At 42.7% G+C, this 72,089-nt stretch overlaps 4 protein-coding genes across 9 annotated transcripts in view; 2 read left to right on the forward strand and 2 right to left on the reverse strand.

The window, feature by feature from the left end:
- Positions 1-467, forward strand: part of LOC126568777 (plasma membrane calcium-transporting ATPase 1) — a 16,520-nt gene extending 16,053 nt beyond the window's left edge. For 3 of the 5 annotated variants that reach the window (XM_050225400.1, XM_050225403.1, XM_050225404.1), the window contains one exon: positions 393-466. In XM_050225400.1, the coding sequence (XP_050081357.1) occupies positions 393-430 (38 nt within the window). In that variant the 3' untranslated portion in view covers positions 431-466. Of the gene's footprint in view, positions 1-392 lie in introns of all 5 variants that reach the window. The other 2 variants (XM_050225401.1, XM_050225402.1) reach the window with 2 other exon arrangements.
- An 11,010-nt stretch (positions 468-11,477) lies between these two features.
- Positions 11,478-26,511, reverse strand: LOC126568836 (death-associated protein kinase related). 2 transcript variants are annotated; one of them, XM_050225490.1, is made up of 8 exons: positions 26,357-26,511; positions 17,737-17,827; positions 16,231-16,434; positions 15,799-16,140; positions 15,573-15,725; positions 15,364-15,505; positions 15,064-15,274; positions 11,478-12,700 (listed from the first exon to the last, which is right to left on the reverse strand). In XM_050225490.1, the coding sequence occupies exons 1-8, from the start codon at positions 26,388-26,390 to the stop codon at positions 11,478-11,480; spliced, it is 2,400 nt and encodes a 799-aa protein (XP_050081447.1). In that variant the 5' UTR covers positions 26,391-26,511. The 2 variants fall into 2 exon arrangements, with proteins under 2 accessions (XP_050081447.1, XP_050081446.1); XM_050225489.1 differs by having other exon boundaries at positions 15,349-15,505.
- A 7,848-nt stretch (positions 26,512-34,359) lies between these two features.
- LOC126568767 (transient-receptor-potential-like protein) lies at positions 34,360-38,806 on the forward strand. Its single transcript, XM_050225377.1, has 7 exons — positions 34,360-34,792; positions 34,865-35,007; positions 35,085-35,692; positions 35,760-36,426; positions 36,503-36,866; positions 36,947-37,169; positions 37,238-38,806. Exons 1-7 carry the CDS (start codon positions 34,364-34,366, stop codon positions 38,803-38,805), a joined length of 4,002 nt encoding a protein of 1,333 aa, XP_050081334.1. The 5' UTR covers positions 34,360-34,363; the 3' UTR covers position 38,806.
- An 8,136-nt stretch (positions 38,807-46,942) lies between these two features.
- LOC126556342 (cyclin-dependent kinase inhibitor 1B) lies at positions 46,943-56,668 on the reverse strand. Its single transcript, XM_050211600.1, has 3 exons — positions 56,508-56,668; positions 56,124-56,425; positions 46,943-47,076 (listed from the first exon to the last, which is right to left on the reverse strand). Exons 1-3 carry the CDS (start codon positions 56,666-56,668, stop codon positions 46,943-46,945), a joined length of 597 nt encoding a protein of 198 aa, XP_050067557.1.
- Positions 56,669-72,089: the final 15,421 nt, after the last annotated feature.

Below are 72,089 nucleotides of genomic sequence, written 5' to 3' on the forward strand. Positions count from 1 at the left end.
TCCTTCTCTGTTCTCTTCTACGCTGGTTCTATTTTCTGCGCACGCTTGAAGGAGATTCGCGGTTTGCATGATTATACTTGATGATCGTAATACCCCCGTATCTCCTTCATGTCTTCTTCTAATCCCTTTTTTCTATATAAATACACATATATATATAAACCTTTCTGTATCGCTATCACAAACTATCCAACCCTATCTCTTCTGCGTATACAATCCCTCCACCAAACTAACCCCAGTGTTCCCCATTCCCTTGTGTTCCTTCTACCACCCCTTGATCCAACTAACCCCACCCTCCAACCCCTTCCCCCAACCTCTCTAAAAATCTAAAATCGACCAGTCTGAATTATACTGAAATTTCTCTCTCAACTTTCCTTTCTTTTAATTTCTTACAGAGAAATTCGCGGTATGGACAAAATCGACAACAGTCTAAAATCAGAATCCTTCCTTTGCTCTTGAATGTATAACATGAGATCGAAAAATCGCGATATACAGAGACAAGTAACACACACACACTCAGTGCAAGCACATAAAAACGATTCCGTGTGAGAGAGAGAGATAGATAGAGAGAGAGAGAGAGAGAGAGAGAGAGAGAGAGAGAGAGGCAAAGAGAGATAGGGAGCAAATGATGAAGTGTGTGGCCGCGGTGTGGTCAAGAACGGTGATGTGCGACACTACTACTGACTCTGTGGACTTTTGTGGCTAGGGGAGGGGGAAAACCCCCGGTAAAGCGTTACCGTAGCGCAAAAGCAAACGTCTAAAGGTCTAAAGCTTCAGCTGTATAGAAATATGCGTGCAGAAAATATTTGTAGGTGCTATATACGAGCTGCCAGTGTATCTAAAAGAACCAAACCAGAATAGTAAGCAGAAGCAGCAGCAACAGCAGCAACAGCAACAACGGCCGCAACATCATCAATTGACAGATGCAGTTCATAAACACACACACCACATAAAAGGATCCTGTGTGCGAGAGTGTATTTGGTGCACGTTGCTAAGTAGCCACATCCAAGTAGTCCACCTAACAAATCGAAGCGTTCTACACGAAGCGTTAAGCATTTCTTCATATACGTTGGCTGAAGCCGTTGATCGTGCTGGATGCTTTGGTTTTATCTTCGCGTTCGATCCGTCGTTGTTGGTTCATCCCGGCGTAACGCTCGGTGCAGTTAACAACCACCAAAGCTGGGAACGGACCTTTACTGGTGTTTACGATGCTAAAAGCCGCTGCGTTCGAGACGGAGTAATACGACGTGTGACATGGTGCAGCGGTAAACAGGTTAGGGGGCATACAGCTGGTACATAGAGGTCTTTTGATAGCGAAAGTATTGAGCAATAGAAAAGAGAAAAAAAAAGAAAAGAAAACGACAAAAAAACCAAGCGAAACACGCATCGTATTTTCGTAGATAAATGCATAATATCGTTTGAAGAAGAAGCGTATAATTGTTATCAAAACAACAGCAAAATCAAGCGAGCGAAACAAAAATTTAATTCACACAGCTCACACAAACAAACAAAAGAAACAAAAAGAAAAGCACACACACACACATATGCAAACAAATGTAGACGATTATTGAGAGTATTATTGTGTACCGTTCGATGGTTTTGTTCTGAAGAAGAGACGTGTAGGCTAAAAAAGAAAAATTTAATATAAAAGAACTTAATACAAGCAAGCAGCAGAGCGTACACACGTCACGATCCCGCGACGATCACACACGGAACACTAAAAGGGGGTGGGACGATCGCGTAACGTACGTAACGTTTAGTTGTTTATTCCCTTCACACGCTCACATCCACACACACACACAATCATACACAGATAAATTAAAAAAAATCGATTGTTAGTTAAGCAAAATTACAAACAACTCATACCGTATAACTAGGCTTAGTACACTACTAGTGCACTATACTTTAAAACCCCTAAAGCAAATGCAGGCTCTAGCTAGTGTAGCGTGTAGCGCATGCGTTAGTAAGGAGGGAGAAGAAGGATAACCAAAAAAAAAAAACAAAAACCAAATGGGAAACAAAAGAAGCAATCAAAGTTGAATCGTTTTTCTTCTCTTTTATTGTTTTAGACGTTTGAACGTGATCGAATTGAATTTCACACGACTCACACGTGTTGAGAGTAGGACAGTTGCGCAACATTCACTATACGGGTTTGAGACGTTGTTCGTTTTCGGTTTTGAGGAATGAAGCGATTTCATTTAAAAGTCGATAATATTATTGGCGGCTGGATACGCACGGGCTGGATCGGATCAGTGCGCTTGAGGGGTTATTGAAGCGGAAGGGAGTTTTTTTTTTGCAATGAATGCGACCACTAATCACCACGATCGAACCGCGAGGAAGAAGGTGTCACGTGCGAGACAAAAGCAAAAAGTCGGTACAAACCAAGAGCAACGGCAGGATCAGCTGAACGTGTTTGAATTGGTGGGAAACGTTTGTGGAATCGGAGAATTATGCCAATTGAATATCAGGACCCCTCTCATTCCCGCGAAAAAAACAAATCAACCCAACATCCTATACCCACGTATAAGAGCGTATAAGCTGAAGTGAAGAGATACGGCTGGATAGCAACATCGGGCGGGGGGTTGGGGGGGATTGAAAAGAGAAAAGTGATCCGTGAAGATCTGTGATAGTTTAGCGTGATGGTCAGGCGCACGCAAGCAAGCGATGATGCGTCTTTGTGTGTAGAGTGTGTATGTGTGTGTTTAGAGTGCGATCGTGGTGAGGTTTGTCGATTCATTTCGTCGATTTTGGTTTCGATGCATTAAAAAAAAGTCACTCGTCCGCAGTCATTGACCCGATCGAACGCCATAGTATCGTTGCCCATAATACAGCTGTGCGCGTGTGTGTGTTTGTGAGGGTATGAATGCGTGTATGTGCGCGTGTGTGAGTGATGATCGAGTTCTTGTTTCCGGAACGATCGTTAAACCCGTTCTCGAATATTTCGTTCGTTAGGATTAGTCATCAGTAACGTTTTGTTCGATAGTGAGTTAAGCCCTTAAGTATATAGTAGCACGTAAGCAGTACATGGAGGCGCCTAGTACTCGGTGTACATTTGGAGGGGTCCTTGGGGGGGGATTCGGGGAGAGAAAAACCCGACGCAACACTACCAGTTACACTTGAAGTGACAAATTTCTATTTCCTAAGTAAGATGATACAGCACTTTAAACTTAGTAATAGTATAAGTACACACTCACACAATTACACACAAAGCTAGTGCAATACCAACCTTGTACGGAATGTAACATCATCACGAAACGCGGTACTTCCCAGTACGTTGACCGTTTTGTTCAAATTCAAACAGATTTTCGGTTTCGGTTTCGATTGATCACAGTTGGATCGCGCATGATCGTGATGCGGCAGCATACATTTAGATGCACGTTTAATTGTCCTTTAAAGAAAAGAACAGACTTAAACGATGCGCGGCGGGTTTTCTAGTCATACAGATATTATATCGGTGTCGTTACAGAAACGTACACAAAAAAGTAAATCAATAAATAAAAGAAGAAGCAAAACAAAAGCTACACTAAACATGCAACTAAATAAACGTAAATATTCTCTTCTCGCAAAACAAAAAAGGTTAAAATGAATCGAGGACATGATTCGCAATAGAACCGAGTAAAAACGTACATTAAACATAAAATCTCCCCCGATACAAAGAGCCGTGAAAAGCTATAGGAACAAATAATAGATAAAGTAAAACAAATCCGATTACCGAATTAAAACATTCAAAACCGTAGCATTCACACACACACGCACACCCTTTGAAATGTAGTTAATTCCATGTGGAAAAGGAAAAAAAGAACACAGGCATTTTTAAGAATAGTAGAAGGGAGTCAGCGAGAGCTTGAAAGAAGAAAGGAAAGAAGAAAGTAAATCTTACAAAAGTACTAATACCCTTCTACAACTCCGATATGTAGCTGATAGACGTTAACACTAACTGACGTGAAACAGAGCGGAAATTAATTCGAAAAAAAATATGAAACGCGTGTGTGTGTGTGTGTGTGTGAATTATTAAAACCAAAAAAAAAAAACAAACATAAAACATGCACGAAAGAGAGAAAGCAAAATCTACAATAACAAAAAGGCACGTTTATTGCACTAACTTAAACAACTAAAGCAAACACATACGACCGCAATGATACAGAAAAGGAACGATGTACGAAGTAACAAAGCGTAACACCAAAGTCAAGGAACTCGAAGAAAATGAGGATAAGTTTTTTGTTTGTGCGCGCCGTAGCATCATTTCTACTCTCCATTCGTGTTCCATCGCCCAACAAGGGCGTCCGGGAATTCTTCACATGTGACCGAGAAAGCTGTTGACCCAATTTTTGTAGCGTTTTATTACATTGTTTCCACTCCCCACCGGATTTGTGTCACCGTGACATCATAAACCCCATTCTACTGCGAGTGGAAATGGGTTTGATTTCCTTCTTCTTCATTCTCATATAATGGCAAATCTCACACAACCCTTGAGCGAGAGGGAAATGAATCTTCGTTGATGTGTGTAAAAAAATATATATAAACATTCGAGTCGGGTTACAACAAAATGGTAACGCTCTCGCCAACCTTGCCGTGGCGGTAATATAGTATTAAACCGGGACAAGTTTACTTATATTAGCTAAACGCAAAGTTTTGTGGTGTGCGTGGTGCTGGGATACAGATGTACAGCCAGGAACCCCGGGCCGGCACACAATTGTCGCCTCGGTAGAGATAATCAAACACATACACACAGAACAGTAACATCATCAGTATGAGCAAAATGTGGTACAGCAGGGCAGGAAGCAAACATTATTAAGTAGTACGATACGACGCTACACTAAGCAGCCACCTAAGAACACCTAAACACACATGTAGTACTTACAAGCTTCTTCCGATTGGAACGCGTGGAGAAGAAGCGTTCAACTTAGAACTCGTTACACGTTTTACGTTACACTGCGTTACTGCGTTGCCATTTTAGTACGTTACGTTAAGTTGTGTGGTTAAACGGAAGGCTTTGTGCTGACCCCGCCCAAGCGTTACATGCGTTATTATTACAGTTATTATTAGTCATCTAGTAATCTTCGCTAGTGTTTGTAATGGTCGTGCAATAGGGCGTGCCGAACGATATTAAACCGATACATCCTTAAGCGAGCTAAAGGGAAGAGCTAAGTAAAGGCAGACGATCGACAATGCGTGGTGAAGCGATTTTCTTATTCATTTAATTGTCTCCCAATACTTGCAAAGATAACTGGCAAATGGTTGGCATTATTCACGTGTGCAACACGCCTTTTGCATTTGCTTTGTGATAGGAGTGTGTGTTGGGGTTTTTTTTTTTTCTAAACAAAATATTTCAGACTTTAATTACTACTCTCCAGGGCACGGTGGAAGGCCTTTTTCCTCTAACTTCCAGAGCTACTGGGCGCTGGACGATCTATGTACGTTGCGTGTAAAATCTTCCAAATTTTTCGATTGTTTAAGGATGTCTAATCAAGGAAAAGGATACAATTAGGTCCTTTCGACTGAGTTGAATAATGTGCCTCTATCATCTATACAACATTTTGAAAAAATAACCCCCGCTTTCCTCGTGATTGTGCTGGAAGCTCTCGCTGTAGCTATCTTTGCTGTTACCATAAAGCTTATTAAATGTTTAATCCTGAATAATGATAAATCTCCTGGTACCCACCGTGCCTTATGTTTAATTTTCTATGAGTTTGTTCCAAATTGTAGTACTTTGCTTTTCAACTTGCATAAACACTTGCCGAATGTCCCGGCAGTGTCCTGCTCCCTCTAGCCTTTGTTTTCCATTTTTTTTCTGTCTGACCGTCTGTGCTGACTGCTTCCTTTCCCCCTTTGTTCCCCCTCCCTAATAAAAAAAAACACCCTCGAGATAGAGAACGTATTGTCGATATATAGTTAAAAACAGAGAGAAATAAAAGAACAAACAAGCTTTAAGAGACGAGACCACTGTAACCGAGCTCTCCTCTCAGACACTCGAACTGTAAATCTCGTGTACGTTAGTGTATAATCCTAGTCAGTCAACCGCGGCACTCATCGTCGGTGGCCGACCATTATCCCCCCCCCCCCCCCCCCAACAAAAAAAAAACAAAATGGGTCCCTCTATATCCCACACGTCCCCAGAATTTCTTATCGTTGTGGGTTTTTGCGCTGGGAGATAGTAGAAGAGAAAAAACAAAGAAAAAAAGCGAAGAAAAACAGAAGCCTATCCTTCCACTGTTTTTTCGAGGCACAGTCTGTCTCTTCTAGCTCCGCAGTCACTAATAAGCCTTCAACGTATATTAAATGAGACAAAACAATCCCTTGATGCTTGGTGGGCACCAACCAAGAAAAGGACGGACACTTTCGGTAGCCAATCTGAAGTGCTAAAAACACACACATACCCATACATAAACAGAGTAAAGAAAAGGGAAACACATGCAGCGCGTGTGGAAATGGAAAAAAATGAATTTTCATGTGTTTTTGTTTTAAGTTTGTATCATAGGCGTAAAGAAAAGGAACACAAGGAACAAGAAAAGAAAAAGAGAGGGAAAAACAAACACATTCAAATGCGTATGTGTCTGTATATCTTTAAAAACAAAAGCGAATACGGTATTAAGTTAGGGTTTAACTGCGGGATGGCATCAGGTACAACACTACATTGTTACAAAATAAAGATATGAGCGATAAAAGAATACAAAAAACCAACCGAAACAAGCGAGAAAACCAGCAGTGCTTGTTTGTGAGCGTGTGTTTGTATTTGTCCTCCGTGTCCTCCGAGTGAAGATATCTACCGGGAAAAACAGAAATAAAAATTCTTGTTACAAGCGTTTGTCTGTCTTTGAAGCAGGAGAAGATGGGAGTTTTACTGTACTGTCTTACTTCTATACCCGAATACGAAACGCGCACGTTGAGTCACATCGTCGCCATATTAAAGCAACCGGCGGGCGAGCCCTTTGAGCTTTGAAGGAGGTGCGTGTTTGACAGCAAGCGTCAAACGTCAATCGAAACGTCAAACGTCTTAGTAAATATGATGCAAGCATAGTATAAACACATCGCATGAATTGAATTACTACTGAACTCCCCAACCACGTTCGAACACATTTCACACACACACACACACACACACACTTACATGCATACAACCCCAAGTAATACCAAGCGAAACCCCGGAAGCAGTACAGGAAAGAATGTAAGAATTTACCCACCCATATTTACTGGTTTACTACAAAACAAAGCGCGTTATTTTGTTCCTAGAGAGAAGTGAACGCGTTCTCCCACAGAGGAGAAGGAAATGAAAAATTAAAAGAAAAACACACACTCTCACTCACACAAATAATATTAAAATCGTTCGTTTTTCTGGTAGTTTTCTGGATTGTGCTCGGTAAAAGCACTCAAGTTCGAGAAAAGGGAAGGAAAAAAGTACTATTCTGCCTTAACCTATCTTCTTACCTTCTTCTCTTGACTTTGTTTTTCTTCTATTCGTTTGGTTTTTGTTGTTCTTTGAGCATGTTTTTCTTGTAGTATTTCTTCAAACAAATTCAGGAAAAAAAAGCAAACACTGCATTTCTGTCAATCAATTGTTAGAAATGTTCCTTAGTGTTCCTCACGTGGTTTCGTTTGTCTCTTCATTTCGCGTCGTTTTAGAGCATGTTTCTCAAATTAAAGAAAAAAAACAACAACAAGATATTAGGGAAAGTTAATAAGTCATTAGTAACGTTAAGAAAATACTTCACACGAAGGAACCAAGAAGAATAAGAAAATTAACAAAAAAAAACAAAAGCGGGGGCTAGAACGGCTCTTGAAGAGCGCGGGCGCGGGTAGTAACTAGTTTAAAATCTAAAACCGTAGTATAAAAAGAAAGCAAACCAAAACAAACACAAGCGATTTAAACTTCAAACCCAGTGCGAATAAACCTTAAATTAAAAACACTTACTCTGTGGCGCAAATAGCGAGCGAAAGAGAGGGAAAACCACGTGCAAACCGATTCAATAGCAGTGGGCCGATGGTACGATAAAGAGTGGAAAGTCTTTAAAAAATAACCAACCAACACGCTGCTGGTTCGCTGGTGTTTGCTCGCGTCGGTCTGTCTGTGCGGCACTCAAGCATCAGCAAATAAAAGCCTTCGGTCGAGGAGGAAGCGAATCGTTGCCAGGACATGCGGGGACGAATTCCCCAGTTGTCGACTACGCAATGGGAAACATCAGCCCTCCTTTGCCGTGGTAGTAGTTGTTTGCATACGGTTTTTTAGTACACCAGTGCCCGAAACCGTACTGGCTTTTGCATATACATATATATAAATATAGGATAAATGAAAGTCTATGAGCTTTCTTCCCTTAACACACAAACCACTACTCATAAAAAGAGAGGAAAAATCGTAGAAATCAAATGGAAAAAAAAACGATAAAAAGGTAAGCGATAACACAACACAATGATAAAAGAATGCAAAAGAGATAAAACGGCGATGAAGATAAGTATGGTAAAGGAAACAAACATGTGTGCGCAACCACGGCACGTCGTACTTCGAAACAACTCGAAAGATAAATGATATAAAAACTTATTGATTTTACTGTACATTGTTATTAATTATTAAAAATTAAAATCATAGATATATTACATTAAAAAGAGATAGAGAGAGGGAAAGCGAGCGTGAGCAAAGGATGAAGAACAAACAAACAAAACAAACAAGCAAAAGTAAAACAAAGGAAGCAGAGGAAAATCTAGAAAGGAAACAACACAACCAAAAAACTTAAAAAAAGGAATAAAAATGGTTTAAAAAATACATCCCAAAAACATGATCTGATTCTATCGTTTTGTTGTGCATTGAGTTGCCTTTTTTGTGTTCTATTTTGATGCTTCATTGAAAATAAAGCTTAAAATGTTTGCGAAAGAAACTGTCTTAAACGTTCACAATATCCGAACTTATAGTTTGTGGTGATGATTTTCCCCCCTGCTTATGTCTGTAACATACTGAAGTCTTCGAGCTATTGTCTAACGACTTTTAGTCGTATTGATCATCATATTATTCAGTCCCTATAATTGGAAAAAATATGTCATCTTTATTTTTCTGTAACAAAGAACGTATTTTTTAAAGCAAAAACTATGTACCGATTGCAGTTTCTATGAGTTGTACATATGCATGGAAAAAGACTAATTTCAGGGATTTTTTATTCAATAGTTCTGCATTGCGTTGTTTCCCCAAGCTGTACACCGTCTCTTGTATAATTTCCTTTTTATTTGCTTATTTATTTATTTATTTATTTATTTATTTATTTATTTATTTATTTATTTATTTATTTATTTATTTATTTAAATATAATTGTAAAGTGACTTCATTGAATTTGGTTGATTTGGCTGTAGCCAAAATATTTCAGGATTCGCAACTGATGATTTATTCGGGTGAAAGACACGAGAAGGTCCCTCGTAAAATATTCGCCACTAGCTAAAACTTCGCCAGCGGAGGCTTTAGTTCGTGCTATTAGCTTTATCTATCTTACTTACTTACTTATCAGGCTCTACACCTCGAATGGTCGTTTCCAGTCCAGATTGAAGAGACGACAGGCAAGCCCATCTCCCTGGCACATCTATGTATGATCAGAGCAAACATCAGACATTTGGAGGCACTTCCTGACCACTGGCAAGAGTAAATTCGACTCCAATGTGCATCAGAGTTGCCACCTGCCAAAATTAAATCAGCGTCGTTTAACAAAATCTCCAACCGAACCACTTTCATACCGAAGTCGATCAGTCTATAATCGATCAGAAAAGTAGCCTTACGATGCTCATAAAAAATATCTCTTCAGCAGTGAGCGTGTTTGATGAAGTTATCTGATGATCGCTTCTCAGCTTAGAGACAATGGCAAACCGCAATCGGAAAACCTATAAAAGTAATACTTTGCTAAAGGAAGACACTCATCTGATCTGAATTATGGATTCGTAAAAGTTGGAAAGATACATACATTTTATTGAGTTGTAGTTTTATTGATAATTTTGCGCGAATATGAACACATTTATTGGAAGCTTTCGGTGGTTTTCAACACCTTCGTTACCTGAGATTCTTATTCTGTCGATTATTTCTCGCAAAGAAAATGGGATAGTACATCTCAATAGCACAATAGATGTTTCCTACAGGTTTTATCGAATCAATTTATGATTTGTACGGTGCTATTATTCGATTCTGATTTCGATTCGATTTTTCCATTTCTGTAAGGCAATTCATCGTATGATTTTCAACACTCAAAAATCTCGTAAGCGCGTGGAACGCACCTTCGAATCACTATTATTGCTAGTGAAAGGAAGTGGATCTATGAAATTAATATATTTAATACGGTGTTACTGCATTTAATGTATTAAAGTACCAAATCATACAATCATCATCAAGTACAAAACCGCAAAGTAACTCGATAAGCCTTGTATGGCATGTAAAAGTGAGCAAATATCGATATGAGAGTGAATTTCTACAGGTACTCTCATCAAAATTCGGATAACGTGGTATCGAATGTGTATCACACTCTGTATCATATCGATTTCAAAGCCATAATCGAATAGAAAACCTTTATTGCGCGAAAATAAAAATCTCTGTTGTGTACTATTCTTCTTTGTTTTCAAATTTACAACTTATTTGTCCTCCTCGCAGGGTGAACAAGTACCAGATCACTGCTAAGATTCGATATGATCGTTTGAATTAAAAATTAGTAGCATGTACAAAATATTGCATACATTTAGGCGTAATAATGAAATTCGAAATCAATGAGAATCGTCTTTGAATACATTTAGGCGGAATAATGTACCATTTTGCGGTTCCATTAAAATCTGCTCTTGCTTGTATTTTAGCTTGAAGTTGTACCTATTTAGCAACAACTTATGATCATAATTGCAACAATATCAATCAATACAATGATCAATTTTAAAATAAACTAAAATATATAAGAGTGATGGTCTCCAAGGAAGCAACGACGAAAGGCAGATACAAACAGAACGGTCTTGCGCGTATTCCAACAAACCTTCAGTATTGCTTTAAGATTAACATATCACAAAAAAAAACTTCAAAATTCTTCCATTAGCTGGTTTTACGTATATTCTTTATTTCAGTATACATACATTTCCTTAACGAATACTCTCCTATCGAACTGCTCGATGCAGAGCAACTGGAACATAAAATGTCCGATTCTCTCCGCAATTTGTTTTCCCTACATTGGTTTGTGTCACGTTGCATTTACGAGCCTATGCGCACGCTTAACCTTTCCGCACAAACATCGCGCGCAAAAAATTACCATGCTGCTGCTCGAACTTTTTTTTATTTATCTATATCGCCTGTCACCTATATGATACAAATACATGCCTATAACATTGAAACTGCATTGCGTCTGCTGCTCTCTCTCTCTCTCTCTCTCTCTCTCTCTCTCTCTCTCTCATCGATAAATAGAATCTATCTATAAATACACGCGGCGTTTAGTGAAAGAGTACGCATTGTATGTACAATCATCCGGTCGCGGACACACTTCACCCTACTTGTGCGTTGTGATGGTCGCTTCCAGCTGTGCCTGTATCTGTTTCACAGCCGAACTAGCCACAGCGTGTCGCTTCAGAATGGTATTGATCGTCTTCATTGATCGATTTTCGACCGCGTCCCAGTCGACCGAAACCGAGCTACGGAGCCGTATTGCATTGTTGCGCATATTGTTGGCCGTAACCGTGTCGTCTAGCGTTGTCTGAATTGCGCCCGTTGGGGGCGGTACTCTTACCGTTACCGTCGTAAGATCATCCTGTATGCCGCTCCGTTCGAGGTACCGCCTTGCGACGGAATTAATCGCCACCGGGACATCCCGACTGCTGAGCTGATTAACGCGGAACTTTGTACGTTTGATCGAAGCTGAATGCGTTAGTTTAGTATCTGACGCTGGGGCCGGCGCATCGAAACTTTTCGTTGAGGCAATGGTAGAAATGGGTGCAGTGGAACTTGCGTCGTCCACCAGTATCTTCTGCTGTTTAACGATCGTTTTCCGCACCGTCGTGGTCGAAGCGATCCGTCCTGAGCCAGTACTAGCGAACGTGGTGGTTGTTGTAGTCGTCGTCGTCGTAGCCGCACTGTCCGTGTCCTTTTTCTTCTTAGTCGTGGAAGATGTGGTTGACTTCTTCCTCACAACCGGCCCAATTGTTTCTACCTTCTCGGTGACAGTCGTTTCCTGCGACTCCTCCCGACTTAACCGGGAAGATGCATTCCGATCACAAAACTTGGTATAATTCTCTTTGAAAACCGAGTCCTCATTGCAGAGACTGATTGATTTCGGCAGGAATCGGAACGTTGGCAGCTTGAAGGTTTCGTTCGCAAGAAAATCGGGCCGCTGGGCCAGCTCGTTCAGTTTGTTCTGGGCCCGGGACGTGCGGATTGTGTTAACCTTCGACTTCAAACTCTCCAGCTCACTGTCCAGCTCGAGCGCAGGTGCGGGTGAGGTCGGTGAGGTCAGCACGGACGCAGCGTCCTCGGCAGTAGCGTCCACTCCGTCGCCCAGTGCCTTCACGTTCGTGAGGGAAAGCTTTAGTAAATCGGATAGTTTGCGCAAATCGTCACGTACCTTGTCCAGGCGTGTTTCGGTCAGGTGGTTGTGTGATGCGTGCTGACTGTCAGCGGTCAGCGGTGTTGGTGGTGGTAGTGGGGAGGTGGGTGATGGGGCCGGTTCCGTACACACGCTAGCCGTGGTGTCACAGGAGGACGCCATTGAATCGCTATCTGCGGAAGGGCAGAGGAAATCGGACGACACGGACGTACGGTTCGGTCGTCCATTGGTTTGGTTTGTATCAGAGTGTGTGTCTGTGGATGTGTGTGTGGTGGAGTGTGAAGGATGCTGCTGGACGACGATGACGATGGTCTCTGATGCTGGTTTAAGACCACCGTCAGCTGCGCAAGCTTTCTGTCGGTTAGTAGCAGCAGCTGAATGTTCCTTTGCTAAGCTACTACAGCTACTAATACTGCCATTGCTATCACTACTGCAAATACTACTGCTACCAGCGTTACGCTCCTGTATAGCTTCTTCATCGTAGCAGGCGGTGTTAGCTGTCAAGTTACGATGACAGCTGTCCGATCGCTCGTTGTTAGTAGCACATATAGTAGGCGGTGCTGGAGCTGCTGCTACTGCTTGCGGCGTGTTAGTTGGGAGCGTAAAGCCGTTACCAAGCGTCGTCGTACACATGACATCAGGCTCATTCGAATCAGGGTCTTTCGGTTGCGTCAGCTCAAGCACTATAGGCTGCCCGTTTTGGTCGTAGTGATGCTGCTGCTTTTGATTGTCATCGTGGTAGTGGTGATGGACACTGTAGTTTAAATCGGCACCATTCGGTGCTTTGTTCTCGGCATTGCTCTCTTCATCATCGGCTAGAATTTGCGGCATGTTAGATAGGGGATAGCAAGACGAAGCAGAAGATGTTAGATTAGTTGAGCAATTCTTCAAACTATCTTTGCAAATGTGGCATGCACTAGCAATAAGTGCTGAAGTAGTAGGACATTTACACACAGAATGTAACATCTCCGCACCATTCTCTTTACAGCTGGAATAGGCGTTATCTTACAGGGCGCCGTTCTAACTCTCATTAAGCAGCTCCGGTGATGGTGCCTGCGGGTCCATACGTTTGCGGCAAGCTAAATCATCATCACCACCACCATCATCATCATCATCATCGTTAGGAAGAATTTCATGGCGCAGATCGTTAACACGTAAAAGGGGAAAGAAAGCAACAACTCATAAGCACACGTATAAGCAAAATCGAAGCAATGATCATGTGATCGTGTAATAATAGCGCAAAAAGAGCAATGTTGAAATGACGTTTTGTCCTATTCTAACATTTACAAAATGGTGGAACAGTAAATTTCCCCTTCGGTCAAGATATTATTGCAATATGGGATCCCCTCTCTCTCTCTCTCTCTCTCTCTCTCTCTCTCGCTTGGTGAATTAATGATTTAAACTACCGAAAAACCACGCAAACTCAAAAGGTCAGTTAGTGCTACAATGTCAAACGCCACGTGTTACCGGCATTAGAAAAATGGGACAAAACAACCAAAACAACTGGGGGTCGAAAGGGTGTAGCAACACTATTTACTATCATCATTACATTTACATCCTATCTTCTCCCGGCGGGGGGTTGTCCAGGTCGTCGTCATGTGCGTGAGGTTGCGTCGTTCTGCGTTGCGATCGTAAGCTTTGCTGGTCCTCAACTGGTGTCGGCACGAGATCATTTTTGTTTGTTTCGTGAATAATATTTACATAAGCCGAAATCGAAACGGTTCCACACAATTGATCAGTTTTGTCCAAATAAAAAAATACATTTTTAACTTTCCCACTGTAATATCTTAGCGTAGCTTAGCTATCTAGTTTAGGCTGTTACTAACTCGAAGCTTATAGTGGGAACAGTATACTCAATTTACTGTCACGATCTGAGGCATTGTAACAGATAATGGTAACAAATCGACCGACACCCAGGTGGACAGAAAACCAAAAGGAAGGAAAAGAAAGACGAAAAAGACGTTAGGACATTCAAGGATAGAGCTGTACAGTAGGGGTTGGAGCAATATGATAGGGAGAAGAGTCAATAATATTTACACTTTGTACATGAATGTCAATTGCCAATGCGCGTGGTTTAGTGCCTAGCTGAATGAAGCGTTTTGTATGCAAAATTTCATTCCAAATGCGCGCATAACCTGCCACTAACGATGATGATGGTGATGATCAGTAGCGGATCTAACAGTGGGCGGAGTAGGCGGTCACCTAAAGCCCCGGCAACTGCTTAGCGGTAGCGGTTAGCGGTAGTAGCTTCTTAGTAGGGGCCGCCTAGCGCCTCCAAAGTCTTTGATCCGCGACTGGTGATGAATGACGTTCATGAAATACATTGTGTGTTTTGTCTTGTTGCGATATGCAAACAGAAAAGAAATGTAAAACATCGAAATAATAACTCCCGAAAAGCTAACCGGCACCATTCGAACGTTACTTAAGCCATCTGATCCGGCATCTTAGTGCCGTTTAGCTAGGAACTGCGTACTGCGGAGCGACCAAATGTATTCGTAACGCAACAAGGGCACGTCACGTGTGGTCCGCGACCTACCTCGTGCTATACTGCCTCTCCGACTGCCGGACGTGTTGCTGCCGTTCGCTAGCCCTGCCAGCTCCGGTAGCGTTGGTCTTCGCAGCTGTACGGTTTCACCGGACGGGGCTATAATGTTCTCCGTGTCCTGCTCAAACGCGTACCGATTGTTGGGCGTTTCGTCCCATTTGCCTACCAGCTCCTTGAGGTTGTCTTTGGCAATTTCAGTGTTCTGAAAAGAGAGGCACTGCATGAGCTGAGAATGTCGAGTACGGGCGGCGGCGTTCAGAATCGTCAATTTCGTACGTGCTTATCGCCTACCGTCACATTGCTACTGTTGTTGTTGCTTTCCAGCAGGATTGGTTTGAAGTTAGTGAGGGACGGTCGACGATTTGTTGGATGGTACTGTGGTTTCCGCTTGATCCACTTGTGTTTGAGTGCATCTTCGGCTGTGAGTCGTTCTCTGAAGATGTAGAAAAAAATTGAATGTTTCACCAAAGGAGCCAAAAAGAAGGGGAATAATTTCTTACTTTTGTTCCTTAACCAAACATCGGTTGATAAAGTCAATAGCCTCCTCGGACACGCTATCGAACGCTTCGTCGAGAAAGTCGTACCGGCCGATGGTGATGTTTCCCATTGTCTGTATATCATCCTCTCCGGCAAACGGTGATAATCCTGATACACTGTGAGAAGAAGAAGCAAATTAAGCAACGGTTCCCCAATTGGTGCCTATTTCCAACACAAAAAAAAACTTACAGCACATAGGCAATGACGCCAACGCTCCACATGTCCGTCGCGAACGAGATCGCCTCAAAGTTGACCACCTCCGGTGCAACAAACTCGGGCGTACCGAACAGCACCTGCAGCTTGTTGTCCGGATCGTATTCACGGGCCAGCCCGAAATCGATTATCTTGATTCGATTCCCACTCTCGGTAAGGCACAGTATGTTCTCCGGCTTCATGTCCAGATGAATGATGTTATTGCCGTGTATGTACGCAACCGCATCGCAGATCTGACGCATAAAGATTGCACACGCCCGCTCGGTCAGTATGAACTTCTCGTCCAGCACACGATCGAACAGCTCACCGCCCTCCACGCTGCAAGATAAGGGTTGGATGGGGGATAGATACTTAGTTCGATTATACGCCCGCAAGGCACACACAGACACACGCATGGTTGCTACTTACAGCTCCATCATGACGCAGAACGTGCGATCGAACTCGTACGCCGCGTACAGCTGGGCGATCTTCGAGTGGTGCAGAACGTTCATCATGTGCACCTCGCGTTCGATGTTACGCCGGTCGCCCTTCTTTACGATCTGGATGAATTTGGCCGCCAGACGGACGCCAGTCGACTTTTCCTTGCATTTGTAGACGACACCGAACTTTCCTCTGTTGGTGAAACGTAAATGATACCGGTCAATAATCCACACAGTTGGCCACAGGCTCAAGTATGTCATTGTGGAAAATAAAATTGCATTTAGAGGTCCACTGCTATTGCCTTTTTAGTTGACACGTTTGGCGCAATGGACTTATCCATAAGCTTATAGACTGGTAGTTAACTTGGACCCTTGCTGTATATCTGATACACAGCAGATATACCTTCCCTTCCATGAGAACGGAAGGGAAGGCAAGCTTTTCCTGTTCGCAGAAGACTCTCTCTACTCAGGGAAAGATGCATAATGTCACAGCATGAAATAATGTGTGACATAGGAGCCTCGCTCCTATTGGAAATCTTGTTAGGTAAGCTAGGTAGGTTAGATGAAGATGACAAGCTGTTCTTTGACCATTTTGAATTAATTCTTCGATTTGAGACAGCTTTAAGTTATCTTTAAGTTATATTCTCTATTCTTAAACGCTCGATCAATTAATCAAATCGACCGTTATAAGCGGTGACGTATTCAGTGCGGAATGCCAATACATTAACCTTATGCTTCCGATTGATTCGGGATTTTTTTTTTTTGGGCGCTCCAATACTAACTCTATGTGTCATACAGTTGGCAAGCATTATTCATCGTGTGCGACAGGAAATCTGGTTAACATCGTAACACGTGCAACAGGCCGAAAGTTGGACGCAACAGAGCCGAGGGAAGTTGGCATCTTTAAGCTGAACTTTCTTCACCAATAGTGCCACTAATGGTCTGGCTACCAATCGATACATACACCCTGACACGCTTAGTACTGCGCACCATTTGCAAGAGACATCGCTATACCACGTGAGTGGACACCACGGACAACACACTTCACCACAGCAGTGAAGAGTCACGGCGAAACCATTCGAAGAGGGGATTATAAGCAAAGCAGTTCTCTATCGTTTTCTCCCCCCAAACCAGCGCGACTAACAGGTGCTTCGAACATCGAAGTGACATCGTTTTTCGCCGTCCGGTAGCGTGCCGATGGAAAAACATCACCCCGTCCCTTCTGGGAAAGGAATCTACGTGACCCCACACACGGTCGGTTTGCTTAGGACGTGTTTCTAAAAGCAAACGAAGCTCCCCTCATCTATGTGAACGGATGATGAAAGATGGACAATCGCCATCCGGACCAACCCCTGCCGACGTAAACGACGACGACGACGACGGTCTCCCGACCGCAACATCGGGCGACACTGGCGAAGGGACCGATGCGTTCTAATTTTAAACTGCCCAGCCAGCAACCACTCAAAAACCACCACGCCAAGATGCCGTTACTGACCTGCCAAGCTCGGAGCTGAGCTCGTATATCTGTTTTGGATCGATGCCTCGCTTAATTTCCACCTCTCGGTACGGGAACGCTGGTGGTATGTCTGCAAACGAGAAGAAACACGGCCAAATGATTACTTATAAGAACAAATACACAACACTACGCTACAATACTATTACTCTTGGCACGATGGGAAAGAAGCAGAATAAATTAAGTACCGTATGGTTTTGTTGCCACAGTGTCGAACTTAATTATTTAATCTTGAAGTTAGATATCCGGCGTGAAATGCCAAAATGTAAATAAACGATGCACATCTGACGTTTGACATTTACGATCGTGTGTGTGTGTTGTACTAAATACGGGTTACTAAAAATGTTTAGTACAAACGATCGATTTGAACCACAGACGTCAACAAGAAACAAAAGTAAACAATTGCGCACTTTCATCGTATTGATTTAGAGTGCTTTAAATTACCCGTGGCCGATCATCTTTTCACCGAAACGCACACCCACTCACACTCAGAAAAGTCCAAAGTACCAACCAAGCAACCCGACAGTGACCGTTTGTTGACCGTCAAAATGCTGCCCGATTGCACGAATGTCACCCGAAAATCGATGCATCACGCGTGTTCCGAGCCAGAACTACATGCAGCAGCTTGCACCTACTCTTGGCACCGATCGAAGGAATTCCGCACCGAGATACGACATTGCGGACGTTTTGTTGCGAGCTAAGCAACGGGGGCGTTCTGTTTTGTCTGCCGATTTCTCCTCACACACGTACATCAAGCGGGAGTAACCGTCCAGGAATGTTTACAAGAGTCTTCTCACATTTCCACCCCGATCGAGCGGACAAGCGATCAGTTTCGCCTGCCCGCACGATCAAGCTAGTGTCAATTGGATTAGACCGTCAGCGGTGGCGGCGGCGGCGTTTACTAAACCCGGATTGAATTAATTAATCCAACTGCATGTACACACGTCGCCACCAGTGTCGGGGTGGTACGGTCGGGAGCGGTCAAAGTAAATGAAAATATATCACTTTCGGCCATCGACACGACGACACGGACGCTGGTCCATATGCAAACCAGAAGAGGGAACAGTGGGAAGAGAAGACGTTCCGTCGCCGGGCCGAATTAAGTCTGGTCTGTTTATTTCCCGGTTCGTGTTGGCAACGAACTGATTTTTGCTGCGATTGAGGAAATGATGTTGGCAAGCGATTCTAATCGTGAGTTCGCAAGGGAAGGAAATGTTGTTGGGGCGAGGCAAACTAAGATGACCTGTCATGTAATTTATAATTCTTTTAGCCACTCAGTCGCGCTTTTTTAGTAAATCGTAGAACACAAGAAGCATGGACGATAGGGATAGAATGCTTCAGGTGACCATAAATGGTGAAACGATATGATCGTTTGGCACTGGTGGTAAAATTAAGGTTTGGAAATAGTGTGAGCTGCTAGATATCTTCACCGAGCTTTTAGCTTTGTTAAAGCTCTGCCAAGAATCAGTGATACATTGTAGGACATGACTCATCTAAAAAACTATGTTGAACAATCTTGTACTAAAGTCACAAACGAAAAAAAAAGTTAGAGAGATAGCTTGGAGGATCGTTAATCGTTATTGACTTATTCGTTTGGGGGATTTTCGTTCGATTTTTATGAAAAGCTTCGAGAATCAGCTTATTTAGCCAAATCTGGATCATACGAAACCTTTCCCCTTTGTGAAGACTAACTACCCAACTACGTAGTGGTAGATTAACCTAAGAGTGGAGTTGACAACCAGGGGGGCCTCACGGGTCAGAGAACCCTTTTAGCCAGTACAATGGCGGATTTTGCCTCTCTGATGCCCTAAGCTGAATTGATTATGGGGGTTCTCAGTGCGATCGGGGGATGCAAATCTAAGTCTTTACCATGAGTTTCGAGGCCCCTTAAACGAGGTAGAAATCAAGCCCTATCTATCACATCGACCAGTATTTAAATCAATCAATTCGTTATATGCTTCAGTTCGGGACAGGTCCGTTTCGAAGCTCCATTTTCTTTTTATTTTAAGTTGATTTTCCTCTCATTCTCCGCCTTTCGTTTGTGTGAATTTTCTATGGACGGGCTGGCAATTTTCAATGTTTCTGTCGTTCTATTATTTTAATAACGAATATTATCCGAAATGTTTTACAAAGACTTTTGTACGAAATCGTTTAGACACTGATACTGGTGGTAAAGCTAACACACACACTTTTGATGGTACTGAGTGTATACTTATACTTCATCTTCTTTTTGGCTTTACGACCTTACTAACGGCTTAGTAGACTTGCAGATACCGCGTAGTTGAATAGTCAGTCCTCAACCTCGGTCCTGCTGTTTAAAGACCGGTAGTACGGTTCCGAAGATTCCGACAGCTTCGGGATTCTCCTAGCTACCGGAACAGGTTTCAATTTTTTGTCGAATTGTTGGGAACTAGTTTTGATCTTATGCCAATTTTTTTTCTATCCCTAGTTTTACGCTCCCCTACATAGCAGAAGTTTGCCAAAGAATTGAGAAAAAGGATGTTTAGAAAAAAAGAATTTTAATCCTACATGTGAGGAATAACAATGGAGAGGTCAATACAAATGAACTGTATGATCATCTCACCATTATGTAGCAATCAAAACTCGCTAGAGTTCGGGGAGCTGATCATGCCTGGAGAATTGCAACGAACGTCCCAGTCTCTAAAGTAATGTATAGAAGAGACTTGGTACGCCAATGGTGAGATAGAGTGAAAACGTTGATGCGTCTACCGTAGGCCATCGGATCGAACATTGCATTGGCTAACGGGTACGATAAACCTTATCGTACTTATCGTGCAGAAGTATCGAGAACTTCTGCAAGATGCTCAGATAGTGAAGCGGTTTTAATGCATTTGGAGGCTCGATGCGGATCAGTTTTCTAATAGGAAGATCCCCAACTATTTCAGACAGATAACCGCTTATCAACTAGAGGCCACGCGGTCGCACTTTGCTTTGAAACACTTGATCCGTCTCTGACCAAGTAAGAAGTGATAGTGGATTTAAATGTTAAATATGTTGTGTGTTAAATGTTGTTTTAATGTCGAATGTATTTTTTTCATTCATTAAGTGAAGCAAACCCTTTTCCTTATACTAATTAATAAATATTAGCAGTTGACGCTGGACTGATTGAAAATGACAATCCAGTGGTAGGTTAATCATAGTCAAGAATGTCAGAAATAGCAGATTACATACATTAATATGACAGTCACACGTATTTTGAACTAAAACTTTTGTGTTCTGTCGCTTGAATAAAATGATTTATACGGTCACGGTATTTAAAAAAACAAACACAAATAATTTATTACTAGCTACTGTATTACAATACAACGAGAACCGCCGTCTTTACGCTACCGATGCTGGCGATGGAGAGAGCCCTCGGTGATGGTGCGTAAGCCGAACAACGCCGAAGTGGATACGTCGGGTCCTGTAACACAGTGACAGGACCGAGTAACGGCGTTACGCTTAGCGCCCACGGTGTATAGACCCGCACACAACAAAAACAATTATTTTTTCTAGGAAAATATCTCCAACTTATTGGTTCTTAATTTATAAACCATTTGATAACGATTTTACAACCTAAAAAAATGACAGTTTTTTCTTGTATAATATTAATTGTTTGTTTGTAGTGATACAGAAAAAATCACAAGTCACAGATAATTTACATCATCGCATATACCCTGCACTGTTGCAAAATAACAGCCATTAAATTTATTTCGTCCTAATTGCCCTAACCAACCCGCCACCCAACCCTATTTGCTTCCTAATGTGTTTACCCCCCTAAACTGCTACATCGATTACTGCCTCAATTGAGCAAATAATACTCGCGTGGGACGAGGATTACATATTTATATTTACATTCTAATTATTATTAGACACGATCAACCCAGCACCAATTCAAAGCGCAAATGCACTCTGGCGTGCCCTTGAGCCGTATGCCATCGGTTGGTTATGGTGAAGGAGGTGAACGAGTTCGTAAGGACATGCCGGCGTCGGACGAAAGGTGCATCATTTCCTGTCTTCCTGTGCTGGCCGTGCTTTGAAGCTCGATACGGGGGCCCACCGCGTGCGGAGTCCCAGTCGAGGGGATGTCTTTATTTCGGGAAATTGCAATCATCGTCCGGTGTAAATGTACCGAATCAACCGCTCAATGAACGATCGTCTTCACAGGCGGCCATTGCACCGGTTCACCTAACCAAACATACGTGAAACTACCCTGTTCATCCACACGGCACCTTGACTTGTGCGAGGCCAGTGATGGCAAATAGCGACCAAAAAGCAAGAGGATGAAAAGAAGAAACCCCAAACACTAGTGATACTGGTGGTTCATCTCAATTCAACTGCTTTTTTTTTGTTGGTTATTTTTTTTTTAAACATTCGTGAATGTTCTCCCCATTTAAACCATTTTCTTCCGTTCCGTCTTGTACGGACATTAATCTTGGCCCGATTTTTGGCTTCTAAACAACCTGTTTTTTTTTTTTGGCTCTTTCGTTTCATTTTCCCTACTATCGTTTACTTGGCTTCAATTTGCGTTCATCACTCATCCGCTTGTCGTTTTGCACCGTACGCAATAACGTGAAAAGGGACACCGCGTGCAGGGAAGAAATGAAACAGAGCACCAGATTTAAGAAAAAATATTAATCAAATGATCGTTCAGCAGCGATCGATACGCAACCGGACGATCGATCGGGTGCGGTGGAGCGAAAGTAAACGAGGCTAAAGTACGCAAATCTGTTGTTGAACTTTTCTGCTGCATGAGACACAAACAAACTGTCTAGTAAAAATAACAGGAAAAACAGCGCACGCACACACACCCACAGCACGGAACAATATCTTAACCCAGATGGACGTGAAGCGACTGCAAAATACGCAAAAATGTGTGTTCGAAAACAAAAATAAAAATGGCGCAAACCCACATGAATGGTGCCATTTTTTTTTTTTGGTTTCCAATCTTTGTAGAGAACATCTCGTTACGCCGCTTTTTTGCGATTGGCTTATTTTCAGAACCTTTTTTCCAATACGATGTTTGACTATCTGTCTGTACTAAAAAGGTATTTTTATGTGTACTAAAACTTAACCAAGAATCGTTCTTCGAATCTTGAATCGAGTGCATAACATGTAAATCTCAATGAATAAAATTGAAGTTAAATTAAATGAGTTACCATTTTGATTTCCATCAAGGCCTGTCCTGAACTAAAATCTACTCTTTTTTTCACTGCAAACTAACTTTGATTGACCTTGCACTTTAGCGATACACGGGCCAGCAACGTTGTCCACCCATGTTGTCAGCCCTGTCCTTTCGCTATTTTCGGTTCGAACAAGAGCAAAAATAAAGAACAGCCAAAGCCACAGAAGCTACAGACCGCCAGAAAAAACAGTGACCTCCAGGGTAACAATCATTAATCTCTCGCCCCAAAACTTTCTCTTTCTCTCTCTGGTGGGACACATAAAAAAAAACATTAATGTTTCATCCTATTTCAGTCAAACTAGAATATTTATCCCGCGAAAATAATGTACAAGAGGCCATGACGTTCTATGCTTCGATTTTTATTTTACTTTCACCAAATTGAAATACAAACAATTTACACACCACACCATGTGTTTATGGAAAACTTCGTGGTGCTTGAAAAATGAGTCCAGAAAAACAAGCGAAACATTACTTTCTCTCGCATTCCAAGCATCGTTTTGCTATTAATTGTTGTCCACCGCAGGCCGCCTGAACGCTCGCTGACAGATTGCAGTCGAGCTGCGCTGGCCTGTTTATCATCGAAACACAAGAGATCGTTGAAGATTGTCATGAAATTTGCTATGCATTCAGTTTGCACGTTTACTACGCGTAGGAGACACAAAAACAGAAATACCTTTCCGCACATAAATTCTGCTCGGCCAGATGGAAAAAGAAATGGCTCGCTGAGCGTTTTGAGCAAGTTTTTGCTTTAAATTTTCTTTTTTTTCGTTGGTGTGTACACTGTCACAGGTAAGTTCTTTCGCACTCAACTACCACACAGGACAGTGAATAACGAGCCGACAAAGTTAGCAAACAACCGGTAACAATCAAAGGTGTTAATATATTGTAATGGTTGCTTCTCAAGTTCAAGAGAAACGTTAATTGTTTTGGAAAAATGCGTAAGTATGTTACGCATCGAGAAAGGGTAGTGTGATGTAAAATAAAACTAGGCTGAAAAAGTGTTTTTGTACCAATATTTTCGTTTTGTTTTGAATACATTTAATAAACGTTTAAACCTGTACTCGATAATGAAAGTGCATAAAATCTGTTATATGATGGAGACGCCTGGTTATTGGTGGCAAAGCACGTGTTCTAAACGTATTTCTTAGGACGACTTAAATCTCTCCCAATATTGCATTCACTAAGCGAAAAACTCGTTAAACAGATGATTGTTTTATGCCCGATGATTTATCATAAAAGTTTCATATATAATTTAAACAACCTAAAAAAGCACCCTTACAAATATCCAAATACGCCCTAGGTGTTGTAGACCACTATGAATAATATTTGTGGTATTTCGATCATAGCGTTGTACTTTAAAAATGGTTAAAAAGAGCAATCATTATGTTTGAGGGCACTGCAAATATATTTCTGCAGTTTCCTTTGTTAGAATATTCCATGGTTTCATCCATGGATTTTTTTTGGCAAGTTTTTGCATTTTGAAACTGAAATGCTGTGAGCACTCTTTACAAACTACCAAAAAAAAAAACATATCCGGCAAAATCAAAAAATCGTTCCAAGCTCCAAAAACCAAAACAAATTATTTTAAGAGCTTCTTTAACAAAATAAAATCATTCATAAAATCATCAAAAAATATTGTTTGAATGTGTTACGGTTGACAGTGTTCTTCACCATGATGTTTGCCTGATATCTAGACATCTATCTTTGCTAAACTTTAGTTAAATGTTAATGTTTTTGTACACAATTTTTCAAAATATATGAGAAAAACGTTTATGAAACGTTCAGCAACAAGTTTGCCACCATTTTAATATGTTATGGGTCTCTTAGGAAATTGATTATCCGCTTTATGATGATCAACAAACTGTATGATTGCTCTAATGTTTGAAAAAAACCATTAAACTATTTCAGTTTAATCAGTTCATCGCGGACGGTTTTTTTAAAATATTTCCCATCTTGTAAGGCTTCTATTAACACAGACAAGCTTAAAATTACATCACCATCACTCAACACGGATTCATTCCTTAGCACTCGATCATCACCTACTTCGTCGAATTCGTCAGCCACTGCCATAATGTTAACCTTGTTAACGTAAACCTGCTCCAGGTTAACGCTATTTACGCGGACATAAAGTCTGCATTTGACCTTGTTCCACACTCCATTCTGCCGGTCAAAGCTTAAAATCTTCCAGGAGCAGCTAACAACCTGGTTGCGCTCTTATTTGAGCAATCGGAAGTATTAAATGGGACCCCACTCTTTGCGTTGCATTGACACAACATCAACAGTGCCACAAGGGAATAACCTCAGGTCACTACTCTTCATGGTTTATTTAAATGAAATCACACGTGTTTCTTTCAACAGGTCAATTCCTTATTCCCTTTTCCAATTACTGCTTCAGGCCGTTTTAGAAAAAAATCAAATAAGATCAGATAATCAGATCAGATAATCAGATCAGATAAGTTATGCGTCTAGATGAGCATTGCCATCGCTTTTGTCCGAAAGAGTGATATTTTGCTTTTTGCCTACAAGCTGAACGGTGAAGTCATCACCACCAATTGGAACACATAGTCACAAGGGGTAACTAGCTGATTGGCGTGTTGAAGCGCTTGGCGCAAGATCCAGGTAATCCGAGTTCGGTAAAAATGCTCTACTAATCGCTAGTTCAATCAGTCGTAGAGTATGCTTCCGTAGTGTGGCGCCCTACGGCTGCTCAGTAGCTAGCGCACCTGGAGCTCCACATTCCTGGTGAGCAACCCTAAATTAAAGCGGTCGCTGTGCGCTGCTTGGACTGGATATGTTGGAGATATCTTTTGGACATCCGTATCGACTCAATGGTTCGACCCTCCGTGTGTTCCAATCAACCTCTCTCAGCTCAGAAGTCTTCCAGCTAAGAGATTACTTAACTTTGATGAACTCCTTACTCGTTTCGGGTAGTCTAATGTATTCCTGTTGCTGTGTCTTGAATTTAAAATTGTATGCGACCGCTACAAGCCGAATTTGTTCTGTGAGTCTGTGTTCTCGTTAGCGTCCTTGTCTTGGCAAGCATTTTGTGTTCTAAATCAAGATAGCTTTCAGATGCTTTAACCTTGCGCTCCGTCGAATTTATCAATAAATTAACAAATTCACCTCTTATATTTTTAAACAACAGAATGATGCTCCTTAAATCATTTACCACTTGAAGGTTATCTATATTTAAGTTCATAAATCATAATCTACTCAAAAACGGAACAACATGAGAACTGTTATACAATGGAGACGCCTGGTGAATGCTGCTGAACCACGTATAACCTAGTGAATCCATCGAAAATTTAATTAATCTCAATCAAAACGGGCTCTTAAAATTTCCATAGGAACAATAGAGTTGACTACTAACGTCATCGTAACATAAAAATTATCGAATCAATTCCAGTATTTACTTACCACCGAGAGGATCTGTTTCGTCCACGTGTATCATGTTGGCTGGTGATGATTCTGGTGAGTTGCTCTTGAAGACTGGTTGTAGTAGCTTTAAGATCGGCAAGCGTTTAATATAATCCTGTTCAAGCTTAGTGCTGTAGATTCGATTCTCCTAGCTGCAAACGTGCTTCTAGTGCATGCGGAACCTGAAAAGATAAACGTAAAACATAAAATAGTTAATCTTAAAAACCTTTACATAGAAGATATGATGGCGCTATCGAGTGTTGTCTAGTACGCACGCCTATTGGCAGCTTTCACTCGAAAAAGCAATGAAAAATGTTAATTCATTGTCAAACGCAATTGGTGTGTAATTGATGCACTTGAAATATGGCACCCACACAGTGCACAAGCGCCATTTTACTTGTCCCTATCAGTATGTACCTCGCACAGGCTGAACCAACAGTGAACCAACACGACAGCTGCTAGTTACGTCTCTGGTCCTCACCGACGTTCTCGAGTCGTCGCAACGAGCGTACTGCACCGATCGATCGTTTATACTTCAATGAGTTCAAATTCTTCGCATGGTTTAATTAGCCTAGCCTCTAGCCCTTCATCGCTGTCCACCGCATTATTTTGCGCCCATAATCCTGCTTTCACTTTCACACCTCCATTGTTGTGGGGGCGGGACATTCAAACGAGCGGGTGAATCCGATCCGACCGGCATCGAACGAAAACCCGATCACAAGCGCACACACTCACACAAACAGAATAATGTTTTGCATGCCAACATTTACCAACCATGACTCTGGTTAGCCCCAAGCTCGGAAGGTGGATAGAAGAAAGGACAACGATTCGCTACAGTCGAGGGAAATGCGAGGTTAGGGTCGAGATGCGCCCGTGTTTCCTACCACTTCCGGTCAGCGGGCAATGTGGTGTGCGGCAGGTTTTATTTACCATTCATTCACCTTTAAAAACCCGGTACGGAAGTTGAGGTTTGCTGATAAAATTTCAAATTAGAGCAAAAAGAGATCGTGACAGGGAACTTAAGCCGCTTTAGCTACAGCCAGTAGCGTTTGGTCTGGTGAGTTGTCGGCTTGGAAGGGATTACTTTGGGATTTACAATCGAAGCCGCTTATCTTCTATGCACCGACAGTACACGCACGCATGTTCCACATGCTTTCCCTTATATGGACAATCAACCCAGTCGCGGCTGCCACATCCGACATCGACGGCCGGAAGGAAGTTATCCCACAATGTAAACATATTGCGTCGAAGCTAATCAAAGTACGTGTTCTCTGTTAAATCAAACGCACCCATATACACGTCCATCGTTCCACAACACATGTGCGCAACAGCTTCTTCTACGTGTTAGTGTTGTGTGATGCACGACGCACATTGGACACGATGTTTGTATACGTGTCAGTCTGTTTTTGCGATGTGTTTTTTTGCGGCACGCCACGCCACAGATCGACAAAATGGATGAATGTACCGCTTGTGGCGGGTCTCGATCTCTGACGTCCCTGGAGAGCGACGGTACTGCCTGCCCCGTCCTGCCTGTCAGTCCACAACACATGTGGATGTCGGCAGTGCATGTGGATGGATGCTTATTTTTGGAAACTGCCGACGACGGTACCGACGAAGTTCGACGTAAACTCTGCATTTCCTTGCCTTGCCACCTATAGACACCCACATTCTCCCGTGTGCTGGTGACGTAACGTGACTGGGAAAGCGCAAACGGTGCTCTGCAAAGAACCGATCGCCCAACTAGATGACGGTGATAGGCGACGAAAAACGTTCGACACACCGGCAGGGACGTCAAACTAACACCACAAACCAGAGACAGAGAGCGAAAGATTGCACACGCGCAGCACCCTGCGCCACACTCAAGCAACCGATCCCAGAAATAAACATCTTCCCAAGCCCTTCTCAAGGTTAGCACGCCGTCATTTCACTTCCTCCCGTATGGGGAGTTATGTTTTTTTTTTTTTTGGTTAGGTTCACACGCTCTAAGAGCGATCAATTTCCCTTTTGCCGAACGCGCCATCTCGTGGTGGAACATCCGGACAATTTTCACATTCCAAGCTGGCCACTCGGCGTCGCAAACCACACCTCCACTCACACACACACGGAAAGACGGATCGGTTGCCTTTGCTCACCGCACATCTACAGACCTTGGTCCCTTTTTTTACCATCGACTTGGTTTACTTTCCCAGACAGATCACTCTGAGCCTCTTGCGAGTCCCTTCCGAAAACGCAAACACGCAACACTGTCGGTGTGCGTGTGGGTTTTTGGTAAAGAACGCGCCAATGAAAAGTGCATTCCTTACGGCTCGTCGCCATTATGTCGCCAGTAGCAGCAAGAAGGGGGAAAAACAAACATACAAATCTGACCGGGATCATTTGACAGGATGGTAAGGTAAGTCTTCGTTTTCTACGGTTCGGCACTCGGTACTGGGAGAGATGAATTTCCGATACCGAAACCGTGAAGGCTTGGGCCTTGGTGATGTAGTGGAATCTGATGGAGGAGGTTTTGTGTGTGTTTACCCTTCAATGTCCCCATTTCGGTGACAAATAGGGAAGGAAGGGTCTGACTGGCTAGGTGACTGGGGCGATTTTTTGAAATGCTTTGTCTCTGTTGCAACAAATCGGTGCTGTCTGGTTGGTTTGTGAAGCTGATGGTAGAAGAACTCTTAAGATTAAAGATCGTAAAGATCGTATGATCGTCAGCTTGTCAGCATACTTGTCACGCTTCCCTAGTTGCTACTAAGAGGTTCCCATTTAGCTGATAAAAAATGTAAACAAAATCATCCACGGTAACGATCTCGAAATCGAATCCTAAAAGAATGAGAAGTAGGGTCCTAACCTCAAAATTAGAACACTTACTTAAATGATGTTCCGGGAAACTTTGACATTTCTCCCTTGATCCAATACTTCTTAACAACTTAAAGAACGTTTGTATTCACCTTCAAAATTGTGTGCTGCTGCCGTCTAACACTTTCACCTAACAGGTAGTTGTCATCGATCGTTTTCCTAATCGGAATCTAAAGACACACACGCACTCACACACGCTGACTCACACGTTCCTATGCGCTGCATCCAAATATATAGGCCTTTCCTAACGCTTTTCTCCTCATTCGTCCTCGCGCTGAGTTTGTTGTTGCCCTTTTCTTAAACCGTCACTTCACTTCACTTACGAGAACTTCTTACGGACGATCGGATTGCTTTTGTTCGTTGCTTTTTTTTCCACTTCTTACAGCGCAGTACTAAAACGCACTTGAATCGAGGATTTCTTGTTCGAAGAGGAACATCGAACTACGTCGTCGGGATCTCTTGCTACGCAAACACGTCACTTTGTAAAGGGCCAACCACGTTCGCTTGAAGCACGAGGGACAGCTCTAGAACAGGCGCTGGATTACTTGTTTGTTGTTGTTTCGTTTGGGAAATTCCTTCGGTTGTCGATTTTTCCTACCAGACAATCGCTGCACCGAATTGAAAATCTTTGTTCTTTTTTTTTGAGTCAAGGAGACAAATATTGATTTTCCGTATTGACTTTTTTTTCACTTGCTCCGTTTGTTCGATCAAGCGCGCGCCTACCGAGCCGTTTGCTCGCACGTCGTATCGCACCGAGAGCAGCACTGAGAATCGCTCACTGATCTGCGCCCGGTCCCGAAAAATGGCCTGTCAGCGACGGTGCAAAATTCTGATCGCAGCTGGCGTACATGCGAGTTGCGCAGCACGATTTGCGCCTGTCCGAGTCGACTTCCTTCAGGCTGGCGTGAGCGTGAGTGACTTTGAGTGATAGCAAAAGTAGTGAGAGCAAGAGAGAGAGAGAACGATAAATGAATGATGGCAGGATGTGTGTGACACTCAATCCGCATTTCTTTTACTCTATTAGTTGACTCGTATAGTGTAATACCTCTAATACAGGGTATGCCAGCAATTTTTCACACTTTTGTATGGTATTTTGTCGTGTACCCATATATATTTTGTTGACACGTTCCCATATATTTTTGGTTTCCACTACAAATTTTTAATTTTGTTTTCGTTTAATTTCGTTTTTGCTAGAACTTTGAGTGAATTTCTCGCATAAAAGTTTATGAATACTCAGAGAAACTCTGTGGAGTTGTAAATAGAACATGTTTAAATTTAAAACTGTAACGGGGTGTATAAATTAATTTATTTTCACATAATTTTACTCAAGGTGCAAGGCATAAAACGAAAAATTTAACCAACTTTTTCGATTCATTCCACTAGATACTTGTCCACGAATTTGGATTTTTTTTAACACTAATGACTCCTTAAACCAAGACAATTCATCGTTGTTCATTTTAAATCATGTTAAAAATAGTTCTTGAAATACATGAATTTGTTTTTATTATATTTATAATTATTTGTTTATTTATTTGATATATACATTCAATGAATAATAAAGATACTAAGAACAATCTTAAGTGTATTATTAATTATTTAATTTAGTATTGTCGACACCGCTTGTGTTGACTGCGTTATAAACAAGAATTATTTTTTACAAAAATGTCATAAGGCATTACCTCGCTGTCGTTTGCCTTATCCCGGGAATACTCGTTTGTGGATGACTGGTGGTGCTGGTGATGATGATGATGATGTATTGGTGGATGATTTATTTGTCTGCGTACAGTGTTCTCCAGTGCAGTCCAGCAATGACATTCCAAGCTCAATCTAGTCAGCGTTCAATCTAAGGATGAACGATGATCCCGCAGCAGCGAAAGCGACTTCACTACTCCCGAGACTGAACCCGCCAAACACCCCGAAACCGACGCCAACGCTGTCAAACTCAATGTGTCAAAGCTGGACTGGACTATAGAACACTGCACTGTGAACAACGCCTGCCTGTTGGAATCGCCCTCGAGTGCTGTTGCCCAGTGATCGGATCACCCGTGGCACTACAAAAAATACACTTGAGACATAGACAACACAACATTTAACAAAAAAAGGAATGGTGGAATACGAATAAGGAGTGAAAGGATACCAGGGATGTGGAATCAGCGGACAAGACCGTTATCTCTGGCGAATTTGAAGATGATCCTCATGTAGGGGAGGTCACTGGTAGCCAACACTTCTCGTCTGCGCTCAACAAGGAGGGTCTTGCGGTTTCAAATTTCACGCAGGACCACAGAAGGTGATCCACAGATCTTAAGTGTAATCTAAATACATTTAGTAATGTTGTTTAGTTTTAAGACGGGTTTTGAACGATTCTATTGGTGTATTAAAGACAAAGAGCTGATAGCTTTCATTAAATGCAACAGACATAGCTAATATAGGGTCTTTAGATCCATAGTTAGTACGGCTGCGGAAAAACCCTAACGTCTGACGCAGTTGCAAGCGATTTCTTTTAGCGTATCAATCGAGTCGTTGTAGCAATGTTGAGCAGTCCATACTTTTAGTGAGAAGGCCAGCCACAAATGTTTGCTGAGCTATTCGACGTCTATCGCTGAGTGATTGTAGGCCCAGGAGCAAAAGTCGAGACGTTGGTTAGCTGGCATCCAAACAACTGAAACTGATTCAAGTACTGAGCGGATAATACTGCAGTACACGGTCTAAAGTGAGACGGGATCTTTAAAGTCTTTGGTCATACGTTGTTACACTTAAATAACATCAACAATGCAACTCACTCTAAGTTCTAGTATATCAAAATAAAATGAAAAATCAGTAGTAGAAAACTAAAAATGAGAACGTGTCAAAAAATTATGGGATGAAAACAAATATACCCGCGTATGCTTGTGATAAAGCAAATAATAAGGAGAAAAATCCTTATCATTATGTTTATATAATTTAATTATTTCGAGCGCTGTTTACAATGCGTCATAGTAACTTCAGAGTTTATTATGAATAAAATATAAAGATAAGAACAAAAATGTATATAAAATATGTAGGCATGCGGTCAAAAACTTCGGGATACCCTGTATGGCAGTACACATCAGGCAAAAGAGAGCAAAAAAGGTTTAGTAAACACTTATATGAATTTAGTGTAGATTTCGTGAGTTCCTAAATATAAACTCTACTACGAATACGTTCGACCACTCACTCTCAGAGATGCTGCGAAGAGATACCGAGTCTCAAAATGTTCTCTCCTATTAAATGTTTCGCATCAATTGTTAGAACAAGCACACCTAATGAATCAACCGAAGGATACACCGACATTAGGCGCAACGGCCCTGCACATACACATACGGTGCACCCATGCACCGTATGTGTATGTGCACAACGGAACGGAAATGAACGTCTCGAGGAATGTTGCGTCCGCTGCCGTTCGTCAGGCTATCGATCTTGAACCTTGCTTTTATTTCTGGCACCAGCACCAGTTTCCCTAATGCACCTAAACAACCTGTTCGAAGTTCGTACTTGCCTCTTGCATGTAGGCTCTTTGTCTGGCTGTTACAAAATCGTATTGCCAAACCACCTGCTCGTACGCTTACCTCTGGCGGAACACGAGGCGGAACCAAAGGAGGCGCCTGGTCGCTTACGACGGTACACCGGGTACGATTGGCAACACTGTAACAACAAGCCGCTTATAGAAGCATCGATTCTACCTCTGCCAGCAAACGTACCGTACAACTGCACCAGGTTTAGTCGAATGAAGAATAATATTCGCGAAAGAAAACCCTTAAAAAGAAGGAAAAAACACAAACGGAACAATACCAGCACAGTAGGGCAAAATCAAAGAAAACATAACCACCAAGAATAAGTACTACGAGTGATCGTGCTGACGCTAACAGGATTAGCCGCCCTCCCCCCCCACTCCATTCGCTGGAAGGTAGAAGTGCCGGGGTTTTTTGCGCAGGAGCCAAATCTATAAAACGCCGGACAACGTTGGCTAACCTTTTTGATGGCTTCTGTCTGTCACACCGTGAGCACAGAGTAGTTTGGTAGTTTGTGCCCCCGGCAGTTTGTTTGCTTTCTCTTTTACCCCGTCCAATTTTTCCAGTTTTTCTTTGGGGGTGTATGTGTGTGTCAGTGGTGGTGGTGTGGAGGTGTTGAAGGTGTTGGCCAAATTTCTGGTGCTACTCGGTTGTGTTCGGGCAGATAATTCGGAGTCGAATTCTTGAGCGCTGTATTTGTTGTAAGCCAAGAGTTAGAGGATTCAGTGGATAAGGTGAATTTTGACGGATTTGAAGCGGTCCACGTGATCTACCTCTGTTTGTCGCACGTGTAATTAATATAAGTGAAGTGCTTGTTTTCGAACGTTTGTTAAAGAAGTTACAGAAGAATATTCCCCCTTGTTTAGTGTTTGACGAAATTGGAGTAATTGTCACAGATAAAAGCGTTTAAACTAGTTTGATTTTTCCAAAACGAGTTCCCTGTACCTCGGATAACTCTGTTGCATTGTAAAGCTAAAAATAAATCTCTCAATAATACTACGAAGTTCAATATTAATGCCATAAAGACGCAATTAGCGACGACGATCCATTCATCTCACTTATACAATATCACTTGAGCTCGATCTTACTGTAATACTCATTACGAGCTTGTTACGCATGTGTATCATTCTAATATCTTTATATAACATGAAGTTCAATCGTTCCTTAATTGGCCTAATTGACCAGTGTTCCAGTTCTGATATTCTATTTTAGTATGACTTTTCCATTTACAAAAGCTGCCTTGCAAATTGAAAGCGAATATTAAAAGCCATAATCATAGTACATGTGTGCATGATCAAAGTACATGTGGTCGTCGTCACAAACCTCGCAGCGTGTTTATTTTATTTTTTGTTCCTCTCATCCATACCGAACGTTCACTTTAGTGCCAATCGAAAATCGTCACCTTAACACACATTTTCATACGAAATTCAGTTCACCGATCGCCACCGAGCATACGGAGCCGAGGTAATGTAACAAACCTAGTCTCTTCATTCGTTATTAGATCGACTTCGAATCGGATCTCATTCAAATCACCTCACTTTGTACTCCTTTCCCCGTATAGTATTCTTCCGATGTGTATCTGAACAACTGAACAACCCTTCGCGTCCAATAACTGCACCCGTAACAGCGCAAGATGGGAAACGAAAAGAAGGACCCGGGTGGGGTCGGTGTACAGATCGAATCACCATCCCCGGTGCCGTCCAGTTGCGGTGGTTCGGCCGCTTTTAACATGATCACCAACATCAATCTGCCCGTCCCACTGTCGCTGGAAGAGAAAAAGTATCTTCTCGCGGTGGAACGGGGCGATCTGGCGAGCGTCAAGCGGATCCTCCAACGGGCCCACCGGAAGCGCAATGTAAACGTCAACTGTGTAGATTCGTTGGGGCGAGGAGCGCTGACGCTGGCCATCGAGAATGAGAATCTCGAGATGGTTGAACTGCTGGTGATCATGAACGTCGAGACGAAGGACGCCCTGTTGCTCGCGATCAATGCGGAGTTTGTCGAGGCGGTGGAGCTGCTGCTCGAGCACGAGGAGCTGATCCATAAGGACGGCGAACCTTACGTACGTATCTTCCGGTATTTTGTATGGGGGGAGTATGGAGAGGACCTAAAAAAACGCTTGATTCCTTCACAGAGCTGGCAAAGGGTGGACATTAATACGGCCATGTTTACACCGGACGTTACACCGTTGATGCTGGCTGCCCACAAGAACAACTACGAGATCCTGAAGATTCTGCTCGATCGTGGTGCAACCCTGCCGATGCCTCATGACGTGAAGTGAGTTGTTCAGTTCCTTCCCGAATCGGAATTGCCATAAAAACTCATCCGTCATCCATCCCCCTCGTTTCTCCTAGATGTGGTTGCGAAGAGTGTATCCGTCGTTCGTCGGAAGACTCCCTGCGCCACTCGTTGGCGCGTGTGAATGAGTACCGTGCGCTGGCGAGTCCTTCGCTGATCGCACTCAGCTCGCAGGATCCACTCCTAACGGCGTTCCAGCTATCCTGGGAGCTGCGCAATCTGGCCTTTGCCGAGCAGGAGTGCAAATCGCAATACCTCGAGCTACGCCACCAGTGTCAGAACTTTGCCGTGGAGCTGCTGGACCAATCGCGCAGCTCGCAAGAGTTGGCCATCATTTTGAACTACGATCCGAACTCACCACCCTACATGGACGGTGATCATATGAAGCTGACACGGCTCGAACTCGCGATCGACTACAAGCAGAAGAAATTCGTAGCCCATCCGAACATCCAGCAGCTGTTGGCGGCCATGTGGTACGAGGGTGTGCCCGGCTTCCGGCGCAAGTCGGCCGCCGAGAAGATCTTCATCATCGTCCGTACCGCGGTACTGTTTCCGATCTACTGTATGCTGTACATGGTGGCGCCCTCGTGCGAGACGTCCAAGTTTATGCGAAAACCGTTCATGAAGTTCTTGATACACGCTTCGTCTTATCTGTTCTTCCTGTGTAAGTATCGCCGATCGAGGTATCGGCGTGTAGATACTTCTAACTAACCGGAATCTCTTCCCACCAGTTCTGCTCATCCTCGTCTCCCAGCGTGCGGAAGTGCAAGTGGTCCTCCTGTTCGGTACCGAAAGTATGAAACGTGCGCTACAGGAAGAGTTGGCCCGCCAGCGAGGCAACGGGCCAACGTACCTCGAGTGCCTCGTCGTCATCTACGTGATGGGTTTCATCTGGGAGGAAACGCAGGAAATCTTCATCGAAGGTATCCGCAGCTACCTCCGAAACATGTGGAACTTTATCGACTTCTCGCGTAACTTCCTGTACTGTTGCGTCGCGTTACTGCGCATCATCGCCTACATTCAGCAGACGTCGCAGATATCGGCCGATCCCAGCACGGCCTACATTGCCCGCGAACACTGGGACGACTTTGATCCGCAGCTGATTGCAGAGGGTTTGTTTGCGGCGGCTAACATCTTTTCTGCCCTGAAGCTGGTCCATCTGTTTTCGATCAATCCCCATCTGGGACCGTTGCAGATCTCGCTCGGCCGTATGGTGATCGATATTGTAAAGTTTTTCTTCATCTACTCGCTCGTACTGTTTGCTTTCGCGTGCGGCCTCAACCAGCTGCTCTGGTACTTTGCCGATCTGGAAAAGTCCAAGTGCTACAGCTTGAAGGGAGGCCTACCGGACTGGGACAATCAGGGTGATGCGTGCATGAAATGGAGACGTTTCGGAAAGTACGTTATGGCTGTGGTCTGGGATCGGATCTCTTTTCGCATAATACAAAATTTGTTTAAAACTTTCTTTCTGCAGCCTGTTTGAATCCTCGCAGTCCCTGTTTTGGGCCAGCTTCGGTATGGTTGGGTTGGAGAATTTTGAACTACAAGGCATCAAGTCGTACACACGCTTCTGGGGTTTGCTCATGTTCGGCTCATACAGTGTGATCAACGTGATCGTGCTATTGAACCTGCTTATCGCCATGATGTCCAACTCGTACGCCATGATCGATGAACACTCGGACACGGAATGGAAGTTCGCTCGCACTCGGCTCTGGATGAGTTACTTCGAGGAGAGTTCTACCTTGCCTCCTCCGTTCAACATCTTCCCGAACATGAAGCACCTGATGCGTCTCTTCGGCAAGAAGAAGAAGCGTGATCTTAAGCGTGAATCGACCATTGTAAGGCTGTTGGATGTGGTGGACACTTGGTTGTTTCTTACTAATTTAGTATATTCTTTTTCTGGCTGATTCCCTTAAAGCGTCGCAAGGAAGATAAGGAACGAGCTGAACGTTATACCAACGTTATGAGAGCTCTTGTGTGGCGCTATGTTTCGGCTATGCATCGCCGAATGGAGCAGGACGCTGTCACCGAGGATGACATAAACGAGGTTAAGACGGAAATCTCGGCTATGCGCTACGAGCTGTTGGACATTTTCGAGAAGAACGGCATGGATGTGTCCGCTGTCGATCGTAAAGAAAAGGGTAAATTAATTAACTCTACTTGGCACTCCTTGGATGATCAGTAATCTTATCTTGTGGATGTTATCTAGCTGTGTTGGCGAAACGCATGAAGATCTGGGAACGACGACTGATGAAGGACTTCCAGGTAGCACCGGTTGAGATTGCCGAGCAGGAAGAAGAAGAGGAAGAGGAAGATGCTAACCCGCTAGCAAGGTTCCGACGTGTCGCAAAGAAGGTCGCCAACAACACGACCTCCGCCAAGTGGGGCCAGGTAATGACCGGTGTCGGTGTGGAGATAAACACACAGATCGGACGTTGTCGCAATCGGGACAGTTTCCGTCAGCAGCAACAGCTTCAGAAAGCGATGGCCGAAGCTCGACGTCTGGTAGAACGTAGTCCTCTTCCGAGGTCGCGTAGTGCTTCGCCCTGCATCGAAGGGTACACCGATGAGACAACAGCCACACTGTTGAACTTGCTAAGTCAACTGGCCGAAGAAGGTGACGCATCGCCTGGCAACACTCTCAACCTGCACGATCAGAAGAGTGGTGCGGCCACCCCGCTGAACATGCTCACCGCCCAACTGCAGGCCGCTCTCAGCAAGACTCCTTCCCCGCGCATGGGTAAATCACCGAAACCGTTTGGCGACTCCGGCGGATTAAAGTCATCGGCGGGTACGCTCGGCGCAGCCGGACGGGCCCGCTCGCCCGGCGGTTTGTCACGGTTGGAGGGTCCATCCGTGGCCAGCAAATCGCCACTCGCTTCCATTGCCGGAAGCAAAACACCTTCTCCGGACGGAACACCGGCACCGGAGAAGAAGAACAATCTGGACGTGAAGTCACCACCGCCTCCGACGATCATGTCTCCCCCTCCCGGCAAGTTACCGGCCACGGTGCAGTCACCTCCCCCATCGGTCCAGTCACCTCCACCGACCATCCACATCACGCGTACCGAATCTCAGCTGGTGAAGAAACGAACCGACTCGAAGGACAGCAACGACTGTGAGGAGCAGGCGGCAGAGGGTGGTGCGCCACCCCTGCCATCCTCTCCTCCACCACCAGCAGATGGTGCTCAGTCCGTTGTTCACAGTGACGATCCGGAACCGCTAGTTTCGGGCGTTAATTCACCGCCGAAGGTTGTTAAACGCAAGGCACCCGCGCCGGTAGTGGCATCTTCCACCGGCGAGGACATTGCCGTGGCACGTCCCGTAGCTGTCAAACCGCAACCCGGTCAAGGCATGCTTCCGCCTCCACCATCAAAGGAAGATTCGGCGGTGATCACTGCTCAGCCCAGCGCTATCATTCCAACCTTCAGCACCACTCCCGCAACACCGCTCCCATCCCACAAGTCCGCAACTGCTCCACGGCCACCATCACCGTCCGTACCACCACCAAAGGTAGCTTCCCCACCGCCAACCATCTCAAGCCCTCCGCTGGTGCCACTGATCAAAACAGAGCTATTGGCTGATCTCGAACCGGAAGCTCCTTCCTCAAAAAAGAGTTCCTCGTCCGGTGGCAGCAAGGAGAGTTTGATCGTTGGCGGTGGAGATGCTTCGACCGATGCGGCACGGGCTGCCTCCTCTCCGCCGTGTCTTCGTCCGTACCGTAAGGTGGACGATGTGACCACCATCAAACGACAGCCCAAGAGTGGATGGTTGTAAGCGGACGAAGGATAGCATTCCGAATGCAGCAGCTTCAATGTGTGATACTCTCTCGCAATGAGATGAGGCAATGGTCATAATCAAACCAAAAAAAAAATAGAGAAACAAATACAAGTGAAATTCCTTAACACAGCACGATGAACGTGACAGTGTGAACACCTATTATTGTTGTATTTCAATTTATAATAATGAATAATAAAAAAAAAGCTTACTAAAGGTACCTTTCAACAAGGTACAACCAAACACTGGCGCATTTATCGATAAGGAGAATCAGCATGGCTTCATGCCTGGTCGTTCCACTTCCACTAATCTGGTTGATTTTGTTTCCTCTGCTTTAACCAGCATTGATAGAGGCTTCCAATTTGATGCAGTATACACTGATTTTAAAGCTGCGTTTGACAAAATACCACATACATTGCTTTTAGCCAAACTGAAACGTCTGGGGTTTTCTCCTGGTTTACTGGCTTGGTTACAGTCGTTCTTACATGATCGTGTAAGCAGAGTTAAGTTTAAATCATGTGTTTCATTCGAGTTTCACTGTTCGTCTGGGGTTCCCCAGGGTAGTGTGCTGAGTCCCCTTCTTTTTCTTCTGTTTGTTAACGATGTTAGTTATGTTCTTCCTTCATCGGCTCACTTAATGTTTGCGGATGACATAAAAATTTTTTGTCGTATAACCGATCTTGATTCGTGCTCGTCCTTACAATCCTCCCTAGACAGTTTCTCCTCCTGGTGTTCCTCTAATTTTCTTTCCTTAAGTATTGATAAATGTTCCTGTATATCTTTTTCTCGCTCTACAAATTGTATTATGTTCAATTACATGTTAGATTCTGCGGTTCTAAATCGTGTGAATGTTGTTCGTGACCTTGGGGTTCTCCTAGACGATAAGTTAACATTCAGTGATCACATCGATTACACTGTCAGCCGAGCTAACAAGGTTTTAGGAATGATCTGTACGATGTCTAAGGATGTTCGGGAACCACTTTGTCTCAAAGCTCTGTACTGCAGCTTGGTTCGACCTATTCTCGAATACGCAAGCATTGTTTGGTGCCCGACTAGTCAGACTTGGAGCACTAGAGTCGAAAAAGTCCAGCGTAATTTTACGCGGTTAGCAGTGAAACGCTTTTTAGGCAGATCGTCAAATATCCTTCCTTCGTACCCTGCACGTTGCAGGTTACTTTGCTTAATGTCGCTACACGATCGCCGTGCTTTCTCTCAAGCATCTTTTATAAGTGGTTTGCTAAGAAACGTTATTGACTCGCCTGCTCTATTATCTAGAATTCATATGTATGCTCCATCTCGTGTGCTGCGGCAGCGGAATTTTTTGTTTATCCCTTCGAGACGGACGATGTATGGTTCCAGTGATCCTCTACTTCAATGTTTTCAGGCGTTTAACAATGCTTCTCACCTATTTGATTTCCATCTTTCCCATCAGTCTTTCCAACGCCTCCTCCTACAATTCTTTGATTCGTTCTTTCCATCCGCGTAGTAGTTTTTTTTTTTCCCTTTCTGTTTTTTTTTCCTTTCTATTTGTTGTTTCTGCAATGCCTAGTTTGACCGAAGCCTATCGATTGTCGTCCGTTTTAGCCTATGCGTATTTAGTTTAGTTTAATTTTTAAATCATTTAGCAATTAAGTCACTTATATGTAGCCCTAGCGGCAGATATTTCGTTGGAAATAAATAAATAAATAAATAAATAAATCTGCAAAAAAAAAAAAAAAAAAAAAAAAAAAAAAAAAAAAACCTTTGGGATGGGTTATCGTTTGTCTGTACTGTACAAATGTCCAAAAATATTAAAGTTAATTGACTACTCTGCTGTATTTTAATGACTTGGACAGTGGCAGATCCTTCAACGGGCCCCAACACGAACTTCAAAGGGCCTCAAGTACGTGGCCCCTTACATAAGGCAGCTGTCGGAGCCCTAGACGGCCAGATACTGGACTTGGAGATACAGAAGTCTCTCACTAATTAGCATTATACCCAAGCCTAGTGTCATTAATGTTATCTCGTTTACGTCTATAAGAAAACACAGCATATACAGATTTATCAGAAGGCTCTCAGCGTATCTAAGTGAGATTTCTCTAACGGAAAAGTTGCTAAAGCTAGAGTTTTTCATTGGCTTATTTTTTTTTTGTATATCATAACAGGTTGGCTGATAAGTCCCCGGTCTGACACATAGAATGCGCCGCTAGTATTAAATGCATATTATTTTTATATAGCACCAACCTTCAAATGATTCGTGTCAAAATTTGACGTCTGTATGTCAATTAGTTTGTGAGGCAGAGCGTCTTTTGTCAAGCAACTTTTGGTTGCTTGACGAACGAAAAAAGAACGAAGAAGAAAAAAGTGTTGTTCCACCAAGACAACGCACCGTGCCACAAGTCATTGAGAACGATGGCAAAAATTCATGAATTGGGCTTCGAATTGCTTCCCCACCCACCGTATTCTCCAGATCTGGCCCCCAACGACTTTTTCTTGTTCTCAGACCTCAAAAGGATGCTCGCAGGGAAAAAATTTGGCTGCAATGAAGAGGTGGACGCCGAAACTAAGGCCTATTTTGAGGCAAAACCGAAGGAGTACTTCCAAAATGGTATCAAAAAATTGGAAGGTCGTTATAATCGTTGTATGTTCGTTGTATGGTCGTTATAATCGTTGAAGGGAACTATGTTAAATAATAAAAACGAATTTTGACAAAAAAAAGTGTTTTTCTTTGTTAGACCGGGGACTTATCAGCCAACCTGTTATATATGTATGAAGGCTATCACTTCTCTCTTAGTATCTACAGATCTCCCAGCTTCCTCTAGGAAAGATTACCCTTTTATGATATCACTAAAGATCTCCAGCCCTGTCTTTCTATCATACAGGCAACTTTCCTTGTCTGTCCCGTGTTTCGAATAATATTGACTGTTATTTTTAACACTCGCTCGTTATTTTTAACATTAAATTGATTTTTAATGGCCACGTATATCTTTTGACACCCAAACCTCTAATGTCTAGGATTTTTTTAATTTAAAAATTGTTTGAAAAAAAAACAACTTAAAAACTAGTTTACAAGAGAAAAGAGGGGTACATATGGGGAGGACGTACAGGTTTTATACATAACATTTAAGGACATTTTCATCAATCACGGCATTGTTGTTTCCATCAATGTGGATGATGTAGTCTGCAAACAAACGTAGGATAGGAATCCTCTTATTCATGCTAATGTGACTTAAAATAGATAGGAACCGCTCCAAAATAGAATAGAAGAGGAGCCTTCATCCAAGCATTAGATACCCTAGAGCACAGGGCAAACAAGTGCTACAGAGTCTTTATCTGGTAGCAGCCTGAGCAAGGAACCCGATTCACCCTGTCGAGCAGCAGTATGTGGCACCTTGTTGTGCAGTACAGCATCCATCGTTGGCGTGATACGTTGTGGCAACGGAGTCAAAAAGGCACGAATACGTTGTAGCAATTAGATTCCATTTCATTTCCCCAATTCCAATTTATTTGGGAAATTCCCAAAACAAACAATGTGCTAAGCCCCGATTTTCAGGCCTCCCTGCTAGGCAGCATACCGATTCTCCAGTAACGCTGTTGGATGGAGATTGAATCCACCTCGGCTGCGTAGAAGGAAGGCTGCGTCAATTGTATCAATGAGATACAAAATCTTCCAGATCCGTCCCATAGGTTAGACTGCACAGTCTTGGAGGCCAAAGTAATGTCCATCGTTCGTGCGTCACACACCTGAGCAAAAAACCAAAGCTTAGGCAGAAGGAAGTTGTTTAAAAGCACCTCTTTTTGCGCCACATTCAGGTCTCTAACACGGTGCAACCTGACCGATTGTTGTGAATTGTTGTGATGACTGATTGTTAGTGAACAATATACCAAACAGGCGCAATCTTTCTACTTCCTGCAGCCACGGAGCATGCATCGGGGTGGTTGTTGGTGTGATATGTCCTATGTCCAGTGCCGTTGTTTTTTCCACGTTCAGCTTCGCCCCAGCGGTTCTGCCAAACGCTTCTATCGTTGTTTTCACCTCCTCGAGTTTGGGAAGAGATCGGTGTCACCACCGAGATATCGTTAGCATATACGTTGATCAGGTCTTCCTGATCACAACAAATGCTTCCTATTCTGGTTGATGGATGCATGGATAAAAAATCGCCCTGTCTGAACGAAAATTGAATAAAAAAGGGCTGGAAAGATTTCATACGGGAAGAGGATAGTTCACCAACCAACTGTTGCAAAAGTCCTGGATGGAAGTTCAGCGATGAATTCTGTTAAAGCAAGTGATGTATAAATTCCTATAACCAAAGATCTTAAACAAACGATACGACCAGGTGGTCCTTGCTAAATAAAAGAGATATTAAGGATATCTTGTCTTTGCTCTTGAACGATCGCTAATTATACAACTGCGCTATCTAAAGCATTCTTAAAAATTGGTCAGGAAACCCAACGAACTCATCAAGCCAGCAGCTTCAATGTGATAAAGGCACCCAACTTTCACTACGCTTAGGGCCTCTATTAACCGGCTAGGGGCTAAATTCACCGATGCACATTTCCATACACCTACGTTCCCTCGTGCTCGTAGTTTCATCCGTCTCTCTTTTTCTACTTATAATAACACGTTTATCACATTCCGGTAAACACATCAATTTCCATTCATTCACTAATGGTAACTGGGGGAAAACCAGTTAAAACGTCAACAGAACCCGCGCGCCCGTAACAAGTAGAACCATTCCATCCTCGACTACTATGCCATCAAACTCGCATCCCAAACACACATTAGTCATCCATCTTACGGCCGCCGACGGACTCTGTAGTGATATACCAAATCATCATCTTTACCAAACGGCAATGGCGAATATATAGGCCTTCGGAGACCTCATGTGGAATGGTAGTTGGGGCAGCCTATCACATTAAATCTGTTGACCAGATAGGCACCACCAGGGAAGATGTCATCGCTACAACCTGCTACACAAACAAACACCAACACATCGCACTTTCCAATAAGAGTTGCATGATTTTATTTATTATAAGCAATATTTTACATTCAATCAGCATTTTCGTGTATGAATGTTCCCCCCTCTATTTTGGCCTCACCACCGCCTTCATCCCATTCCGAAGGACCACTAACTGAACCAAGGGTACACAATGAGTATGGGTCCGGCGAAAAATGTTTTACCCTTTTTTCACTGTACCACGCTACCATATTGCACATATTGCCTGGTTGCGGATCGTGGTGCCTTCCTCCAGTATTCTGTTTCGCTACTATTACATTTGCGTTTCGCCACGATTTAGCTGTACACTATTGACTACTATTGCTTTCCCTGTGTGTGTGATTCTTACAGGGTCGTTACTACCATTATCGTACTGTTTTTTTCTGTATATGTGATTTGTTTTTTGATAAGTGATGCAGAAACTATACCGGTTGTTTGCTTGACACTATTGCTTGCCATCTGTAGATTATTTATGCCTGTTGAAGTAAAACTATGCTCGCGTTTCTTGTATTAGCTCGTGACTGTTACTAACTATGGTTCGTTTTTCAATTTTTACGATTGATTTTTGCCGACTTTTTACATCATTAATCTCAACCTCGGGGGGATTAGTTAGATACTACATTACTCTTGTTCTAACAAAACTTAGCACATGTCTAACCAGAGATCCACCGGTTTCGAGTTGCTAGCAATCTTGACGTATTTATAAGGTTCGTGTCTATTCATTCGTTACATTCATACTATAAAAAAGAGACAAAGTTGATCATAATAGGAAGTAATATAAATTATTATCTCTGTCGTGTTGTGTTTCTGTCGTTTGAAAAGAATAAACTGCTAAGCTATTGCATATGTGGGACCAAGAATTGGCAATGTTTTTTTTTATTAAAAGTTTACACACGAACCCAATATACGACACATAATTGTACCAACTCATGCAAATGTATGCGATACACACGCGTCATCTAATACTCCAATAAAAAAAAAGATAAAACTATTAACAAAGTATGAAAAAGGGTGGGCTGTGTTTACGAATCAGGCCGTAGCTATGAGTTTAGCGCGCGAATGATGAGTGAAGAGTGCTTTCGTGTTCCCTATTTTATGTGTCTCCCACACACACACACACACTTATTCTAAAACCAAACCGTTCTGCCCTTCCGTAATTGTTTTCTTTAAGAAATAATAACTCTTCAAATATAAATTAGCGTTTTGGATTAAATCACAAACTGTGACAGCAAAAAAATTACTTTTTTTATATATAAAGTAGCTTAACAGAAAAAAAAAGATTGTCCTGTCACGTTCGCGTTACACTCTCCTCACTCGTGTTAGTTGCTTTAGTCGTGTATGCTTTACTTATTTTTTTTTGTGCCTTTCTTTTCTCGTGTGTCTTTTTAAACGCTCATCACCACACACTAACACGGCTTTACACGTTCGCTATTCATCTATTAAGGTAACCATAAATGTTGTTCACGAAATGCTTACTACTCCCAGCCGAAAACGTTTTCTTCGCATGGTTAGAGGTGCGGTGAGTAGAAAGGGCGACGAGTTGATTTTTCCCATCTTCCATCGTTCACGACCTTCCGAAAATCAGATCGTACCCTTTCTGTATGCGTTATATCCAAACGAAGAAACCCTATTTAAGGTTTGCCGCTAGGGAGATGTACTTATCGTTAATGGGTGCGCGCTCGCTTTCTTTGCATTATTCTACTCTCGATTTGACACGAGAATTTTTTCTTTAAACATTAAACAATCATTCAGGTGCTTTTTTGCTGTGCATATGTATAGTAAACGATCTCGCTTATCTACTTAACAGCTAAATTGTACAAATAAGACGCATCCACAAGGACGAGATGCTCTCTCCACGATAATTAGACTCACGGATGAAATGAAGTTAAAATAAAAATGAAAAAAAAAAAAAAACAAAACAAAAGAAAGACTAGGAAAGTTTAGGAGATAGGAACACTTGCGCCATAATAGTAATCGATTTTGTTTTTGTGTTTTTTTTTTTGTTTGTTTGTTTGTGTTTAAATTATTTCTTGCACAAGTGTCAGCCTTGAGATCCATTCCAATCGATTTACAGCAATCGATTATTGAAGATCGTACCTAAAATAAAAGCTAAACCGTGGCCGACACGACGGGCTACAAGTATTTCCAACATTTCCAGATGAGACTACTTGCAGCCAACATGTCAGCCTCGCTGTATGAGTTTATTGCTGTGGTAGGAAAATAGTTTCCATTGCAAAGCATGGGCTTTGCAGCGGGAAGTGTTTTCTTCCTCAGCCGAATAGCGAAAAAATAGTATATTTACATGACCACAATTCGTACTTTCACCTCTTCTGCCACGTAGAGCACCTCCACAATTACAATGCTTGAGTGGCTAACTTTCAGCAAGCGATAGATAAAGCACAGAGGAACAGAGGAAACTAGCTGAAAATTGTTTCCCGATTCCCTTAACAACACATCAACCGAATATGGATCATATAGTTCGATTCGAATCGACGAATTTGATCCACACGCGTTGTGCGTCTACAATCGATTGTTGCAAGTTAGCGTTACAGCCTATAATTGTGGTGAAAATGGTTGCCCCATTTTTCCTGAATTATTACTTTATTGCATCTACAACATTTACAGTAACTTATGTATATACATATAAATATACATACAAAATAAGAGAATCTAAAAGAAAATGCTAACATGAAGCAAGAAACAAAAGACCAACTGATGGATGGAAAGTATTGTATATAAAAATTTGCTTCGCATTTACGCACTGAAGGGGAGCAAAAATCCAATGATGGGACAAAAATTATACAAAACAAAAGCATACCAAAAGTAAAATGGTACCATTCAATATTGGTGAAAATAATGGTGTCTTAAAAATATAAGCCTTGTTCATCTTTTTGCGATTAAAAAAAAATACTACTAACGGTGTAATACTAATAATTATTAGTATTAGCACACTTTAATCTTAACTATTGCCGGCGGAGCAGATTCCGAAGGGGAACCGCCGAGAGCTGCAGTGCAAACGGATGCGCTACCGTGTGCATCCCAGCGGATCCCATCGGTCGTCCTGGAATGGAGTCCGCACATGGTTGTAGCTATAAAGAAGATTTGTTGGTCCTGAAGTTCTCGTTCTCACGTCCGATGGCACTGTGTAGGTGTGTGTAGTATTAGTTAGCTGACGATGTCGAAGCCTCCGGTTGTTGGGCACCGTCGGACGACGCGGAAGGTGGTGCCAGCAAGCGTACCTTTTTCTCGTCCGAAACCGTAGAAGATAGGCGACGCTTGCGTTCTTTCATGAAGTCTGGAATGAAATGAATAACAAATGGAGAAATTGATTAGTTTTTAAAAATAAAGGTATTGCATATTTTGTTAAACATCGAACAAAGGTAAGGTGTTCGTATCGAAAGCAACACATCCAAACAAAAATGTGATTGCACACAAACTAGAAATCTGACGGCTGAAATCCGTATGTGACAACATGGCATTAAAAAGGTCACTATGAAAGTTCACCAACGGTGATCTGGCCCTTGTACGTGGCGGTAGAAGGTTTCAGAGGAAGGCTCGTTCACGGTAAATGTGTAGAAAGCGAGCATGAAAAAACAAGCAACGAACGCTTATCACTTGATGGTTTGGTCGTACAAGAAGGCACTAGCGTATTAAGAAACGAACAGATAAGACATAGCCGATCCTATGTCAATGTAGAAAGCCATGTCCAATCTGCTGCAGAGGTTTGCGATCACCAGTCCGGTTTGTGTATAGAAATTTTTCAAACGCTTCATTTGATACCTCCAATTAGGGACTCTTATATGGGACTGCTTCACAGGATTTGTGGTGGTCAGCATGACGCTGCCTGCCCAAGTACTACCCAAACTTCAAACGGATTCTATTGTACGGACTACATTTATCTAAACATCAGTAATGGTTATCCAAACAGAAATGATCGTCCCTTTTCACTGCTATTTTTGTTGGTATATGATCCTCTTTAAAATACATCTGTGATACAACGTCTCCTTACGCATCTTGTGCATGCTTGAAACGAATTCTTTCATAACAGGAACCGCAACGAATCGTTTGTCTCATCGGACCGAAACAAAAATTAGAACCATTTGTTCACTCCTCGAACCGCACAAACGCTGTCCGTGTTTAACGAGGTTCAAAGTGACCGTTACTAATGTATCGATAGTACGTTACGGTGCAAAACTCTCAAACCATATTGACCACAGCTTGACAACACACAGCTGGTGGAATCGGTACGGACGATTAACATCTTTTTCTCCCCCCTTTGTTTTCGGAGCGAATCGCACTGGGCGAATTTATCTGGTATGCATTTTAATACATCCGTTCGATAACAACCGAAAAACATAATTTATTCACCGCATTATGCCATATTTTACCTCGGAAAAGCATGCACGGAAAAAAGCACTCCAATAGTGCACTCTAAGTGACAAACTAGCCAACCCATTCAGTCAGCCGTCAGCTACCATTAATCGACAGTACACGTTTAGCTTCGATGCATTTCTCATCTTTTATTCATTTATTGCTCATTATGTTTTTTTTGTAACCCACCAACGAATAAAAACCCGTAAACCACACATGATCGACAGCACAAGATAAAGCGGGCACGTGGTCGCGGGTCTGGTGTGGGTCAGCTGGCGTTAAACGATCTTACTGTGCATTTATGTCCTCGTGCGCCATACGACTTGTTATAGTAGGAGGTATAATTCGCTGTGGAACATACAAGAAAGATTTAAAACCGGAATATCGCCGTATGCACCACAAGTTGGCAACAGCCGGTTGGGGGGAATTTATTGTGCGTTTTATAATTTATTCTAATTTATGCACTACTCTGTTGTTTAAATACCTCCGACCCATGCTAACCCCTCGGAGGAACTTTTCCGAGGAAAGAACAATCGGGAAGATACAGTTTCAGGGCTCAAACACACATCTGGGGACCACGGTAAAAGGTAGCAAACAACATTTGCCCGCAAAAAAGGTGATCTAACAAAGATCACCGAAAACGCGTGCCATTTTTCGAGCTTACCCTAGTAAAAAAAAACCAAAAACTTCGTCTCACACATCTGTCCAACAGGTAATTTGACGAAACGATGCGGTTATGTTGCGTACCCAAAAGCAAGACAACTCGTAACGCCCCTGCCCTTAAATAGATCATCGGAAGTCAGGAAGAAAGAGCAGAATTAAAAAAACATCTGCTCCTTTTTTTATGACTTCTTTTTCTGAAGGACCTTCCAAAATCCCTAGCGATCAGTGGTCGGGCTTTGACTTGTTGATCCTGAGCCAAAACTGAGAGTGTAAACTACCTGCCGACCATTTAAACCTAATCCAGGGTAAGGAACATGGTCCAACTGGTTCACGAGCAAGGTGTTTTAATAATGTTACGAAATGAAATCAAACTGATCAACTAGTGATCAACGATTCCAGCTCGGTTTTACGCGCGAAATCTTGAAGCGGAATTTCAAGGACAACTCCTAACCCGCATGCGATCCTTCTACTCGTGACGCGTAGTTTTAAATGTCCACAAAGCCGCTTCTTCTGTTGATCTTCTTTAGCTGTCGTTATCGCGCTCGTTCCTTTATATTGCGATAACAAACACAAACTAGCACGCACCTTCATTAAGCATGCATATTACAACATTGCCCACGCTTCGTCTAGCCAGCCAACTCGGGAGGGGGACACACGGCGTGTGTGTTGGATGTGTTTGTGAATTGCGAGACACGAGACTTTGTCACCCACTAAGGGCGCGACCACGCGACAAACAACCACGGCAGATGTGTCTAACAACCCCGAACGCTGTGGAAGCGTTATGGGGTGAGTGTAGTGGAATTTAAACGCGACCCAACATCGTTTAAACCTCCCCATCGTAGCAGCAGTAAGTCACTAGTTCAGAGTTCGGATGAAACAGGCACACTCATTGTGGCGACCATATGTTTGCTTGACATTATGTGGACGGTGTTTTGATTGGACACATACAAGCTTCTTGATTGATATTTAAATAAATTGAAGCGCGCTCTGTAAACAAAAAAAAATCATCATCAAAAGTAGAGGAAGATGCTAACTTTTTATAGATACATTTAATTGATACAAAATTCTCTCCCAACAATTTAAAAAACTTCATGATTATGGTTTAAAGAGACGCTCCAACCAACACATAAAACACAATGCACATAAACATTTGATGCTGCCGATTATGGTGGACACAGAAGTGAACAATCAACAAAACAAGTTTCGATCGGTTTTGGCACCACATCGCGAAGCTACACATCGCGCGCTAAGCCAAACATCAACATCAGTTATCAAAGAGACGAAGGTAGCACAAGCCAACATAGACAGGATGAAACGTGTTTGCGCTTGTGCCGTAAAGTAACTGTTTGCGCGAACGCGAACCCATGCGGCAGAGCATAAGAATGATCCCACAGAAAGGTAGCTGTGGGTAGACGGTGTGTAGGAAGGGCACGATGTGTACAAGCTACCATCATGTGGACAATCCAAGCAGAACCTACAGTACTACACTGCTCCTTGCCTCTTTGTAGAGTTTGCTGCTCAACTTGCTACAGATGATGAAATCAACCCAAAATCCACCTGGCATGCTTCCTTTTCGATTATTTGTCCATCGCACATCGGCCCATTGCTATTGACCCTTCTTCAAGCAATCTCCGTGTAATGCTTCTTCCATTACACGGCTACATTACGACCCGAGCAGTAAACAACAAAACAGATCGCGCGAAAGGAAGAGAAAGCTCGCGAAAAAATACACGAAAACGGGTCACTCTGCAATAGTACGGTAGCAAGCAGGAGGTAGAATAAGTCTTACTTACAGCCCTCGATGAGGTGTGTCCGGGCGGGTTGGTAGGTCATGTTGTAATGGTGGTAGAGTATTGTTTTTTTTTAAGTTGTTTGATAATTTAAAATATCGAAATGTATGGTGAGGCCGCCTTTAACTTTATTGTAGACAGAACGATCTTCGTCAACGATATGATGATCTTTAAATTATTTTTACATCAATTTTTCACCGAAATCCTCTATTTAAGTTTTTTTTTTCGACTCTTTTAAATACTTTAAATTCGGATTTTTAAGTATTCATATTTGAATCAAATCAAACATGGTACTGAATGATGAGGTGAAACATTGCAAGCTCCTTGTGTTGCAAAACGAAAACTAAATACGACAGAAACAGTAAAAGATAAAACAACAAAAATACAAAACACAGCTTCTGCAAGAAGAGAAACACAAAGCGAAATAAAAATCGTACCAAACGAACGACAAACAAAATAAGAGTCTGTATCCATCCCCAATCGGCGTAAAGCAACACGTAACGTAAAAACAGCATAAAAAAGCACGAAACCAACCAACACATAAACCCACCAAATTTCTTTCCAAGTTGAACTTTCGCGTACAGTGTATTCGCCCAACGGACGCGTTCGGTTTCGTGCCCGGTGATCGATGGAAGGGTTGATGGCAGGGACTCGCACCAAAACAAGCAACCACGCACAATAGGACAACCAACGGAGAAAAGAAAACACGCTTCTTTCCGTGGGCCGTTGGAAACTGCGCTACTGCTGCTGTGACACGATGCTATGCTGCTGCTGTCGGTTGCATGAGGCTACTGCATGGCCGGCCATCAGAAGAGGTTAAAGAAAACAACACGTTCCATGGCGTACAAAACAAACGTCACGTCCTCTCTCTCGCTGTCTTCGTTTTTCGCCCATCCCATACACCAAAAAAATTGCAATTGAACGGTAACTTGCGGCGTGCGGTGCAGCATTGCAAAATTCGGTAGTTTGTTACCGGACCGGAGACACACGATTTTGCGCGTTTAAACTGTGCCCTCGGGGGATGGGCGTCTCAGTCGTCTCTTGGTACCCAGCAAAACACCAACAGCAGTGCACAGCGGAGAAAAGTAATAATTTCATATCGTTACCACGTACAGCAGCAGCATCCTACAAGTGTAGAGATAAATAGAGGACTTGGAGACAGGAAACGGTAATAAATGGAATACAGAAGTAAGGAGGAATAAAGACTATGCTTTCTGGCCTCGGAAGACATTACCTTCCGTCCAGGTGTTCAACTATCCGGTAGCGATTCGATTGACGAATTAAACCAACAAACAGCTTTTACATATTTTGAGGCATGTTAGCAAATTGTATCACCGAATGACCCCGATATTATACAACGAAAATAACTTTTACAAAAATATATGAAATTTATTCAGAAATTATCGGGACAACTGCAATTACAGTGTAAAGGGTGCCCCCGAAAGTATGAGCACGATTAAAACATTAGACAAAAAATAAAACTTTTTCCAGAAACTAAAAGTTTATTTGATAAACAGTTTTCGTGGAGAGTTCTGGACTATTTCATGATCGCACTTTTGATCTGACGCTTCCCATCAGGTTCAGCACAGACTTGTCCCAAACGATTTTCAACACTTTATTGCAGTCTTCTTGAAAACTGTCGATGTACTCCACAGATTCATTCGGGAGATTATTTTTTTTTCGGCACGTACCGTACCTCGTGTTCTTCCTTCCTACCAGCGTTTCCGAAACGCTTCAAACCGTTTCACCAACCATTTCAAACATGACTGTCCAGTGCTACTTGACGTTTGTCCACTTCAACCTAGCGTTTGTCCTGTGCTACTTGATCACTGTCGAGAAAGGGCGACGGTTGTCCAGTTCATCTTGAGCGTTGTCTAGAAATGCCTCGCACTTTTGAGGTTTGGCATGAGGATTGGCGACACAGCAGCTTGTCGTACAGCTTCCGAGTCCGATATTTAACGCATCCAGCTTGCTTTACACTCCGTTTCAATTTAGTTTGTTTTTCTACGTTTTCAAATTCATTCTTGCTTTGGCACGTTGGATGTTACTTTGTGATGTACACAATTTCGGAGCCATATCTCGAATGAAACTTTCCTTTCTTTGCTTGAACGCTTTTGCTATTTCGCGGTCCATCTATTGACCGATAGGACCAGGATTTCGGTCACTTTTCGGAACATCCTTGTCAATTCCGAATTCGCTAATTGACTTAGCGAAATGTTAGGAGCACAATGTTTTTGCCCTTTTGCCCTTTTCGGCGGAAATGCCTCACAAACACAGACGCCATTGAAAAAATAGTTTCAATGCAGTAGCTAGTAGCTTTGAATGTAAACAATCAAGCATATCAAGAATCAGTTGTTTTACGTCATCCGTTGACAGGAAACGTCATTTAGGAATTGGGGCTTATACTTTCGGGGACACCCTTTAATTAACAAATCAAACTAGCAAATTAAGCACGCAAAATAGGCACCAAAATCGTCTTTTGTTGACGCGCCATTCATTCTCCACTGAAATGATTGCTTTAACATTTTTGTTAAACCCACAAATGTCCTACGAAACAAAGGTGCTTTAGCATTGTAATTAAGAATGAACGATTTAAACTTCCCCCTTACATGTGACTCACCACAAAAAAAAAACCACATCAACGGCGGTATTGCACAATAAATAGCAGCCGACTGGCTCCCAAATTATGCTACGGAATCAACAAATCAAACCCCAAAAATAAATTCATCCATTGTGGCACCCAACGCTGTGGTTTGTTCTTTAAGCTCAGTTTCCGGCCCACAAATATAATGGAGAGACCCCTAACTGTGCGTTACGTATTCGGACAACAAATAGCACTGCAAAATTCAATGCGATCCTTACCAGCAGGAGCATTAGCCGATTGTATGGGATTTCACCTTTCACAAGCCCAACGAAACCTATGTATATCAATTTCAAGAGGGATAGTTCATACCATTCCTCTAATTTAGACGTAATTGAAGGAACAGAAAACAGAAACAGGCGCTCACACAGAAAAAAAAATCGTCAACCGAACAACCAACCAAACAAAAAAAAAAGGCATAAAAGCAACACAAAACCGACAAACATTAAAACCGTTTAAAAGGTGCAACCGTGCACGTGAGCCTCGGTGCGATGGGCACGCTTTCTTCCGGTCCCAATGAGTAGCAAGAGAACCGAATAAATTGACCGACAATGACCCCGTTACAGGAGAAGGAAAGAAGGCACACAGGCAAAAAAGGAAACACAAATTTGCGTCTGGCTTTTTGAACCACTTTTTGGTTGCATTTTTTGTGTTCTCTAAATATTCGTTATCTCGTGCTTTTTTTTTTTTGTTGCTTTCTAAAATCCCTTGGGGGTGCGCAATTAGCCAAAAAAAAACCTTTTTCCGATATGGGTTAATATGGGTAGCGACCTCGCTATGAGTCATACCGGGACGCCAACCGAGGACAGCATTGTATGAATGACTGTCTAAGCATGTAGAAGGTTCCGGAGCATGTTTTGCACACCGAATACCAACGCCCGGTGATTAACCGGACTTTTCCAAATAAATGCTAGGAGCTGTGTCCTTTGAGGCGTTCTGAATTGCCACAGTTTATTGCTCTAGTGGCACTAAGATTTTCCTTATTTTGTATGAAGAATCTACTTCAAGTAGTAATCCGAATATTTCATCAAGGGACGGGATTTTTGATTAGTCTAAACAGATGTGTTATTATTCGAAGACCATGTAGATCGTTCACTTCGCAGTCGCAGAAGATCTTAACACAAAAGCCCCATAAATTGTTTTATTTGGAATCATTTTCCTTAAACAAAATATACAGAAAAATTATTTCGTTTTACTAAATTATTCTCATGATTGATTCTTCGTCTAGAAACCTAAAAGAAAAAAGTTTAAAAGGGATTTTCCACCAACCAAAGATGTTCCGGCTTAAGTCATGCTGAAAATGATGTTGCTTTTCGGTTCTTTACCATTTACAAGGAAGTAAAAACTCGCGCTAATTAACCATGCAACGCCAGTAAAAGATCACCCATGCAGCACAACCAGACGGAACAGTGCGTGTGCCTACAAAAGAACCATATCAAGCGTAAAAATCGCGATCTACAACTGGAACAAGACAATTGTATAATTACACTTAAATACCAGTGTACGCAGCGAAACATAGACACGAACAAGTACCTCATCAGCCATGGTTTTCGCGAGAATTCGACATAAAAAATCACCAGAACGGCGAGCACAATTAAATCGTAAGAAATATTTTTAATATACACGCTTGTGTTCGGTGATTACGACGATTCAGTGTTGCCCCAAAAGAAAAGAGCATCATAACTGTCACGCGGCTCAATGCGAAGCTCCGACACCGACTTCTTTACGGCACAAAACGTAAAAATAATAACGATCTTTCCCTTCCGACATGAATAGCCCCTACACTAAATGAGGGTGTGTAGTATGGAAAATAGATTCCAAACACAATGTGCAACCTTTGCTTCTCTCTTCATCTTCATTCCACCGACTGTGTTCTTCTCCCGTATCAAACGAACAGCGCGTTGTACACGTGCTTCCATATGTAAAGAAACACGGGAGGAAAACAAAACACCGCAGAATATATGGTTTCTGTTTTTGGTAGGCATACATGGGCGCGATCAGTCCAAAGACAACAGGGGAGAAAAAACCGTTGGAAAAAGCGACGAACCATAAAACACCTCCGCCGGAGCGAGGGAGATACAATGCTGGAGAGGACACGAAATGTAATGTTTCCGTCTTGGAAGATTTCAACTACGATCACATGTTTTATGCGGTCAATAGATAGACGCATACATTTCACGCTCTGCATCGGCTGCACCTTTGCTGCAAACGTTGGAAGCAAACCGATAGAATAAGGGAACGAAACGGAAAGAATCCTGCCACCATACGCAGGATGCGTGCGAAGCATCTTCGCACCCCCAACCGAACATAATATGTATTTTTCTGGTTTTTAATTCAGGCAACGGTTACGGACGGATTTTTTTGGATTTTATCCTTTTTTTATAAATTCTTCACAATGGTACCTCTTTTCTCTGAGGGGAGGTTATGATCTTAGATCGAAATATGTGTCAGTAACCTTTACATTAGGGAAATCCTTCTTGAAAATTTCTATTCACCCATATTGTTTCTTCCATGGACCATTTTCACGGATCATTTTTACACCCTCTCGGTCGTAGAAAGAACGAAGAATGTTTCGTAAAAAGAAAAAGAAAATAATTAAGACACATTTTTCCCTCCTTATCATGCTCTCGTCGTATCACACGGTAAAAGGTAAACCAAAGTTCTGTTCTGCCAGAAATCACACACACGCCGTGCGGTGTGCGTTAATGGTCATTAAAGCGAACTAATAAAGTATACATTCTACTTCCTACTAGATCCTACTAATTGGATCTTTTTTCCGCTCGCAAATCTAGAAGAAAGGTTCACCAAAGCCATTCTTCCGGATGTAGAGTACAATATGCCGGCACAGCAACGGAAAATAATTAAACACACGCTCACCTGTAATTTTCGGCTGTCGCAATTTGGGAACGCTACTGCTTCCGCTAGCAGGTTCCGATCGCTCGTCCATCCGTTCGTTCGAAAGAGTATCGCCAGCGCTGCTACTCCGTTGCACATCCGATGCAGCTTGCAGTGCTGCGGCCGTAGGTATAACATGGGCGGCTTGGGTTAACGCAATCACCGAGCATTCGTGGGGCAGCATCCACTTAAACTGACCATCCAAAGGTACGCCTTTGCGAAAATTAAAGTTCCATTTTTTCTGCTTTGCCTCATCCTGCTCCTTCATATGCTTGTCGTAGAACCTATTGCACGCGGGAACGGATTAAACTATATTTTAGCAATTTCTAGCAAAAAAAAACAAAACTACATCCAATCGACACTTACCGATTTAGTTCCTCCCGATCACTGTCGCCGAAAAGTTTGCGCTTGGCACCGTTCAATTTGGTAGGTGCCGGAGACTGTCGTTTGTTGCTTTTCATCGGTACCGGAGCGGGTGAATAGCGCAACCGTTCCGCCACCGTACGATTGCACACCTGGGCGCCCATTGTGACTAGTTATTGATTTTGATTCGCACAGGTACGTCTTCTAAAAACACAACACTTTCTGTCTGGTGGTGGGTGCGATTTCCTTGCTTTTGCACTTGCTATTTTGCCTAACAAACGGTGAGTCTCTGTTTGTATACAGAACGCACTGCTTGCTCTTCTGCTTCTGCCTTCACACCTGTCAAGCTGACTTTTTTGCGTTTGCAAATCTTCTTTCAAAGATGGCGTCCTGCACTTGGCACGGTTCGAAAGCACTGCTTGTACTGGCTCATGCATAAAGCTCTTACTATTTTACACTAAAGCTTCGGTCAGGAGAATTTTCCTATAGTACAAAAATTCATTATTTTCCACTTTTAACGCCGTTTTATAAACGTTAAAAGCACGAAGCAAAAAAACGAAATCACTAATTCTCTTTGTCGTTCGCTTTCAAACACACGCACACATGCTTGTGTGAGCTGTTCCACACCACACCACTACAAACGTATTCGCTTCACGTCGCTTGGATTTTTCGTTCGACTCACGCAAGCGCAAGTGGTATTTATGGGCGTATGTGTGTGCACGATGGTAGGCGATTTTTTCTTCTTCACAAGCGATTTTGAGGTTATATTTCTACGCCTCGTAACCTTGTTTATAGTTTGGATATGGACACTGACGTTTCGTGCTGGTGCGATGTTTTTCACTTGTGTATTGTGTGCTTTGTTTTTTTTCTTTTTTCAAAATAATTCTTTAGCTGCAGCTTATTTTCCGCTGCACTCACCACACACGCACAACACGAACATAAAACTACACAACGGATAGCGCTGCACATTCGACGCAACGCAACAACCGATCCGATTGCCTAGCAGACGCGCGTCAGTAACGACCCAAAGCACGGTTGCACACAGCTAATAAGGTTCACAATGTAATTTCACTTCCTCGGTGTGATGTACAGACTCTCACACCCTGAACACCGATATTGCTGATGATGATCGCTTTTCTTCGACTCGACGGGTGACTTTCTACCTTCCAATTCAACTCGGGAGCTCGATCGTTGCAACCGAACTCGCCGAAGTGCACAACAGTAATGCGTTGCGTTACAAGCGTTACGCTCGTTCGTACATAGATAGGCTTCTTTTCAAGCGAGATATCACACACACTCACTGCTAGCTGAGGTACGAATGTGTGCGTGAATTCGTTCGAGAACGCTGGTACGCTTGCAGTAGAGGTGAAGAAAAGGTATTGAACTTTTACTCTGTTGTGTGCACTTTCGCTCTATAATTTTGGGGGAAAATATGAATATATGGAATTTTATAATAACGAATAACACATATAATAACGTTTGCATATTATTTTAAGCTTTCTAGAATAATACGAAGGTTTTAAATTGTAAATTTGTGTTATTTTAGATACAATTCTACACATAATTACCCTTGTTTGTATGCATGTGATGCCTCACGGTGGATACAACAATAATGCTTGCGCAACGCAATGATGCCAACAGCACGAGGAACAAGAATTTGGGTCCCAACCGAAAGAGTGAATAGTTTGTAGCGTTTTATTTCATCAGGCAGCATTCAAAGGCTCCATTTTTCTACATGCGTTCCTTTCATACGGCCAACCTTGATTAAGAAAAGGGAATTATATGCCCTTCTCAGTTCTTCCTGTAGAATTCTATGCAAACCCTGATTGCTTGCCGTCTTTTTCTCATCGTTTGCGTTTGTTTGCTGCTTCGGGACGGCCACGCGGTGTACAGGGTCGGTTTTTTAAATCGCCTCCAAATCGTAGAAAAGGCTTGCGGGAAGCGGCGGTACATAGACTTCTTCGTTGTTGTATTTTCCTGATGCTGTGACTCAGGAAACGCGTACACGCGGGACGCACACCGGAGTCGTATCATCGTCGCTGGTGATTTAAAAAATTATGCTCGCCTTCTTCGCGTTCGCTCTTTGGCCATGCTGTGTGTGGTGCGTCGGGTTTGGAGGTTCTTTCCATTTCTGTCGTTTCTGTCTGCTGTCCGCAGGATTGTGTCGTGGTTTGCTCCCGCATGTCTGCTTATCATGGGCCGCGTACGGAACAAAAACCCTATTTTTTCTTTTCCTTTTGAAACGATTGAAAATTCAAAAACAACCGTCTTTTTAGACCTGTCTTTTTTTTTGGTTCTACCTTTATTCCATGCTCATCGTCACTTACGTTAGTCAGTTTGTTTTAATGAGAGTTTTGGTTCTAGATTTTTGAACACGCTTCCCACCGTTTTTGTAGAAAGCATGAAAGAACGTGAACAGGGCGTGATATGCTTTAAAACTTGCTGATATGTAATGAAACTAGCTTTTCAAACGATTTGCTTCTACCCCGTTTCATCCTACGCAGACACCTACCTGGTTTTGAACGTTCAACATCAGGAAGCAGCATCGACCACGTGATGAAAACGCTTGGTTCGGCGGTGACGCATACGCATATCGGTTGTGAGCCTGCAACGGACGGTTCAAACTTGATGGTATCACGCGCTGGAGCACGTTTGAACAAGCTTTTCGTTGGAGGATCGTTTCTGATTTGCTTTGCGAATGCGGAGTTTTCAACGCCATCAAATGACTAATAATTTCATTTCAACGTGGTGTGCCACAAGTGAAAAAAGTACATTTTTGATTGCCATCAAACAACTGGTCATCGAGTTTGAGCCACCGACACCAAGGGAACAGAACCATACCTTTCAACATGTACCCAACATTCAATCCATCTGAAGCCTTCGAAATGCAGACATTTAGTGACCTATTTGCCAACTGCTACGCACGTAATGTACACTGTGCTGCGTGGCACCTGATGGCGGATAAGCATGGATCCTCTGGATCGTTCAATTTCGGCTCATCGTAGTAAGGAGATGACACCAAGCAGGTCACCGGTCTGCATACAAGACAACTACAGAGGGATGCTCACTGGAAAACTGATATTTGAGCCCTTTTCGTAAGGTTCGTTGAACGTTGTTGGCAATTCTTTTTAACTCTCATGATTTTCACTTTAAAAAAATGTGCACAAGATCCTTCAAATTGCTTGTTCTGAGAAAAGAAAAAATAAACAAACGCCCTGTAAAAATGGTTCCATTAGCCAGCTGTGTCATATGTCCCCGGTGATAGTTTCTCTAGTGATTGTGATAAATGATGTGACGTACATCATGTCTTTCGTCGGCAACGTTGCATTGTGTTCTGTTTTTTTTTTGGAAGTAGTACAAGTACAGTATAATGAAATATATCATAACCCGAAAGATGCTGTCAAAACTAGGAAGCTGACAAATGTAAACCCGGTCCCGGAAAAGGAAACACATTCTCTCACATTCTATTTGGAGAGGGCGCTTTACCAGCAGAACTCAATTACTCAACACAATCCTACCTGATGCCTTATGTAACTGAGAAGATGATAAACAGACAATTTCTTCCCAAAAGAGTTCTACAAACGTTCGACAGCAAAAACTGATGCTGCAAGAAGTGCAGGAAGCGAGCTTTGTGCTAATCGTTTCGCGACAATTGATATAATTAATGATAAAATGGTATTCCACGGCAAGAGCAACAGTGGCAGAAGGAAACGGGACAACACTTACGGAAGGGTTTCGCAAATTGGCAGGGCAGGGGCCATCGATCTCGATTCCCGTTGCTTCCCCGGAAAAAGGGACGGTGCGGTGCTGGTGCGTGTGGTGGGAAATTTTCGTTCGATGCAGAATTGCAGCAAGACATTCCGGACCGAGCCACGGAAGCGAAGAAAGTGAAGGATTGGCTCCTGTCGGCGATCAAGTAGAGGCGTCAAAGTACACAAAACGTCGATTGGAAAGTTTACATTTCGCCCGTTTTGCCACAAGACAAATATGCTGTCATTTGTACAATTAACTACTGCAAAGGGCAACATAGTTGGGTTTGGGTTGACCGAAAGCCTGGGACACGGCTACGGCTAGTTCCGTTGGTAATTGGTTCGAATTTCGTACGGGTATGCGTTCGATGATCCCGAGTCGATTGGCTGGCCTGTTTGCTGCCGCAAGATGAACGACGATAGGAAGATAATTAATCTTGCTGGATGGACTTTGGGTTTTGGGTTCTCGGATGCTGGTTACGACATCTTGAAGCATGCAAAAAGGGGAAGAGAGTTCAAGATGATGTGATAATTTGCGAATATTATCCTCAAACGGTTTGTTTTGGGTTGTAGTTGTTCGTTTTGAGTAGCCTACCGGAACGTACTCATTGATGAGCTATCAGTTTTAAATGGATGATTAATGCTTTTTTAAAGAAGCTGCTTCTGTCACTTTAACTGAAAGCCATTTGCACAGTTTTGTCCCTATATTGCTTTTCATTTTGTGACTATTCATGCTTGTTTTAACATATTTTGAATTTTAGGTTTACATTTGTTTCTAATTTTTATTACAATTTTTACCCGATTTTATTAAGGACTTCTCACCGAACCACCTTAGCGCAATTTTAAATTATTTATGTTGTGCCAGCCTCTTCATTGTTATCGGAGAAAATTAATTTACTGTCGGTTCCACAAGCGAAACCACAAACGGGAAGCCAAAATGGAGCTTATTGTGAAGTCAAATTTATGAACCAAACTTTCTTTCGGCGAAACCAATTAAGAGTTTGGGAAAGGTATTACCTACCAGTCTCATCTCGCTTTCCCCGTACATCGTAACTTATTGGAGTGGATGGATCGATAATGTTCCACCGGGGCGCCGACCGAACCAAACTATCGCTTCGAATAAATTTTCCACCAAACACAATCGATCGGTTGACAGTTCTGCGGTGTTGGATACATTCCCAGTTTTCTCGAGCTGCCAGCGTACACGGGACACTATCATAAATTGAATCGCGCCTCTCGTGGAATGAATTCCCTGGTGTCCCTTACCTCCGTAATCCCAGCCAAAGCAGACGGGACGTACTGATACGACGGATGCATTGCACCGAAAAAAAAAGGATGCATCGTCGCCGTTGCTGATGATAATGGACGTTTGTCACAGTTCGTAAACTGTGTTCTGATCTCTCGGCAAGCGAAGAGCAAGCTACGGTAGACAGGCAGGAAAGGACAGCTAAAGGATCAATCAGCAGCACGGAGCACGGTACACGAACGCACGGTTTGCTGAGTGATAGAACGAACGGGCAAGCCAAGGGACGGTGGTAGGCTTTTTCACGTTCCTTTCCACGAGGGGACATCGACAACCATCGAGTAGCATATCACATTTTATGTACCATGGCGAAAGTGACGAACGAGTGAGACACTCCGATCCGCTCGCCGGAGAGCTTTTGCAGGCTGCATGTTGACTTTTGTGATTGCCACACTAGGTTTGGCAGCTGATAAATTTCGACTGGAGTGAAGCAGCCAGCTTCGTTACTCTATTCGGCTAGAAATCAATAAACTATGCTTTTATTATCCAGTGCGTCTCTGGAGAGAGTTACCCCCAAAAAACCCCGACTGAGAACCACGAGCGACGGTGCAGGAGAGCAAGAAGAAAAAGAAAAAAAACGGCCTTATGCAGATGCGAAACATACGTAATCATATTTTATGCTTTTCCGTTCGTATGTTACAGCATTTGCATCGCGCTTTCGCACGATCGTTCCACAGGTCCACAGCGGTGCACATCCTGATACCAGGTTAATCCCCGCGCTTAATGCAATTGGATGCAGTTAAAGGGATTTTACTGGCATCCTACTTTGATACTTTGTTCAATCCTTTTAGTGCTGGATCTAAATCAACGATACATCGGGTGCAGCGAGTAAAAGAGTTAAATAAAGACTTAATGCTACCAAAAATGCTCACAAACCGTTGTCGTTGGTATATTATTTGCAAGGGTCATTCTTCTCCCCCCGCCAGAAGAAAAAAAACCTCCAGATTGAAGATTGTGTCTTAGGATGCAGTCAAAAAAAGTAAGAGAGAACAAAAAATCGTTACACCAATGTCCGAATCATTTACCGTGACAAAACTGTAGGGTGAGAAAGGGACAATACTTGTTCATGGTTCAAGAACCACCACCAGGAGAAATTCAAAGCGATTGTGACCCAGACGTTGCTGCTTTTTTGCTCGATTTTCTTCACAGTTGTTCAAGAAGAAGTCTAAATTAACGGTCAAAAACTGTGACCTCCGGGCCATACGACAGGTATTGCTCCGCCGCACTAGGGGGAAACAATATGGGGAGGGGGGAGACCTCATGCGTGGGAAACAGGAATCAAATCAAACAATATTTTCAAGGACCACTGCGCACTAACCGTGCTTCCGGTTGTGTTGATTGCCTGTGAAATATTGGAAAACGATCAAAATTATAGGCGGAACCCTTTTGGGCAATGTGGGAGCCTGGTGCACAGCCGCGTGTTATTGAAGGAGTGTCTTTAACGGTTTTTGTCGTATTGCGTAAAGGCACTAGGGAAGTCTAAAAGCTATGAAATGCAGTACTGTACTTATCCATGGCTATTAGCGCCGTCTTGTAGGACGTTTTTTGAATGAAGCTTGTGGTTTAACGTTCTTTTAGAAGCAAATGACCTGTAGTACTTGGAGAAACTCGGATATGGTAGGCAAGAAACGAGTTTAAATTGTAGCTGTGGATGCTTGATCGACCGATCTCTTGATGCCCAGTAGCCCTATTTGCATACGATCAAGGTACAGGAGATCAGGAATAACTGACCGTGTCCGAGTCTCAAAACAATCTTATCCAGCCAAGGCATTTTCTCGTACGAGAAGGATTTTTTGAGGTCACCAGATGCCCCGAGGCCCGTAGGCCGTTTATATAGGTTTGTCTGGCTGTAATTATTCCAGTTGACGCGTCAATTATCTTTGGGAAAGTTTTTTTTTTTCAATATGTCCTTCAATTTCTGAAGTGAGTTGTTATCGTTTTATTCAGAGAGTACCTGTAGTTACAGATGTGAAACGAGAAGAATACCGTCATGATCCTTCGGAACTACTTTTAACGCGGGTTGGTTGTCCGACACGGGTTTCCCACATACGGAACCCAACCGTTACTCTGTGCCAACGGTCAAATAGCAAAAGCGCGGGCGGAAGTCGTTGATAAATATCCGCTACGAAAAGTGTCTTCGTTCCAAGGTTACGTGCCAAGGTTCCCGTGACAACTGCACTCCACTCCAGGAACCGTTTCTCCACTGGAGCTAAGAAGAAATTGTGTAACGAACTTTTCAGTTCCAGAAACAGCGCACAAACATTCTCGAGCGTACCAATCTTGACCGTTGACATCTCTCAACGAGTACATCCGGTTGCGCTACCTTTCAGCTCCCGTGTATAAAACGGGGTGATCTTCCACGATCCCTAACGGACAAAATGCGGGCAAATGAAACCATCTCGTGCTCGTCATCTTCATCCATTTTAGTCGTGCAGCGAAGCGAGGCCGCGAAAATCAAGATCTTATCTACGATCGCTCATTGTCTCACCAGCGCAAGTGTATTGTGGAACGGTGGCATCGCTGGGCATCGGTCATGGGAGCTGAGCGGTGTTGCCCGGTGTACGCCGAGGATTTCGGTTTTGGTTCGCTGCCTATCCTAACCTTGGACCTGCCGGTGAGGTGCAGAAAAATCTGCCATTATGCAGCCCGCAGATACGGTGGGAACTCTCATCGAGGTGCAAGTGCCATCGTCAACGCCAGGTTCGTGTTTGGGGCTGGGAAAATTTGAGAAAGGGCTACGGCTTCGAAGCGGAAGTGGTCACGCTCGGCTGAGCGTTGTGTGAATGAATCGCTCTGGACGCTAAACGTTGCCCGGTTGTCTCATCGACGGTACAAGATTTACCGCAGGTGCTCCTACGTCTGTGTTGTGGTGGAGATTTCGGGCTTTTCGGAGGGATTTGATTACAGTTTAATGAATGGAGGAACTAAGAAGCGATTCACTCGGATCGCTATCCCCCGTTCTTGATCGTTCTGCGGATGACTTTAGTTCTTCAGACATTTGCTGTTTGTAATGACCTGCGAGGATCGTCGTCGGATGAGCAGAAGGTAAATAATCTCCACTTTCCTTGTGCTCGTCGGAACACACCACAGCATGGCTTCACGTGCTGCACAGGTTTACTGAGGGAAACTTCCTTTGTTGTGCGGTTGTTTCTTACCTCAAGTTTGCAAATTTGCTTTCGCTGTAGCAATTTTCTTTGTTGAAAAGGAAATGATCCTGACCAGAACGGGTATGGATTGTTGGACAATCCCGATGAATCTCGACCCAAAGCCATCCATAGTGACTCCACTTGCTAATATCGTTTTACACGTCCAAGTACACGCAGTCCGAAACGAAGCGAAGGGCTCGTTTAGACGATCGCATACGATCGCCAGTATCGTATGCTTCCTTCTTCCAAGAGGAAGAGAACCGGAAATTGCCCATTTTTAGCTTCCCCCTTTTTACTGTCTTCGTTCGCCATTTAACCGTTCGATGGGTAAGAATCGTCAGCAAATGAAGCTCAAAAAAGGTGTCCAGCGAAGGACAGTCCTAGAAGGTGAAAGAAAGTGTACTGTACGTCTGTTAAAGGGTGCGCTCAAATTATTATCATGTATTCTTCCGTTAAAGCCCCTCGTAAATGCTCGCCCACAGAAACTGACGCACCTTTTTAATTTCCATCCACCGCCGTAGGAGGAACACTTTTCCCACCAAACGGACAGTATCCGGTCGTACGGGAAGCGAAGGAGATGTTTGCCGTGAAGGACAATTTTAATGAGCAGTCTCCCTATCGGTGTCTTCGTTTGTCGATTGCGGTGTGGACGTCAACATTAGGGTCATTACCGAATCTTGGTGGGATAAGTTGTGCTTCAGGTGAGTGGGAACGAATGGAAGATAGTTGAGAAAGTGAAGCTTGGTTTTGTTTGGAAGGTGTCAAGTTTGGTCGAAAATTACTATCATTACAACGGTTGACACCTGTGCTGAGGAAGGTACAAAGAAATGAGGAATCAACACGCAGATTTATGTGGTTAAATGACATGGGTGGGTTGGTCGCAACAGTAGAACAACGGGAGGACTTCTGCAGTATGAAATATTGTCGAGTTCTAAGAGCATCGATAATCGAATTTTTAAGATACTTGATCTAATCACGGGCTTGCTACACGTTTGCCTGATAGTGGCAATAACTTGCTGGATTACTGTATTTTATTATCATGGAATAATCTTGACCTTCTAATTATGCATGAGAGCAGATTTTTTGATAAATTTTCTTCCCGCATTTTTTCCTGGATGTGATCATGATAGAGCAGCATTTGATCCGTAGTAAGTTTAATTATTTTAATTTTTGCACCCAGCCCGGCTGCAAAAGTCGTAGAGGCGATAGTAGCGAAGATATTCGCATGGCAGGACCGAGGCTCTACTCCCATCCGGATCGTTCCTCTGTAGTGAGGACTGACTATGATTTAGTGAGGTGATTTACTAGGTCATTGAGCCATTGAGGTATATCTGTCTTCTGTATGTTTACCTTATTTCGAATTATTTATTTTGTTTAGGTGTTTAGGTTTAAGTTCTTCCATGATATGTGAATCACAAGAACAGCTGGAAAATTAAATGATATCGACTACTACAGCAAAACTATTTTTGTATTGATCTTCGATTATTCAATTCATACTCTAAATGGTTGAACTGGGTTGAACGACGTTCTGGTGTAAGCTATATCCAACCCCATCTACAGTTGATTAATATTGACAGATTAGACAGCAGACGAAAGATAGCTGCCCGTCCCATACGATACGCAGGGTAGACGCGGGTAAGCCATTTAGATTATTTTTATGCGTGGGAACACACGCTCTTTGGTGAGTGCAACTCAATTAAAGTGCACTTTTCCACTTGAACAATTGACGTTGAGGCGTGATAAAAGCCGGCAAAGTGGTGCTTAAACTAATGGGCGCAAAGTGCGATGAGTGAAATAGTCCAATAGTACTTAAATGCATTAGTGCAGGGGAAAGTAATAAATTTTATTTATACTTAAAAGGAAATAAAACAGGATACTGTGCAGTTTAAATTGTTTAGTCGTGTAATACTCAATTCTTGTCCAATTGAAATAGCTGTGCGCAATTTGCTTTAACAGATGGGCTGATAATTGTTTGGCCTACAATAGTAAAAATTTTTTTTTGCAAAATTATTTTTTTTTATTCAACTTACCTCCCTTGAAGGGTGATACACCGATAACAGCGATCTTTCAATTTTTCTATGCCATTTTTGAAAAAGGATTTTTCTTTTTCGTCAAAAAAGGCCTCAGTTTCGACGATCACCTCTTCATCTGACGAAAATTTCTTCCCTGCGAGCATCCTTTTGAGATCTGAGAAAAGAAAAAAGTCGCTGGGGGGCAGATCTGAGGAATACGGTGGGTGGGGAAGCAATTCGTAGCCTAATTCGCGAATTTTTGCCATTGTTTTCATTGGTTTATGGCACGGTGCGTTGTCTTGATGAAACAAAACTTTTTTTCTTGAAATGTGGCCGTTTTTTTAGCGATTTCGTCCTTTGAACGCTCCAATAACTTGATATAGTAGTCGCTGTTAATGGTCTTTCCTTTCTCAAAATAGTCGATGAAGATTATTCCTTGCGAAATCCCAAAAAACTGACGCCATAACCTTGCCAGCTGATTGTTGCGTTTTTCCTCGCTTTGGAGCAGGTTCATCGTGTCCAGTCCACTCAGATGATTGTCTATTTGACTTAGGAGTGTAGTGATAAAGCCAAGTCTCATCCAGGGTAACATAAAAACGCAAAAACTCGCTACAATTTCGCTCAAACAGCTCCAAACACTGCTCCGAATCATCAACTCGTTGTTGTTTTTGGTCAAATGTGAGGCAACCATTTTGCACAGAGCTTTCTCATACCCAAAAATATCATGAACGATATGTCCAACACGTTCCTTGGATATCTTTATTGTGTCAGCTCTCTCGATCAACTTTATGGTTCGGTTGCTTTTGATAATTTTGTGGATTTTTTTAACGTTTTCATCTGTAACTACTTCTTTTGGGCGTCCATTGTGTTCACCGTCTTCATTGCTCATTTCACCACGTTTAAATTTAGCATACCAATATTTTATAGTTGATTTTGGTGGAGCAGAGTCCAAAAACTCCTTATCAAGCCAATTTTTGGCTTCAACTGTATTTTTCCCCTTCAAAAAACAATATTTTATCAACACGCGAAATTCCTTCTTGTCCATGTTTACTCAAAACACAAAAGTTGCGTCACACAAAATGCTCTAGCTCACTAAGTTATTGTCCGAGTGCAGTTAAATTTTGATAGAACTCGTTTCAAAGTTAATACAAACAAACAAAAAATGGATTTGAATTTACAAGCGCCCTATATGTGTCAGGCCGGACAATTATCAGCCGACCTGTTAAATGTACGTGTTAAGTGTTGTACTTTAAAACATCCATAAAATTAGCAACAATTAGGCATCTTTCTCTTTTCGGAACACAAAATTTGTTTTGTGCCTCGTGACGAGCCTTCTTCTTGGTGGGGCATGAGTCCAACATCCTCATCACGTGCCTTAGTCAAAGTATCCTTCCGGCTTTGAATACCGTCACTATATCTGCACCGCCAACCAGTTCATTCTCCTTCGCCACACGCCCTGCTCGCACACACCGCCAAAGATAGTCCTTAGCACCCGACGTTCGAAAATGGCGAGTGTATTGGCGTCCTCCGTCAGCATAGTCCTAGTCTTGTACCCGTAGAGGACTACCGGACGTTGCAGTGTGCGATATATGGAGCATTTCGTGTGTTGTTGGAGTATTCTGGATCGCAGGAGTTTGTGAAGTCCGTAGTTGGTACAACTTCCCTTAATAATGTGCCTTCGGATTTCGCTGCAGGTAGTAGAACTCCTCTACCACCTCAAGATCGTCAGCGTTAAGTGATGCACTGCTTCCGAGTCTATAAGGGCCGGAGCCTCCGTCAAACAGGTATTTTGTCTTGTCTTGATGTTGTCTAGTTAAACATAGGCTTAGATTCATTTGGCTTCATTCTACTCTACCATTCTTCCAAGACTTTATGTCAACAGCTTAGAAAACGAGTTGACCATTGGCAGTTATGATTATTTTTCAAAGTAACGGTCACTATCATGCTTCGTATGCAAGTATGCACATAACGAATTCAGAAGCTTTAGAACAGGACGATTGCAATGCCTAATGACAAATGCTCATCCACCACAGAAAGGTACATCAGAACATTAATTAAACTGGCGCCCAAAACTGACCAACCGAAGCAAAACTGTCCACTCGAGTGAAATGATAAATTGTGTCGTCACACTTTGAATCGATTTGCTTTCCAAGAGGAACACAATCTCCCCCGAGTAGATATTTTATGTGTCCTGTTTCTGTGTAAGCTGCAACCAATCCCAAGCCCAAGGAAACAGAATCAACCGAATGCACGCTCAACTCGTTTTCCCAGGATCGATTTTTCATTCCATAGAGCTGAAACGGCATTCAAATGCTTTCACCATTCGGGAAGAGGGTTCCGGTCGCAGTTTCTAACCCTTTCCATGCGTTGAGGTGTGTTTCGAGATGGCACGAATTAGAATCCGATGTGTCGTATCATTCGATACGCTTCTCAATCTGACGACGATCACCAAATCCGAGGTCTGTGTAGTGCTGTGACATTCGGAGCGATGGAAAATGGTTCGACTCTAGCGTCCGTTACACTTGATGGACAACCGTGACGATGGTTGGTGTTGGTGCAGTTGCATAATCGCGTCATTAATAACGCATAAAATGGAAACATGTGAAAGTGTTCTATGGGTATTTGTGTGAAGAAACGATTTTGACGCTACTCCCCGATGGTAGATTCGTGCATATGCATCGAGAAATGCACAACCAGGCGAGGGACAGAAATGCGATCCGTTTGACAGTTATCCCTCGTAAACATTGGCTAAGCGCCAGTTTAGATGATGTTCTTCTGATCAAGCGAGTCAAAATGCTAACGAAACTCAGGAAAAGTGGTTAGGACGAAATGGGAAGCATTCAGTTGATTGTCTGAAAGAATACATCATCTAGTCCTGACATCAACAGTCAAATTTTTTAAACATTTCTATACAGGAATAAATAAAAGAATATGGAAGTATATAACGAACTGGAGGAGAAACTGTATCGGTTATGAAGTTCTTCGGGTGCATCCTGTTTTCTTCCGTTATTTGGTGTTTCTTTTTTATGAATTTTACTTCCACCGTGGTGCAAACTGCGGTTAAAAGACATCCTTTCTTTCAAAGTTGTCATATAAAAAGGAGGTGCTATCTCAGAAAATATGATTGAAGATCGTGCTGCCCGATAATGCGTTCTGCGTCAACGGTCTCCATCACCACAAAGCCTTCCGGTGTAGCTTTTCCTCTTCTTCCATCCTTCCCTGCTGCCTACACTGCTTTCCCTAGCCATTAACCTCACCCTGCCCAGCGTTTAAACTGGACTGAACGGATAAAATGACAACTCTGTAAAAGATCCTGTTTTATGTGAATTTTTACACATTTTTTTCATGTCTATTACATAATACGATCGTCTAAAGGATAGGGGTGCTTTCTGAAACAGAGCACGCGAAGCACAATCAATCATTAAATCGCAATCGATCAAGTATTGCACATGGAAAAAGAAAGGGGGAACAATCCCTGAGCCGCGAAACATTCGCTCTTACCACCCGGAAAAAAAACTTGGCCAGCTGCGAAGACACCAAGGACTCGCTATTCTTCTAGCGGAGGACGCACACACCTCAATCGTAGGGATTTTTGTTGCTGTCCCGATTTTGGATAATTTAGATGGACCGTTTTGATGGATGGGATGAGATGGGATGCATCTCTCTGCAGCGAAAGAACAGGCGAGTGTGACAATTGGTGCAAACGTCGGGAAACGAGAGGCGCTTTAAGGGGATAATGAACTTTAAGCTGCTGAAGGGAACGGTGCATCCTTGTTGAAGGTTTGACTTTATTTACGTCAATGATAATCATCTCAACTGTTTGTTGTTATTTGAAGGTATGCTGTGAAGATTAACGCATAATCCAATTGTGTTGAGTTGTTTATTTTAATAATTTATTTAATTAGTGGATGTTTTTTTCCTTAATCTGTCGTTTCATGATTTAAAATCAGTATGTAATAATTAAGTAGCATTTGAGCTTACAGTAGCATCACCTCTTTTTGTTGATAGGTTTCTCATCGTGATATAAATATTTTCAATAATTTTTCATTTGATTTAGTATTTTTAATTTTTTTTTATTTATTTACAATTGATTATGACGGTCCAGTTCCGTATTGTCAACACCGCTTGTGTTGAATAAATTTTATAATCTTATTGGTCAGGCATTTCCTCCTTATTCTTTGCCTTATCCCGGGCATACTCGGTTACAAATTCAATTTATTGCTTAAATAAAATTAAATTTACCATTTGCTATTGCCGCATATCTTGTTTAAATTTTTATTAAAATTTTGTGTTGAAAACGACTACCAAATCATTGTTAAAATTTTGTTGGGAAACATGTGCAATAGAATACAAGAAATATTAATAGACAACTTAAGATCATGCATATTGAGTGTAAATCGAGAGGAGCGTAGAATCTATAGAGCAGTGTTAACCAACATTCTTGAATTTTGAATATAAATTTTATTTTTAATGATTTTCTCTTAAGAATATTTACACATAACGCCTACGTAACATCATTTTTACGATTATTTATTGTTCAAATGTTTCTACTGCAAATAGATGTTGTATTGTTTATTGTTTATCAACTTCAACGGACCGCGCAAAGCCCTCTTGAAACGTGACAAAAAGCAAAGTGCACAATACAGTTGTTTAAACACGGAAGAAATAAATTAACAACGAGTAGGACAGTTCAAAAATGCGGTGCCAGAACACAGTTAAAAATCCGGTTGATGACAGTCACAAACAACGTTAAAATTACGACACATTACGGTACGGTGACCCTCTACGACGAGCATCCATCTTGCTCGGAATGATCTCTGTATGACGTATATGTTAAGGCCACATAGTAGCAACGGTGCAATTTCACTGGTTCAGCAACTCGAGGCTTAGCAGCGCATAGAAACTAACGTAGTCCACTACCACCCTCCAGAAGTTCAGTTTACCATTTTCGAGGAAGTTCACCAACGGGATAAACGTGGTGGTTATTTAGATATTTTATTTTTGTTAGATGACATCATGATGAAATTTTGTTGGGATATACACTTTATATCACACTTAAATATAAATCACACACCTGCATTACATACAATTATAACCAAAGCCAAATACCGCCAACGCGTACTGCATAGAGACGGAGTTGCGCGCTAGGATGCTGACGGTCATCCGATCATTCTACAGCCTGAGAAAACATCTCACCTCAAAAAACCTGTCACGACGGTCGAAGCTGGGACTGTATCGTACGTTTATAGTCACATACGCCTTTGAGACATAGACCCTGTCCAAAACAGACGAAGCCCTCTTAGCTGCGTTCGAGAGGAAGATGCTCAGAAGGTGCAGCGAATCAGGCTCGCCAGGCTCCGATGGGCTGGACATGT

Source organism: Anopheles maculipalpis, chromosome 2RL, assembly GCF_943734695.1.
Source record: "Anopheles maculipalpis chromosome 2RL, idAnoMacuDA_375_x, whole genome shotgun sequence".
NCBI lineage: Eukaryota > Metazoa > Arthropoda > Insecta > Diptera > Culicidae > Anopheles > Anopheles maculipalpis.

Excerpts from the sequence above, each read along its gene's own strand:
- LOC126568836 (XM_050225489.1), bottom strand. The coding sequence starts at position 26,390 with ATGATACACGTGGACGAAACAGATCCTCTCGGTG. Across the intron at positions 16,141-16,230 it reads TTCTGCGTCATGATGGAGCT|CGTGGAGGGCGGTGAGCTGT; the intron begins GTAAGTAGCAAC and ends CTTATCTTGCAG. Across the intron at positions 12,701-15,063 it reads GAGAGGCAGTATAGCACGAG|ATAGCGATTCAATGGCGTCC; the intron begins GTAGGTCGCGGA and ends GCCCTTCCGCAG.
- LOC126568767 (XM_050225377.1), top strand. The coding sequence starts at position 34,364 with ATGGGAAACGAAAAGAAGGACCCGGGTGGGGTCGGTGTACAGATCGAA. Across the intron at positions 34,793-34,864 it reads ATAAGGACGGCGAACCTTAC|AGCTGGCAAAGGGTGGACAT; the intron begins GTACGTATCTTC and ends ATTCCTTCACAG. Across the intron at positions 36,427-36,502 it reads AAATGGAGACGTTTCGGAAA|CCTGTTTGAATCCTCGCAGT; the intron begins GTACGTTATGGC and ends TTCTTTCTGCAG.
- LOC126556342 (XM_050211600.1), bottom strand. The coding sequence starts at position 56,668 with ATGGGCGCCCAGGTGTGCAATCGTACGGTGGCGGAACGGTTGCGCTAT. Across the intron at positions 56,426-56,507 it reads GATCGGGAGGAACTAAATCG|GTTCTACGACAAGCATATGA; the intron begins GTAAGTGTCGAT and ends CGCGTGCAATAG. Across the intron at positions 47,077-56,123 it reads GCGACAGCCGAAAATTACAG|ACTTCATGAAAGAACGCAAG; the intron begins GTGAGCGTGTGT and ends ATTTCATTCCAG.